Source organism: Nicotiana tabacum, chromosome 23 (assembly GCF_000715075.1).
Source record: "Nicotiana tabacum cultivar K326 chromosome 23, ASM71507v2, whole genome shotgun sequence".
NCBI classification, from domain to species: Eukaryota; Viridiplantae; Streptophyta; class Magnoliopsida; order Solanales; family Solanaceae; genus Nicotiana; species Nicotiana tabacum.
This window is the reverse complement of record NC_134102.1, coordinates 132,969,361-133,041,449: the sequence shown is the minus strand read 5'-3', so window position 1 is coordinate 133,041,449 and position 72,089 is coordinate 132,969,361. Positions and strand designations below refer to the sequence as shown.

Here is a 72,089-nt window from a genome sequence, read left to right as displayed (position 1 = left end):
CCTGGCCGAACTTGAATTATATGAATTAGTCAAATAGTTAGAGAGAAAAACAAGAAGTTAAAAAAAAAAATCATTATCAGAAAGTCCTTGAGTAAACACAGATAATTGGTTTAAAGACAAGATGGGGGGTCCTAAGTTTTTTAGCCTAAAGGATCACCCCGTGCAACATAAATAATACTTCGTAACTCCCTAGAGGTGGGGTGTTACTCGTATTATTCAGCGGGCACAGACTATCATCTCCTGCTACCCAATTACTATCTTTAAGTTTTTACCTAAAGCGCACTAGTTAATTCTAAACCGTGCCTTATGCGTGCACTGCCTGTCCCATGCCTATGGTCCAGGAGGTGTTTGGACCTCTATTTTGGGTGGTTCTAGACTTAACTTAGGTTTCTCAAAATGATAAAACTATGCGACATACAAAATAAGTTGGACTTTATGTGAAGGCAATTAAGGGCTCAAGTTAGCCTCCACACTTAGACAACAAATGCATGCAAACAAATTAGGCGTTTGACAGTTTCAAAATTGAGACAAGTTAAAGCCATTAAGACCTATAGACATGCTTTTTATGTGACCTTGGGATTCAAACGTACAGTCATTTTCAGAGCAAGATGCCATTTTAGATACAATTTCTAAGCGACTACACACTCGGCCTCCTGATTACAGATTATAAGCAATTAAACCTATAGACATGATATCTAGGTGATTTATCCAGTAGTTGGCAGTGATAACTATTGAAGATACTCAGAATTACTCAATTTGATCCTATATGCATGCTTTCTAATAGTGGCAACGAAACAGTGTTGAAAGTTCAATATTAACACTTAAAAGCTAGTGGTATTACCCTATATGCAGGATTTCTAACGATTAACGATTGAAATTAATTTTTTATTCTTAGCTACTATAGGCATGTATCCTAGGTGGGCAGTATAACAATGAATTAACCAAGTAAAACCCTATAGGCATGATTTCTAAATGCAGATTTTGTAGAACATAAGCTAACATAGCCTTATAGTCATAGTATCTAATGAATATGCTGCAGTTATGTAAATTGAAAGATTGGTCATTGACACTTTATTTCCTATAGGCATGGTATCTAATAAAACACATCGGAGCAGAATATGTTAAACGAATTAAACACTCAGTTCCTATGGGCAGGTTATCTAACAACACATAAGAGCATAACATGTTGAGTAAATTAAACACCTATAGGCAGTATTTTTACCCGTTCATGCAAATATTAGAATAAAACCATTTTCCCAATTTTACTAACACCCCAATTGTTATTACAACATTATTACAGGCCCAATGAATGAATCAAATTACAAAGTTATAAAATCACTATAGTGGGCCTAAGACAGGCCCAAAGTACACCTAGCCTGGCCAAGCTTTCAAATTTCGTATCCATACAGGTTTCACCACAACCGAGAAGTCATAACCAATCAAACCCAGACAACAATCTTCATTTACACAAAATAGCCAAAACCCAGTAACCACAGCTGATTAACAACCATTTACACAAACCAATTGGTTTATTCAGTAGGTGAAAAGGAGGCAGAATTGAGCAATTGGGACAAAGTGGCCACAAAACCTTAGACCCTAGTGTGTCAGAGTTCCCAAAGGTTTCAAGAACCCAGGGCAGTGCTCACACTAGGGAGGTTAATAGAGAAGATTTAGGGGGGCTTGGCTTCCAGCCGGACCAGAATTAGACTCATAACAAGAAACAATCAAAGAAATAATAATAAAGTAATAGGTTTGGAAAAGCATTTGCAGACACTTTAAGATAATCACATAATGAACATGAACTCGAGAAGCAAACTAATACATTAGGGCAGAGTTACATATGACAAGAAACAAGGAGCCTGGGATTGCAAAGTTAGCAGGCAAGGGCATTAGACTAGTAGAACCAATTAATACAACCAGTTTAGAACTTAAAGGATCAGATTATACCAAACTCAGGATTAAACAGTATAACATAAACAGGATCAGGTACCATAGAGGGCATCAGTCAAGGAAGAAAGGATAACAGGTTATTAGAGATACATAACTGGATATAGCAAGGACACATAGAGTGACAATCATATTCTTAGGGGCACACTATATATTTAGAATGAAGGTCTTAAACAAACTAAGGCATATTAATGACAAAAACTGATCACTAGAGATTCAGAATTAGGCAGAACACATGGATTAAGCCATATAATCAAGGTAGAACATTCAGATTATCAGCAATCACCAAGCTAAACATGCTTCAATCTGTCCAAATTGACTAAGCTGAGTGCAAAGACATTATTAGGCTAGTAATTATAGGAAGAATTATACAGAAAAGAGTCAAGGAAATACATGAAGTCATGCAGTTTCAGAAAATATGCTAACATAATGGAATAAACATTGCGAAGGTTTAGAAACAAACCAGTGATTGTTTAATAAACAAAAAAGAACAACAAATAGGACCAGAGTTTCAAACGTGTCAAGTTCCCAAGGGTTTTAAGAACCCAGGTAGTGCTCATACCCAAAAGAGGTCAGAAAAAATAGAAATCCGGCAGCCATGGCTTTCAGCTGGCCAAGAGCCCAAAACAGAACAAGATACTCAACGAGCACAGAGTAAAGCTTCAGTTTTAGTGGAAAAATAGTGATTTTTTAGTCCCCCCCCATACAGAATCAATTAGAACCAATTTAGGAGAAAAATCAGGCCAAACCCTAATTTTTAGGGAAAACAAATATCAACGGAATATACATAAAAACAATAACATAGGATGAATATAGACACAAATAGCACTAAAAATCAGAGAATCGAACCAATTTTAGTCTGATTTAAGGAAATATGAAAACCCTAGTTTTAGGGTAAGTAAGAATCAACAGAATATAAATGAATATTTGGAGTCACAATAGCATAGGACGAATATAGACAGAATAATACTCAAAATCAGGGGTTTGAACCAATTTTGGTTCGATTTTGAGGAAAATCTGTAAACCCTAGTTTTAGGGAAAGTAAGAATCAACAAAATATAAACAAAATCAGACTCACACGGTGTAGAATAAATGTGTGTAGACAGAATATCGTCTAGATTCAAGAAATGGGAGTCAATCGGATAGAATCAGAGTGGTAATACTTGCCATGTTTAGGCAAGTATTAGGTAATACCATAGAGAATCAACCAATAGTGGAAACATACTAATATGGTAAGGAGATGAGAGAGAAATCCCATTAGAAGAGGGATTAGGGGAGGGTTTTGAGAGGCGACAGCTAGGGTTTCTCAGAGAAGAAGAGAGAGTAGAGAGGATTTAGGGGCGACAGGTGGTGAGAAATGTTAGGGTTTGGGCGGGTTTGGATAGTTAAAGAGAGGGGGTGAATGGGGGCCGTTGACCTTGAGAGATCAACGGCTGGGATTAAAGATAAATGGGGCGGGTCGTATAAAACGGGTACCGACCGGGTTTTGTAAAGGGGTGTTTGGTTTGGGCTTGAGATTTATTGGGCTAGGGTGTTGGGTTTGGGCCAGCAATTGGTCCGAAAATGGGTGGGTTTTTAGGCTAGTTCTTAAATACCCAATATTTAATAAATAAATAATTTATAAAAGTAATTAATAAATAATAAAATATTATTTGTACACTAAAATGATTAAAAATAATTAATTAACATTATAAAAATATAAAATTTATTTTTTGCATAAATAATGTAATTATACATGCATATGGGCTATTATTGCAATAATATACAATTAGCCCTAAAAATGCAAATGTAGTTATAAGAAATGCACTGAAAAATATTTAAAACCTCATGCTGGTTTAAAGGATAAGTTTAGATGATTAAATCATCATAAAAAAATTTGGAGGATTTATTGGATATTGATACAATAAAATACTGAAATAAATTAGTTCAAAGTCTTTAAAAATTATAGAAAATTATGAAAAATGCTTGTATAGGTTTATAAGCTAAATGATGATGCAAATATACTATTTTGAAAGTGTGTGTATATATATATATATATATATATATATATATTTAAAAATATGAGAAAAAAATTGGGTATCAACAAGAGTCTTATTGGTGAAAACTCTCACGGGCACCGTAAGGCGATGATGAGTAGAGAAATTCAAAAATGAGAGAGTCTTTTTAATGAAAACTCGCAAAGAGCACTATAAGACGACGGTGAGAAGATAAATGAGAGAGGTCAGCCGGTGAAAACCCGCACAGGGCGCCACTCATCAAACAGAGGATCCTCACGACCACTGATATTGACACAGTCTTGGGCAAGGTTTCTCAGTTTCAAGGCAAAAGTTGTGATAAATTTCTGAGAGTTGGACGGTTTGCACTGATCAGGCATCTAGTCCAAAAGGCATGTCATGTTCATTGAAGTCCGCATGCACTCCAAATAAGTCCTTCTTTCCTTTCCCCGAGAGGGACAACTCCTATCTAATTCATTATCCACTCCATTGTTGTTTTTCTTTGAATTCCTTTCGGTCTAACTCTGTTCCAAAACTAAGGCAAAGAAGGGGTGGCAAGATTGATTTACAGGGCTCTCATTTGATACAAGCTAATATGCAAAAAAGGCATCCAGCCTTGGCAGGGGCACCCAAGTCGACTTAGACTGGCCATAGTGGCTGATGTTTTGAAATTGAAAAGTCTCGAAAGAAGGAAATCAAATTGAAATGCCTACAAAGGCGAAAATGAAGTTGAAAAGGTTGAGTCCACGCGACTAATCATCTTGGCAAGGTTTGAAAAGCCAAAGATTCCCCAATGCTTTGAAGGTAAAATTTGAAAAAAGGAAATTAGACTAAAATGCCCACGAAGGCAAAACAGAGTTGAAAAAGGTTAGGTCCCACGAGACTAACCGTCATGGTAAGGTTTGGAAAAGCCAAAGGTTCTCCGATACCAGAAAGGAAATCGGTCTTCAGGAATCAACCAGTTGCGGTGAAATTACCATAAAAAAAGGCGACCGAGATCAAATGACTGAAACATTCAAGGCCGCAAAACCAACCACGTTTCAAACTGACAAATTGTTCTTTGTTTGAAAAACAGGAAACAGGTTCAATCCAAAGAAATCTTGCAATAAGCAGGTGCAACCAAAAAGAAACTGCGCTGAGACTAAAATAGCTCTGCAGCAGCTATAACCCCCCAAAAGGGGAAGTTTTCTCCAAATTCTTTCCCGCATTTTACTCATTTTCTTAATAAAAGGAAAACAAAAGAGAAAGAAAATTCCAAATTATGGTAGTATATGGTCTCCAATCCCTAGCTGTATTTTCCAACATAGGGTCTCCACTCCCTAGTTGATGTTTATTTTAGACATAGGGTCTCCACTCCCTAGTCTCTTTTCCAACATAGGGTCTCCACTTCCTAGTTGATGTTTTTCCAACATAGGCTCTCCACTCCCTAGTCGCTTTTTCAACATAGGGTCTCCACTCCCTAAGTTGAAGTTATTTTAGACATAGGGTCTCCACTCCTTAGTCGCTTTTCCAACATAGGGTCTCCACTCCCTAGTTGATATTTTTAGACATAGGGTCTCCACTCCCTAGTCTGATTTTCCAACATAGGGTCTCCACTCCCTAATTGATTTTATTTTTAGACATAAGGTCTCCACTCCTTAGTCTGCTTTTCCAACATAGGGTCTCCACTCCCTAGTTGATATTTTTAGACATAGGGTCTCTACTCCCTAGTCTATTTTTCCAACATAGGGTCTCCACTCCCTAGTTGATGTTATTTTAGACATAGGATCTCCACTACCTGGTCTCCTTTCCAACATAGGGTCTCTACTCCCTAGTTGATTTTATTTTTAGACATATGGTCTCCACTCTCTAGTTGATTTTATTTTAGACATAGGGTCTTCACTCCCTAGTTGATTTTATTTTAGACATACATAGGGTCTCCACTCCCTAGTCGCTTTTCAAACATAGGTTCTCCACTCCCTAGTTGATGTTTATTTTAGACAAAGGGTCTCCACTCCCTAGTCTGATTTTCCAACATAGGGTCTCCACTCCCTAGTTGATGATTATTTTAGACATAGGGTCTCCACTCCCTAGTCGCTTTTCCAACATAGGGTCTCCACTCCCTAGTTGATATTTTTAGATATAGGGTCTCCACTCCCTAGTCTGCTTTTCCAATATAGGGTCTTCACTCCCTAGTTGATGATTATTTTGGACATAGGGTCTCCATTCCCTAGTCGCTTTTCCAACATAGGGTCTCCACTCCCTAGTTGAAGTTTTTTTTATCCCTAGTCTCTTTCCCAACATAGGGTCTCCACTCCCTAGTTGAAGTTATTTTGGACATAGGGTCTCCAATCCCGAGTCTCTTTTCCAACATAGGGTCTCCACTCCCTAGTTGAAGTTATTTTGGACATAGGGTCTCCACTCCCTAGTCTCTTTCCCAACATAGGGTCTCCACTCCCTAGTTGATTTTATTTTAGACATAGGGTCTCCACTCCCTTGTCTCTTTTCCACTCCCTTGTCTCTTTTCCAACATAGGGTCTCCATTTCCTAGTTGATTTTATTTTAGACATAGAGTCAGTACAAAAAAAAAGCTGGAATTAGCTACGAACGTCGTCGCTAATCTGTCGCTAAAACGCTCGTAGCTAGCAGAATATCTTGATAATCCGTTGCTAATCCGTCGCTAAATGAGATTAGCTACAAATTTTTCTATTTAGCTACAGAATTTGTCTGTCGCTAAAATCTGATTTATTAGTAGTGGGTCTCCACTCCCTAGTCGCCCTTTTCAACATAGGGTCTCCACTCCCTAGTTGATTTTATTTTAAACATAGGGTCTCCACTCCCTAGTTGATTTTATTTTAGACATATGGTCTCCACTCCCTAGTCTCTTTTCCAACATAGGGTCTCCACGTCCTAGTTTATGATATTTTAGACATAGGGTCTCCAATCCCTAGTCGCCCATTTCAACATAGGGTCACCTCTTCCTAGTTGATTTTATTTTAGACATAGAGCCTCCACTCCCTAATCTCTTTTCCAACATAGGGTCTCCACTCCCTAGTTGATTTTATTTTAGACATAGGGTCTCAACTCCCTAATCTTCTTTTCTAACATAGGGTCTCCACTCCCTAGTTGATGTTTATTTTAGATATAGGGTCTCCACTCCCTAGTCTCGTTTCCAACATAGGGTTTCCGAATTGAAGTTGTTTTAGACACACGGTCTCCACTCCCTAGTCACTTTTCCAACATAGTGTCTCCACTCCCTAGTTGATGTTATTTTAGATATAGGGTCTCCACTCCCTAGTCTCTTTTCCAACATAGGGTCTCCACTCCCTAGTTGATTTTATTTTAGACATAGGGTCTTCACTCTCTGGCCTCTTTTCTAACATAGGGTCTCAACTCCCTAATTGAAGTTATTTTAGACATAAGGTATCTACTCCCTAGTCTCCTTTCCAGCATAGGGGTTTCACTCCCTATTTGATATTATTTTAGATATAGGGTCTCCACTCCCTAGTATCCTTTCCAACATAGGGTCTCCACTCCCTAGTTGATATTATTTTAGACATAGGGTCTCCACTCCCTGGTCTCCTTTCCAACATAGGGTCTCCACTCCCTAGTTGACTTTATTTTAGTCATAGGGTCTCCACTCCCTACTCTCTTTTCCAACATAGGGTCTCCATTCCCTTGTTGATTTTATTTTAGACATATGGTCTCCACTCCCTAGTCGCCTTTTCCAAAATAGGGTCTCTACTCCCTAGTTGATTTTGTTTTAGACATAGAGTCTCCACTCCCTCCTAGTATTCTTTTCCAACATAGGGTCTTCACTCCCTAGTTGGTTTTATTTTAGACATAGCGTCTCCACTCCCTAATCTTCTTTTCCAACATAGGGTCTCCACTCCCTAGTGTCCTTTCCAACATAGGGTATCCACTCCCTAGTTGATTTGATCTTAAATGCAGGGTACACCACTCCCTGATATCTTTGCCAATATATGGTATCCCATTCCCTGGCCACATTTTCCCAACATAAGGTACACCAATCATTAGTTGAGACATCTTTTTGATAATAAAGGAACACCATCCAAAAAAAAATAGCATGACTCTTTCGAGGTGCACCACTCCCGACCTTTTATTGCTTTCAATAAAGAAGTAGCTTAGAATTTTATTAGAATAACTTACGAAATTTTCCTAGTGCAAACTGAGGCAGAAAAAATTCATTCATTTGTTTGTTTTGGTGTCTGAGTTGGTTTTACCTCGAGCCAAAGGGTTCGAGATGACCAAAAGAAGAAGTCTCAATTCAGAATAAAAGATAAGAAAAAATAAGTGAATCCAAAATGCAAAAGCAGTTGAAAAGATATGGAATGCTCAAGACATGATTGAAGCCACGAGCATTGGAGTCCCGTTTTGATTAGAAGAAGCTATAGAATACTGAACTAGAACCCTACAGCTAGAGAGCATCAAGGTTTAGATCAGAGTGTACATGAAGAACCAGTCAAGACTCAAGATCAAGTTTCAGAAGACTCATAGATAGGAATCTTGTAACTCATAACTGATAGACTTGTTTAGTTTTTTTTTTATTTTGATATAATAGCAGGACAGCGGACCGGAGCCTCGATGGAACCTCATCCCACTCCTCAACTCATCATTTTACCATTCTCCTTGAACTACACGCGACATGATTACCCTATAACTCGGGATATGTAGGTTGTCCTAAACCAGGACTCGGTTGCACCTTATCTTTTATTTCTTTTCTTTTTGAATAACGGTTTGGTCAAAAATTAGTCACATTGCTCACTAGTCTATGCCTGAAAACTCTTCATATTTCCAAGCAAAGAGGGGCAGCTGTGAGCACCTAATTGTTTACTATATTTGAATTTTTATCACCTTCTACTATGTAAATATTTTCAGAAATTTAATATATATATATTTTTAGCTTTGTTACACTTTTTTATATAGGGTAAAAATTAATAATAATTTATTAGGTCAATTATTATTATTAGTATTATTTTTCTTTTTATCTTTATTTTAAAATAAAATGAATTAAAAAATCGGGGAAAAAAATAAATATTTTTAAAAAAAATTTCGGATGGGGATTAAAAAAAAGGAAAAGTAGAAATGTAGAATTAAAAAGTAAAAGTAAAAGTAAAAGTAGGTGGAATTTGTTTAATAAAAAAGTAAAAGAAAGTAGAAAATTTAAAAAATAAAAGTAAAAGAATGTGAAAATTTAAAAAATAAAAAGTAAAAGAAAGTTAGAATTAAAAAATAAAAGTAAAGGTAGCTGAAATTTTTAATAAAAAAGTAAAAGAAAGTGGAAACTAAAAAAAAAAAAAAAGTAAAATAAGTGAAAAATAAAAAAAGAAAAGTAAAAAAAGTGAAAATTTAAATATAATAAGAGTAAAAAAGTGGGAAATTAAAAAAAATAAAAGTAAAGGAAAGTAGGGAATTATTATTTTTTTTAAAAAAGAAGAAAATTGGATGTGAGAATTCTTTTTAATTAAAAAATAATAAAATAATAAAATAAAATAAAAATAAAATCTGAAAAAATTCCGAAATTTTTTCTATAAATAGAAGAGAAATTTGAGGAGAAAAGAGAGGGAGAAGAAGAAAAAAACAAGAGAGGAGGGAATTGAGAGAAATTTATTTTTTTCTTCTAGGATAAGAGAATTGCTACTCGTGTCATTCTTTCTTCGTCTTTCTTTCGAAAAATTCAGTAAAATACCCCCAACATCTAGCTTCAAAGCACCCAAAATCAGCCCCAAAAAATACCGTCAAAAGCCAACGCCGAAATGAAGTCACGTTAGAGTTTCGTCGTTTGAGGTCCTGGTTAAGCGTTGGTTTTGGATTTTTGATGTTTTGGAGCTTCTCTTTCACTGTATCTGCTGGAAATTTTGGCAATAAAGGTTCATCCTCTCTTTAAACTTCTCTTTGAATTTATCATGTTGGATGTTTATTTGTTAGAATAGAGTCTGCTAGATTACATTGATATAAATGCTCATAAGTTTAATTATTTGCACAGTATCTCTGATTAGTTGTTTGAGGTTTATTAAGTAGTATTTTGTCTTAATTTAGTTTAGTTAGTTTATAATTAATTGCTAAGTGGGTCATATGATTTGTTTGCAATTTAATTTTAGGCATCATTAGTGAGTAATGTTAAATGACCCACGTTTTGGGCCCAAGGCAAGAAGAATAATTAAATTGTTGGCATGTTCCTAATAAACATGTAAGCTAATTCTCCTTTATAAATTAATATAACTTCAAATGACTTCCATAATACCTACGACATTCACAATAACCTCCATAATTCAATAGCTTCATAAATAATCTCAAACTAGTTTAGGAAAATAACTTACGAACATTCGTAGTTTGCTTTAGGCGCGTTTAAATAAATCATCATGACTATGGGTACGGTTCCCGTGGTATAGTCATGATACATAACCCCAATTCGAGTACGCGTTTCGCGCGACTCGACTACAACTTGAAATAATAATGAAAATAAATATGTTATAAATCGCTGGTGCGTTTCACGTGACGTAATTAGCAATATGTACAAAAACAAACTAGTGTGCGACATCGCAACTTGTTCAAATAAAGTTTCATAATTATTAAAAGCGGTCAGAAAGTAAAAATGCACAATAGGTTTTAAACATATAATAAATCAGATAATTAGGGCAATTATTAATAGTTGTGTGACCGTGCTAAAACCACGGATCTCGGGAGTGCCTCACACCTTCTCCTGGGTTAACAGAATTCTTTACCCGGTCTTCTGTGTTCGCAGACCATAAATAAGAGTTAATTTCCTCGATTTGGGATTTAAAATAAACCGGTGACTTGAGACACCATAAATTATTCCAAGTGGCGACTCTGATTAAATAAATAATCCCATTTCGAATAATGTCACTTAAATTGGAAAAAAAGGAGGTGTGACAAAGTCTAACCTCGAAGAAGTAGTGATGAGGGGTCGACTTCAATACTTACTATGGGCTAACAATATGAATATAGAAATTCTAAATAGACATGGGTTATGTAGATAATACTACTAACTCATTATCAAGCAGAAACAAATAATTCCTTCACAATTTAATAAATTTCCAAGTGATTTCCTATCATCACTAATTGTAACCTCACAAGTCGCAAAACAATAATATCAAGTACGATTAGGTTCCAAGTACTATTAAGCACGATTTATGCCGAGGTCGTACGACCCAATCCAGAATAATGTGTACACTGTCGAGGATCGTTCGATACGAATCATAGATGCATCTATCTACTTCCGAGGTGTTCGGCCTACTCCACAAGAAGAGAAGATACTTTATAAGCATTTGACTTAACCGTTATTAAAGGATAATACACAATGTAATGTAAATTCCATTAACGGTTTTTCACAATTTATTTAACAAGTTCTAATATAATTTAGGCACGTTAATTAACAAGTAGGGTGCAAACATTTCAAGTAGTTCATGATTTGGGTCCTAAAACTACCCGGACATAAGCATAATTAGTAGCTACGCACGGACTCTCGTTACCTCGTACGTACCTAGCCCCCATAATTAGAAGCAAATATTAATTTAAATCACCTATGGGGTAAATTCTCTCTTACAAGATTAGACAAGAGACTTACCTTGTCTTAAGGCTTGCTTTCCGGTCTGAAATTCACTCTAAAGCCTCAACTCGGTGCTGAACAGTCCAAAACTATTCAAATGTTATATAAATTAATCAATACATATTTATAAGTTCATATTCTAACTATTAGAGTGATTACCCAACCCCAATTGAAGGATTCCTAAAATTCATCCCCTGGCCCACATGCCCGAATTTCGGAACTTTTCAAAGAAAGTTGTTAGCTATAACCTCACGAACTCAAATATATAATTTTTCACTCAATTCCATAACCATTTTCGTGGTTAAATAACTTAAGTTTTTCATCTGAACCCATAATTTTCACAAATTTACATGTTAAAATCTACCCATAATCTATGTATTTCACTTGCACTAGATAGAATTTACTTACCTTCAAGTTGCTAGGTCAATACCTCTCTCAAGAAGCTCCAAAATCGCCTAAAAATGCAGTAAATGGACTCAAAAATGGCTGAGTCCCGACTTAAATGAAGCTCACTGCCTCAGGACTCCCGCTTCTGCGGCTTTGCATCCGCAGAAAGGGCCTCGCAGATGCGGTCCTCCTCTCAGCTAGCTCCCTCGCTTCTGTGACCAGCGGCTCGCTTCTGCGAGACCGCTTCTACTGTGAGCACGTCGCACTTACGCCTTCCCCTACTTCTGCGATCGTCTGCTTCGCACCTGCGCTTCCGTAGGTGCAGTCGTCCCCCCTGCTTCTGCGATTCCTGGGCAGCCTTTCCTGGGCCGCTTCTGCGGTTGCTGGCTCGTGTAACGACCCGACCGGTTATTTTTCTTTCTAGAACCCCGTTCCCCTAAATAAGACTTCCCGTACATGCTTTTAGTGATTTATGACTTACGGGGATGGTTGGTTCAGGATTTGGAAGAGTTTGGGATGGAATCGGAACACTTGGTTCCTTAAGGTTGGCTTGAAAGGCCAAGTTTGACTTCGATCAACAATTTGAGTAAACGACCTCGAAATTGGGATTTGACGGTTCCAATAGATTCATATGATGATTTCGGACTTGGGCGTATGTTCGAATCAGGTTTTGGATGACCCAGGAGCGTTTTGGCGCCCAATAGTAAAAGCTGGTTCTTGAAGGTTTTAGAAATTCTTTAAAATTTGGTTTGCAGCGGATTTTGGTAATATCGAGGTCCAAACGGAATTTCGAGATCGGGAATAGTTCCGTAGTATCATTTAAGACTTTCACGCAAAATTTGCTATCATTCCGAGTAGTATAAGTATGTTTCTGCGCATTGGAAGTAAATTGAAGAACTTGAAGTTTTTAAGTTTGATTCAATTGGTTTTAGGGTGTGATTCTTAGTTTTAATGTCGTTTCGGGCAATCCGAGAGTTCGAGCGAGTCCGTTTTCTGATTTAAAACTTATTGGTATGTTCGGACGGGGGCCCGAGGGTCCCGAGTGTCAATCGGACGAGGCTCGGACCAAGTTGGAATTTGGAAGCCAAAGCTGAAGGTCCAACTGCTGTCATAATCGCACCTGCGCTTGGTCAGCCACAGGTGCGAGCTCGCAGGTGCGAGCCCCAGATTGCAGATGCGTCCCAACATAGGCTGCCCAGCCATCGCAGAAGCGGTAGAAGGACCGCACCTGCGAAAACGCAGGTGCGAAGGCAGGCATCGTAGGAGCGGGAAGTGTCGCAGATGCGCGTCATTTGTCGCTGATGCGTGGCCGCAGGTGCGATCACCAGAGTCCGTATGTAGCTACTATTCCTGTTATGTCCGGGTAGTCTTAGGCTTACACCATACCTTGTTGATATTGTTATTGCTTTATGTATATTATTTTCCTTGAGAAGGGCAGAATGGAGTGTGTTTATTAAATGTTTCAAAAAGGAATTGGAATTGTGAAAAAATAATGGGATTTTAAAAGTTTTCATTTGAATGTCGTATTTTGAAAAGAATGGGAGAGTACTATAAACATTTATGAGATCTTTGTGTAACCGCGTCGCATGTATGATTCACGAGCAGGGTAATTCCTTAAATTTATGTTTGACCTCATCGCATGTATGATTCGCGAGTGGGGAAAATAGATGCATCTATGGTTCGCGTTGTTCGACCCTCGGCAGTGCACAGTTTAAATATTTTGTTGGATCGGGCCGTACGACCTCGGCATAATTGCACATTCTAATTATTTGGAAATTCTTCATGATTTATTCTGCTTAAATGCCTTGAAATGTAAGTCGCTAAATGGTGTTATGGAAATTTGAGTTATAATTATGAAAGAAGGACTTATCTCTTCCTTTTGTTGAACTGACAGTGTTATTCATGATATCCATGCTTAGCATAATACTTTTATTACATTATCATTAGCCTAGTAAGTGTTAAGTCGACCCCTCGTCACTACTTCTTCGAGGTTAGGCGGGATACTTACTGGGTACATATTGTTTATGTACTCATACTACGCTTCTGTACTTAATTGTACAGGATCTGAGCCTGGTGCATCTAGTTACCCGCCCGGCGCGCATACTTGATCTTAGACCAAGACTTCAAGGTGAGCTGCCCCTTTCGAGCCGTTCAACAACATGCGTGAGTTTCTCTTTTGTTTTTATCTGTCTATTCTGTTTCAGACAGTAGGATAGTCATCTTTTGTATATCCTACTAGTTGCCCACACACTTGTGACACCAGATCTTGGTATGTATTAGTTAGACTTTGATTTTTGGGTTGTAATTCGATAGTTATAACTGCTTTTAGATGTTTCCGTTTGTTTGCCTTAAAAATCCTTTATTTACCAAATGCTTTAAAATAAGTAAAGTTAAATGGGAAATCACTAAGTTGTTCACTGTTGGCTTGCCCAGCAATGGTACTGGATGCCATCATGACCTGACATGGAGTTGGGTCGTGACAACATGGTATTAGAGCACTAGGTTCACGTAGGTCTCACAAGTCATGGGCAAGCCTAGTAGAGTCTTGCGGATTGGTGCGGAAACATCTGCACTTATCTTCGAGAGGCTATATGGTGTTAGGAAACTATGCTTTATTCATCTCCTATATGGTGGACGTTCCTGACCCGGGAAGAGCTGCTCCCCCCATTACTAGAGGCCGAGGCAGAGGCCGGGAGAGGGCACCGGCCCGAGGTAGGGGACGAGGGTGACCCAGAGCTGCCCCAGTAGCACCACCAGTGGATCCGGTGGAGGATCCCATTATTGAGGAGCAGGGCGAGGTGCCTGCCACAGAGCCAGCCCCAATAGATTTTATGACAACACCGGGCTTTCAGGAGGTCATGGGCCGTATGCTACGGTTCATGGATTCTATGACTGAGGCTGGTTTATTTCCAGCGGACCCAGCCACATCTCAGGTAGGAGGGGCAGCACAGACCCCTACTGCTTAGGCTCCTGCACACGCAGCTGCGGTATATCAGACTCCAGGTGCACTACCCGTGGGCGGAGCGCAACCAGTTGTGGCAGTTGCACCTGAGCCTAGACTGACTGTGGACGTCGATCCGCATAAGTTATTGGATAGATAGACTAGATTACACCCTCTTGTCTTCGAGGGCGAGCGTCATGAGGATGCCCAGGATTTCATTGATAGGTGCAGGGATAGACGGCACAACATGAGGATACTAGAGTCTCATGGGGTTGACTTCACTACTTTCCAGCTGGAGGGCAGGGCAGGTAGATGGTGGCAGTCTTATCTTCTTCGCAGACCAGCAGGTTCTCCTCCCATGACATGGAGCCAGTTCACACAGCCTTTCCTGGATAGGTATATTCCACCCTCTGAGAGGGAAGAGTTGCGGTATCAGTTTGAGCAGCTTGAGCAGGGTCAGATGTCAGTGACTGACTATGAGGCGAAGTTTTCTGAGTTGTCTTGCCATGAACTTATGATACTTCCTACGGACGCAGAGAGAGTGCGGAGATTTGTTGCGGGGTTGCACCCCAATATTCGGGCTAGTATGGCCCGTGAGGTTGAGATAGGTATTGGTTATCAGCTAGTAGTGGAGATTGCTTGGAGGATAGAGGGCTACCGCCAGAGAGGTAGAGAGCAGATGCAGCAGGACAAGAGGGCCCGTTTCTCTAGAGAGTTTAGAGGTGCCCCAGCTAGGGGCAGAGGTTAGATCGGGAGGGGTCAGCTTAGTAGGCCCACATATTCAGCAGCACCACCTCCTCAGGGTGCTCCGGTGCGACCCTATTTTAGTGCTATGCTAGAGAGTTCTTATCGCCTACCAGTTCATCAGGGTTCTTCCAGATCTTATATCAGCGCCACGCCAGAGAGTTCATACCGCCCGCCAGCCATTCAGGGTTCTTCTAGTAGGTATTTAGGCCATTAGGGTCAGACTTCGGGGCAACAGTCTATGGTACCGAGAGGTTGTTATGAGTGTGGATTTGGGTCATATGAAGAGATCTTGCCCCACACTTCGGGGCAAGGCAGTACAGCAGGGTCAGCAGCCCATGATTTCAGCTCCAGCAGCCGCACCAACCGTCCGGCCGCCTAGACGCGGAGGGCAGGTGGGTAGAGGCCATCCTAGAGGTGGAGGTCAGGCAGGCGGGGGCCAGTCAGGTGGCTCCCCAACTAGATTCTATGCGTTTTCGGCCAGACTAGATGTAGTGGCCTCAGATGCCGTGATCACATGTATTATTTCTATCTTCGGTAGGGGTACTTCGGTGTTATTTGATCCAGGATCTACCTATTCATATGTATCATCTCTGTTTGCTCATTTTCTGGATGTTCCTCGTGAGTTCTTGGGTACTACTATTTATGTGTCCACTCCTGTGGGCGATTCTGTGGTTGTGGATCAGATCTATCGGTCCTGTGTGGTCACATTCTGTTGTTACGAGACTCGAGCGGACCTTCTGTTACTTGATATGACCGACTTTGAGGTCATCCTAGGCATGGACTGGTTATCCCTATACCACGCTATCCTTGATTGTCATGCCAAGACTGTTACCTTAGCGATGCCAGAATTACCAAGATTGGAGTGGAAAGGTTCCTCGGTTAGTACAACACATCTCTTTTTTTAAGGCTCGACATATGGTCGAGAAGGGTTGTTTGTCTTATTTAGCTTATGTTCGAGACACCACCGTAGAGTCTCCGACAATTGCTTTAGTGCCAATAGTCCGGGAGTTAGCCGATGTGTTTCCTTTTGACCTTTCAGGTATGCCGCCAAATCGTGATATTGATTTCCGTATTTATTTGGCTCCAGGCACCCAGCCTATATCTATCCCACCATACCATATAGCTCCGAAAGAATTGAAGGAGTTGAAGGAACAACTTGAGGAGTTGTTAGCAAAGGGGTTTGTGAGACCAAGTGTATCACCTTGGGGTGCACCAATGTTATTTGTGAAGAAAAAAGATGGGACTATGCGGATGTGCATTGATTACTGCCAGTTGAACAAGGTTACCATCAAGAATAAGTACCCGCTGCCGCGTATCGATGATTTGTTTGACCAGTTGCATGGTGCTAGGGTGTTTTCTAAGAGTGACTTGAGATCGGGGTACCATCAGTTGAAGATTCGGGACTCAGATGTTCCGAAGACTGCCTTCCGTACTAGATATAGTCATTATGAGTTTCTAGTGATGTCCTTCTGTTCTACTAATGCCCCAACGACATTCATGGATTTGATGAACAGAGTGTTTAGGCGTTATATTGATTCCTTTGTTATTGTCTTCATTGATGACATCTTGATTTACTCACATAGCCAGGGGGAGCACGAGCAGCATTTGAGAGTGGTACTTCAGACATTGCGAGAGCAGGAGCTATATGCTAAGTTCTCCAAATGTGAGTTTTGGCTAGAGTCCATGGCATTCTTGGGGCATGTTGTGTTAGGAGAGGGTATTAAAGTGGATTCCAAGAAGATTGAGGCAGTTTAGAGTTGGCCTCGTCTCACTTCGGCGACTGAGATCAGGAGTTTCTTGGGGTTAGCAGGCTATTATTGCCGATTTGTGGAGGGCTTTTCATCCATTGCATCACCTTTGACTAGATTGACCCAGAAGGGTGCTCCGTTCCGTTGGTTCGATGATTGTGAGGCAAGCTTCCAGAAGCTCAAGACAACTTTGACTACAACACTAGTTTTAGTGTTGCCTTCCGGCTCGGGGATGTATATGGTATATTGCGATGCTTCACGCATTAGCTTGGGTTGTGTATTGATGCAGGAGGGGCGAGTTATTGTATATGCTTCACATCAGGTGAAGACTTATGAGAAGAATTACCCTGTGCATGATCTAGAGTTAGCCGCGATTATTCATGCTCTTAAGATATGAAGGCATTATCTGTATGGAGTGGCATGTGAGGTTTATATTGATCATCGCAGCTTACAACATTTGTGCAAGCAAAGAGATCTCAATTTGAGGCAGCGTAGATGGCTCGAGTTACTGAAGGATTATGACATCACCATTCTTTATCATCCGGGCAAGGCAAATGTGGTCGCGAATGCCTTAAGCAGAAAGGCAGAGAGTATGGGTAACAGACTTATGAGGTTGGATATTTTAGAGCCTAGCCGAGTTCTTGCATGTGTTGTTTCTCAGTCTTCATTATTGGGACAGATCAAGGCCCGACAGTTTGATGATCTGCATTTGGCAGTTTTTAGAGAGACAGTACTTAAGGGTGGTGCTAAAAAAGTTTCTATTGGCGAGGATGGTGTTCTACGACTCCAGGGTCGTCTATATTCCTAATGTCGATGGCTTGAGGGAGAGGATTCTAGAAGAGGCACACAGTTCTCGGTATTCTATTAATCCAGGTGCTACGAAGATGTATCGTGACCTGAGACAACATTATTGGTGGCGGCGGATGAAGAAAGACATAGTGGAGTATGTAGCTAGGTGTCTAAATTGCCAGCAGGTCAAGTATGAGCACCAAAGGCCAGGTGGCCTACTTCAGCAGATTACTATACCTGAGTGAAAATGGGAGCGCATCACTACGGACTTCGTAGTTGGATTATCGCGGACCTTGCGGAAGTTTGTTCCAGTTTGGGTCATTGTCGACAGATTGACCAAGTCGGCACACTTCATTCCGATTGTGACTACCTATACTTCAGAGAAATTGGCCAAGATTTATATTAGGGAGATAGTTTGGTTGCACGGTGTACCTGTTTCCATCATATCAGATAGAGGCCCCTAGTTCACTTCACATTTCTGGAGAGTGATACAGAGTAAGTTGGGGACCTGTGTAGAGCTCAGCACAACGTTTCATCCACAGACCGACGGGCAATCAGAGCGGACAGTTCAGATATTGGAGGACATGCTGAGAGCATGTGTGATTGACTTTGGGGGACAGTGGGATCAGTTCTTTCCATTGGCCGAGTTTGCTTACAACAATAGTTATCAGTCCAGCATCGAGATGGCCCCATTTGAGGCTTTATATGGTTGGCGATGTCGTTCTCCCATCGGGTGGTTTAAGCCCAGCGAGGCTAGGTTATATGGTACTGATCTGCTGAAGGATGCCTTAGAAAAGGTAAAGTTGATTCAGGAGCGACTTCGCACAGCACAATCCAGACAGAAGAGTTACGCGGATCAGAAGGCAGGTGATGTATCATTTATGGTAGGCGAGAAGGTTTTCTTGAAAGTCTCGCCGATGAAGGGTATTACGAGATTCGGGAAGAAGGGAAAGTTGAGCCCAAGGTTTATAGGCCCATTTGAGGTGTTGAGGCGAGTTGGGGAGGTTGCTTATAAGCTTGTTTTACCTCCCAGCCTATTCGGGGTTCATCCATTTTTTCACGTGTCTATGCTCCGGAGGTACCATGCCGACCTGTCTCATGTGTTAGACTTCAGCACTATTCAGCTAGATGAGAGCTTGGGCTTTGAGGAGGAGCCAGTTACTATTGTTGCTAGGCAGGATCGCCAGTTAAGATCCAAGAGGATTTTCACGGTAAAGGTTCAGTGGAGGGGCCAACCAGTCGAGGAGGTGACCTGGGAGTCCGAGGTGGACATGCGGAGTAGATATCCACACTTATTCAGCACTTCAGGTATGAATCTAAACCCGTTTGAGGACGAACGGTTATTTAAGAGGTGGAAAATGTAACGACCCAACCGGTCGTGTTGCTTTCTAGAATCCCGTTCCCCTAAATAAGATTTCTCGTACATGCTTTTACTGATTTATGACTTGCGGGGATGGTTGGTTCGGTATTTGGAAGAGTTTGGGGTGGAATCAGAACACTTAGTTTCTTAAGGTTGACTTGAAAGGCCAAGTTTGACTTCGGTCAATATTTTGAGTAAACGACCTCAAAATCGGGATTTGACGGTTCTAATAGGTTCGTATGATGATTTCGAACTTGGGCGTATGTTCGGATCGGGTTTTGTATGACCCGGGAGAGTTTTGGCGCCCAATAGTGAAAGTTGGTTCTTGAAGGTTTTAGAAGTTCTTTAAAATTTGGTTTGGAGCGGGTTTTGGTAATATCGAGGTCCAAACGGAATTCCGAGACTGGGAATAGTTCTGTAGTGTCATTTAAAACTTTTACGCAAAATTTAGTGTCATTCCGAGTAGTATAAGTACGTTTCGGTGCATTGGAAGTAAATTGAAGAACTTGAAGTTCTTAAGTTTGATTCAATTGGTTTTAGGGTGTGATTCTTAGTTTTAATGTTGTTTCGGGCATTCTGAGAGTTCGAGTGAGTCCATTTTCTGATTACAAATTTTTTGGTACATTTGGATGGGGCCCCGGGGGTCCCGAGTGTCAATCATACGAGGCTCGGACCAAGTTGAAATTTGGAAGCCAAAGCTGAAGCTCCAGCTGCTGTCATAATCGCACCTACGCTTGGTCAGCCGCAGGTGCAAGCCCTATGATCGCAGATGCGTCCTAGCATAAGCTGCCTAGCCATCGCAGAAGCGGAAGAAGGACCGCACCTGCGAAAGCGCAGGTGCGAATGCAGGCATCGTAGGAGTGAAAGTGTCGCTGATGCGCGTTGTTTGTCGCTGATGCGTGGCCGCAGGTGAGATCACCTGGGCGCAGAAGCGAGATGAGGCAGTCTGGCTTTGGTCCGCACCTGCGCATGTTGTCTGCAGAAGCGGAATCACAGGTGCGCCAATTTAACCACATGTGCGGAAGTCGCTGATGGGCAGTGATGTTTTAAATCGGAGTTTGAGCACTTTTGCTCACTTCTTACTCTTCTTGGGGGCGATTTTGGAGCTGGTTAGAGAGGGGATTTTCATCAACTAGTTGAGGTAAGTAATTCCTATCAAATGTGAGTTAAATACATGGTTTATGGGTAGGTTATAACATGTAAATTAGTGAAAATCATGGGTTTAGGTGAAAACCTAGGTTTTTGATAAAATGAGATTTAACCACGAAATTCGTTATGAAATTTAGTAAAAATCATATATTAATGTTCCTAAGGTTATGGGTAACTACTTTATTTAAAAATTTCCGGAATCCGAGCACGCGAGCCCGGGGGTGAATTTTAGGAATCTTGCAATTTAGGTTGGGTAATCACTTAAATAGTGGAATTATGAACTTTTGGGAATAGATTGATTAGTTTATGTAATGTTTGACTAGCTTAATTGAGGTTTAAGCACGTTCTTGAATTGAGAAGTAGGCCTTGAGACGAGGTAAGTCTCATTTCTAACCTTATAATGGGGAAATTACCCCAGAGGAAAATTATCCCATAGGTGAACTAAATTAATATGTGTTGTTGTTTGTGGGGGGCCACGTACGCACGAAGTGACGAGAGTCCATACGTAGCTACTATTCCTGTTATGTCCAGGTAGTCTTAGGCTTACACCATGCCTATTAAATGTTTCAAATAGGAATTGGAATTGAGAAAAAATAATGGGATTTTAAAAGTTTTCATTTGAATGTCGTATTTTGAAAAGAATGGGAGAGTACTATAAAAATTTATGAGATCTTTGTGTAACCGCGTCGCATGTATGATTCGCGAGCAGGGTAATTCCTTAAATTTATGTTTGACCGCATCGCATGTATGATTCGCGAGCGGGGAAAATAGATGCATCTATGGTTCGCGTTGTTCGACCCTTGGCAGTGCATAGTTTAAATATTTTGTTGGATCGGGCCTTACGACCTCAGCATAATTGCGCATTCTAATTATTTGGAAATTCTCCATGATTTATTCTGCTTAAATGCCTTGAAATGTATGTCGCTAAATGGTGTTACGGAAATTTAAGATATAATTATGAAAGAAGGACTTATCTCTTCCTGTTGTTGAACTGACAGTGTCATTCATGATATCCATGCTTAGCATAATACTTTTATTACATTATCATTGGCCTAGTAAGTGTCAAGTCAACCCCTCGTTACTACTTTTTCGAGGTTAGGCGGGATACTTACTGGGTACATATTGTTTATGTACTCATACTATGCTTCTGTACTTAATTGTACAGGATCTGAGGCTGGTGCATCTAGTTACCCACCCGGCGCGCATACTTGATCTTGGACCAAGACTTCACGGTGAGCTGCCCCTTCCGAGCCGTTCAACAACATGCCAGAGTTTCTCTTTTATTTTTATCGGTCTATTTTGTTTCAGACAGTAGGATAGTCATCTTTTGTATATCCTACTAGTTGCTCACACACTTGTGACACCATATCTTGGCATGTATTAGTAGACTTTGATTTTTCGGTTGTAATTCGATAGTTATAACTGCTTTTAGATGTTTCTATTTGTTTGCCTTAAAAATCCTTTATTTACCAAATGCTTTAAAATAAGTAAAGTTAAATGGGAAATCACTAAGTTGTTCACTGTTGGCTTGTCCAGCAACGCTGCTGGACGCCGTTACGGCCTGACATGGAGTTGGGTCGTGACAGCTCGATTCTGCGAGCTCGCACTTGTGGCTGTCCTTCCGCAGGTGCGATTGCCCCAGAAGCTGGATGCTTCAGCCATTTCCTCTAAGTCCAAAATTTGGTATGCGCCTCGTCCAATTAACACCGGAGGCCCCGCCCAATGATACCAACAAGTTTGAAATCATAAAACGGACTCGCACCCTCGGAACGCATAAAACAACATCAAAACTAAGAATCACACCCTGTGATGACCCAAAATGTCATCTTTAATTTAAAAATTCTTTTCTGTGTTCTAATAGCATGTTTGGCCAAGCTTCTAAAATCAGCTTATTTTGAGAAGTGCTTTTCTCAAAAGTACTTTTAAAAAAATACTTTTGGTGAGAAGCAGTTTGTGTTTGGCTAATTAATTTGAAAAGCACTTTTGAGCAGTAATTAGTGTTTGGCCAAGCTTTTAAAAACTGCTTCCAAGTGTATTTTTCTCAAAAGTGCTTCTCAAAAAAGTGCTTTTGGAGAGAAGCTATTTTTTTCTGCTTCTCAAAAACTGCTCCTGCTTCTCCTCAAAAGCACTTTTTTTTCTTTCCAAAAGCTTGGCCAAACATCTTAATTTTTGGCCAAAAATGCTTTTGGCCAAAAAAAAACTTTTGGCCTAAAAATAAGCTTGGCCAAATAGGCTATAAGACCTCGAAAAGCACTATTTATCATACATCAACTTGCGTGCGCAGTCCGTATAATTTTTCGGAAAGTGTTTATGTGAAAAATGGATTAAAATGTGAAATAGAGCTTTAAAATTTAACTGAGTAGACATTGGTCAATATTTTGAGAAAACGAACTCGGATCAGTGTTTTGATAGCTCCGATAGGTCCGTATCGTAATTTGGGACTTGGGCGTATGCCCGGAATTGAATTCGGAGGTCCCTAGCTCAAATTAGCGCCATTTAACGAAAACTAGAAATCTAAAGGCTAAAAATTTCTAAAGTTTGACCGTTGAGTTGACTTTATTGATATCGGGGTCGGAACCTGATTCTAAAAATTGGAATAAGTCTGTTATGTCATCTATGACTTGTGTGCAAAATTTGAGGTCAATCAGACTTGAATCGATAAGTTTCAACGTTGAATGTAGAAGTTGAAAGTTCTTAGTTTCATTAGGCTTGAATTGGAGTATGATTCGTGATTTTAGCGTTGTTTGATGTGATTTAAGGTTTCGATCAAGTTTGTATGATATTTTAGGACTGGTTTGTGTATTTGGTTGAGGTCCCGGGGGCCTCGGGTGAGTTTCAGATGGCTAACGGATTGAAATTTGAACTTAAACAACTGCTGGAAATTTTAGCCTTCTGGTGCAATCGCACCTGCAGAATTTAGCTCACAGGTTTGGGCCGAGGTCGAGGTCGAGGTCGCGACCAGGCATGGGCCGAGGTCGAGGTCGAGGTCGAGGTCATAGAAGCGAGCAGATGGGCCGAGGTCGCGACCAGGCATGAGTTGAGGCCGAGGTCGTAGAAGCGAGCAGATGGGCCGAGGTCGCGACCAGGCATGAGTTGAGGCCGAGGTCATAGAAGCGAGCAGATGGGTCGAGGTCGCGACCAGGCATGAGTTGAGGCCGAGGTCGCAAAAGCAACCAGACATGGGTTGAGGCCGAGGTCGCATAAGCGACTGCTCAACAGCAGAAATGGCTAAGTTGATCGCAGGTGTGAAAAGCCCTTGACAGAACATATAAATTCGGGGGTTGATCATTTTTATCCATTTTTGGATTCTAAGAACTCGGGTGAGGCAATTTTCAGGAGATGTTTCAAGAAAAATATTGGGGTAAGTGTTCCTTATCCTATATTGATTATAATTCATGATTCCATACTTATTTACATCATGAATCCACGAATTTATGGAAGAAATATCATATTTTTATAAAATCTTTCAAAAAACGAAATCTAAGATTTGAAGGTCCATTTAACATCGGAATTTGATATTTTTTGTATGGTTGAACTCGTATCGGAACGAGTGTTCGAATTTTGTGAGTTTTTGGGATTTGAGACGTGGGTCCCACTGACGATTTTTAAAATGAATTTTAAATTTTAATACGAAAAATTAATAAATTCATATGGAATTAATTCCTAGGATTCGTGTTGAGTATATTGAATTGTTTGTGATAGATTTGAAGCTTTTGGACACGAATTCGCGAGGCGAAGGTTTATTGGAATCTTAAATTGGTTGCAAATCGAGGTAAGTGTCGTGGCTAACCTTGACTTGAGGGAGTAGGATTTATTTGTCTATTTGCTACGTGATTTAATGTGCGGGTATAACGTATATGTGAGGTGACGAGTACTTATGCGTTGTGGTTGAGTCAAAGCATGCTGGAGGAATTTATTTTATTTTGAATAATTACTTATTCAATTAAGATATTCCTGCTTAAGTTTATTAATGATTATTTGATCATTATTCATGAAATTTTATTGATTTAATTATTGTTGAATACGGTGAGAAAGAGTGTAAAAGCAGGGAGGGTAATGCCATGCCATTTTTATTATTTTTGCTATCATTGTCATGGTGAGAAAGAGTGTAAAAGCACGAAGGGTGTTGTCGTATCAGTTTTGAGTGTAAAAGCACGAAGGGTGATGCCGTGCCAATTATTATTATTTATTTATCAAATTATGGGAGGAATGAGAGTAAAAGAATAAAGGGTGATGTCGTTCCAATTATTATTATTTATTTATCAAATTATGGGAAGAATGAGAGTAAAAGCACGAAGGGTAGTGCTGTGCCATCTTCATATTAGCAGTTGCTCATTTTATTGTTGAGGAACTAATTGGCTGTTAATTGATACTTCTCCTGCTGAAATTATTATATCATCCCCCTTCGCATGTTCCCTCCCAAATTTATAAATTATTATTTATTGTATTATTGTTGCTTCGTATTTGTATATACTTGTACAGGTTGTTTGCGTATGTGTCCTGTCATAGCCTCGTCACTACTTCGTCGAGGTTAGGCTCGATACTTACGGAGTACATGGGATCGGTTGTACTCATACTACACTCTGCACTTCTTGTGCAGATTTTGGAGTTGGTCCCAGTAGGCCAACGGCGTACCATAGACTTGCTTGGATTCAGCTACCCAGAGGGACTTGAGATATAACTGCACATCATTCGCAGTTCTGAAGTCCCCTTCTATCTCATCTTAGTTGTGTATTATCTTTCAAATAACTTGAATTTTATTCAGACTTTTATTTGTATTATTCTAGTAGCTCGTGCACTTGTGACACTAGATTCGGGGATGTATTTTGATGATTCGGTAGTTATAGTCTTCCGCACTTTATTTTAGTAATGGACTTTTGTTTAATTTAATTTGTTCAAAAATTATTAAGATTATTCTAACGTTGGCTTGCATAGCAAGTCAAATGTTAGGCGCTATCACGGTCCCGAAGGTGGGAATTTCGGGCCGTGTCACACCCCAAACCAAATTAAATTAACTTATGAACTTCAAGTTCTTCCAACTTACTCCGAACACGTCGAAACATACTTAAACTACTCGAAATGATACCAAATTTTACGTGCAAGTCTTAAATAACCATACAGAACTATTACTAGGCACGAAATCCCAAACGGACCGCGGTAACACCAAATTCTACTCTAAACCAAATTTAAAGAATTTTAAAATCTTTAAATTGCCAACTATCAATATTAAGCACCGAAATGCTCACGAGACATCCAAAACCCGATCCGAACATACGCTCAAGTCCGAAATCATTATATGAACCTATTGGAACCGTCAAATCCCGATTCCGAGGTCATTTACTCAAAACGTTGACCAAAGTCAAATTTAGCCTTTTTGCCAACCTTATGGAACCAAGTGTTCCAATTTCAAACTGAAGCCTTCCAAATCCCGAACTAACCATCTCCGCAAGTCATAATACAGTTAAAGCACATACGGGGAGCCTTATTTAGGGAAAAAAGGTCCTAAAAAGCAAAATGACCGGTCGGGTCGTTACTTTCTCCACCTCTTAAACAAATGTTCATCCTCGAATGGGTCTAGAATCATACCTAGAGTGCTGAACAAGTGTGGATATATGCTCAGCATGTCCTCCTCGGTCTCCCAAGTCGCCTCCTCGACTGATTGACCCCTCCACTTAACGTTTACTGCAGAAATCTTCTTAGACCTCAACTAGCGAACCTGTCTATCAACAATGGCAACTGGCTCCTCCTCATAACCCAGGCTTTCATCTAGCTGAACCGTGCTGAAGTCTAACACAAACGACATGTCGGTATGATACTTCCGGAGCATAGATACATGAAAAACCGGATGAACTCCCGATAGACTAGGAGGCAATGCAAGCTCATAAGCAACCTCCCCAACTCGTCTCAACACCTCAAATGGGCCTATAAACCTTGGGCTCAACTTGCCCTTCTTCCCGAACCTCATGATTCCCTTCATCAGCGAGACCTTAAAGAGAACATTCTTGCCCACCATAAATGATAAATCACGCACTTTCCGATCCGCATAACTCTTCTGTCTGCACCGTGCTGTACGAAGTTGCTCCTGAATCAACTTTACCTTTTTCAAGGCATCCTTCACCAAATCAGTACCATACAACTTAGTTTGTAGGAGGCGTTTGGATATATTTATTTTTTTTGAAAAAAAGTAGTTTTGAGTTAAGTTGAAAAAAGGTATGAAATTTGAAATTATGTTTTGATATATATTTTACTTACAAAAATATTACAGTTTTGTAGTTAGAAAAAATATTTTCAAAAATTTATAAATTTTTATGGACAAATACGTTTTTTAAAAAAAAAAGGGAAAAAGGACATAGACTTCCCTCATTCCTATCCCATAAGTTAGGTACCATGTTTGTAGGGGTGTTCATAAAAATTTGAAAAATCGAACCAAACTGAAAACTGAACCAAACCGATTAAAAAATTAATACTTTTTCGGTTTGGTTTTGGCTTGATTTTAGTTTGAATTTTGAAAACCGATCAAATTTGGTTTGGTTTTGATTTTAATCAAAAAATAACCGAAAAAACCGAACCAAACCGGATATAGAAGTAGCTATTTAAAATTTATTAATAGAGAACTTTTTCTTCAATGCCTTCCGAGGAAAATTTTAATACCACTCCAATTTATTCTTCCTTTTCCTTGGGATTGGTTCTTATTTGTACATCGTTATTCTATAATTTATCTAACTTCTATTTTGTAGTTATTGCGCAGCTACTTATTTATATAGGAGTTATAAATATTTTAATCATCTTTACTGTGATGTTCATGAATAGTTCAGAATATTACAAGATTTTTATCTTTGGACCGTAGGAAATGGAATTACTTTGATGGTTTGTATAAGTCTTTTTATTTCACTAATTACTACTATTTCAGATACGTCATGGTACGAGATTATAAGTAATAGTCAATAAATTAGAACTCATTTATCAAAATAATTTTTTCCCATTTGAACGGTTACAATAATCCTTTTAGTTGCTTTAATAAGTGCATGTTGTTGTAGCTCGTCCTTAAAAAAATTCTATTAAAACTTGAAATTCAAATAAATCTAGATGGGAGATGCCTACCTATTGTCATATGCTGGGAGATATGGAAATCTAGGTGCAAAGCTAGATTTGAGGGCATTCAAATTTCTACAAGGTGTGTAATTGGCCAGATTAATTATATCAAGTTGTTATTTTTGAACTCCACCTTTCCTTCCATCTCTTTTGATGGGAAATAGTCAGAAATACGTGCCACTATAGAGAAGATGAAGCAGAATATTTAGATTAAAAGGCTCAAATGGGATAAGCCGGAATTATTTGAGTTAAAATTAAATACTGATGGATGCTCTAAAGATAATCCTGGCCAAGCAGGTGGAGGGGGAATTCTTAGAGACCATATGGGTGATGTGGTCATGGCCTTCTCTCATTATTATGGAATTTGCTCGAACAATGAAGCTGAGGCAAATGCCATTCTTTTTGTATTACTTGGTGTGTTCAAAATCAGTTTCTGTCTGTAAGTATTAAGTCGGACTAAATGCTTGTGGTGAATATGATAAAGGGAAGCATCAAAGCAAATTGGCAACTTCAAGAAACCATTAGTAAAATCAGAAGATTAATGGAGCATGGGCAGTTTGCAATCAATCACTGTTACAGGGAAATCAACATGGCCGCTGATACTTTGACTAACTTAGGAGTACTCAACAAATACAGAACTATCTTCAATACGACTGTATCCATGCCAACTCAGGTTAAAGCCATAGTGAAGATGGACCGAGTGAACATGCTTACCTTCAGAATTAAACCAAAAAAGGGAAGCTTTAGTATTCATATATAGTCATTTAGGCTACTTTTTGGGATCACTAACTTTAATCATTGTAAAGGAGGTGTCCTCCACAGTTAACTTTTGTGTTAGTTAACTTTAAGTCTATAATAACATAGCTTTCCTGATAGGTTTTATTATCTGGGAAGTTCATCTGTATAGGAATAATGTAGTTCATTCCTTAATTAGGATGAAGAGGTTAGGCAAAATCCCCCCTCTCAAATGTATACTTTTTGGTTTACTAATCTACAGGTAGAGATACTGCCAAATCCATCTCCACCTCAAGGAGGCTTTTGAGGGAAAACAAATAAAATAAAATTCGTTCTGTTCTTATCACATTTCCTACAATTCTATTTGAATTTTTTGGTATATAAATAGAAAGAATTTAGGTCAATCTTGACTCCTTTCAATACGAACAACAATTCAAACGATTTATCTAAGAAAGAACAGAACAAGATCTTCTTCCATATTTGAGAATTTCTTCAAAATTTCTGCAAATTCTCGAGATATGCTTCTTGTATATATATAGTCCCCCTAGAGGTTTGAGTTTGAAGTAGGAAAACTTGAACACTAGATCAACTTCTTTTCCTTGGTCCTTTTCGCCACGTGGACCAATATTATGATGACAAGTGGTATGAGAGTCTAAACAATGAAGATTAATGATGTGCAGAGAAGGTATGAGTAATACCCACGAGATTGTCTACGAAGATACCGTGCATGTTAGCTAAATAGGTACGGGACAAATAATTAAGGATATTGGAAGCCACAGAGATAGAAAGCTCATTAACATCTACGAGTATGGAAGAAAATCAGCTGAATCCCTGATTATGCGCGATTGACTATCATCACTTAAGTTGTTACAAATCACTCACGTAACGAGTAATTAATGTAATAAATATTATTTACGGACATGAATTAAATAAGGCAGGCGGTTACGAACTGTGCCCTTATATAAGTCCCCCTTCCATATCTTGTATCCCCATCATGACAACTATAAAGCAATATTATCAATTGTCAATATTCTTATTATTCTCTGCCATTAGAAGATCTTGTTCTTTCCTATTGAGAGAAAGCATCAATCATCAATAAGATTCCTATTTCCTTCTTTTCTCAATCTTATTTTCCATTATTATTCTTTTATATTAAGAAAAATGAAGTAACTGGTTGTTAGAAACCCGAATTATTCTTTTATTTGTTTTGACCACAAAAATTATTTTTTGGTTAAACATGTGTGTGTTTGAATTATGGAAACCTTTTCTTAAGAAAATGCTCTCCCCTCACTCACAACATTAGTTTATTCGGGAAACTAGAAAAAAAAAACATAATTAACATTTAATTCTCAAAAATAAATAAATAAATAGAAATAACAAAAATTGACAGTCTACATGTAACATATCTATACTGTCATGATTCCAATTTGTTCAATCTTTCAAACAGATTATTTATAGTTATAGAGAATGCATCTTGGAATTTCTCCAGCTTAGACTTTGGATCTCCGTACACTAATCCAGGTAACAACTCATAAATAATGTATCTTCTCATGTTCTCTCTTTCTCTAGCAGGAATTTGCAGAAGCCTCTCAATAACATTGACTTTCATATTTCTCACATCTTCTTGATCTATGAAAACTGAGTATTTTCTATGATCTTCTGGTAAATGCCATGAATATTGATAGTACGCGGTAAAGGGATCAAAGATCACAGGAATACAACCTGATATTAACGAATCGAAAACTGATTTTCGTGTTGGACTATCACCTGGAGGTTGCAAGCAGAACTCAGATTCCATGAATAGCTCAATTATCGACTCGGGCTGGTCACATTTACCTGAGTTACAATTCAAGAATTTGCATTCTTCATCTTTAGCTGAAGTGCATTGGTTGATCAACATTGACCTTATGTTCTCTGGTGCACCAGGCCTAGCTGCACCAGCAAAGGACACGAGGCTTTTCCGATTTGACTTGATGATCCTGAGCTGCCACGTGATTACATCATCGTCCGATTGTGGATGGAAATAAGTAGGATGAGGTATTCCTATGTCGTTAACATGCCAAGGTTGTCGTTCAATCAAGAGCTTAACCGGATTCTGCATTTCATCTAGTTCCAAGAACCTACTCCCCCATTTTGTCTCACTAGATCTTCTGAAATCCCATGAAATTTTTCCTAAAACAAAGACATGATCATTACCTGATTTTTGAAACCAATGTTTTTGTGACTCTAGCCATCTTACAAGGTCTAGTCCCAACGTATCCTTGACATCGTTCGAGACATTCTTGAAATGCCATCTCAAGATATCCAATCCACCATAGAAAGGCACATAAAATAGCTTAGCTTCATCTGCATTGTATACTCTACAAGGATGATTCATAACGCGCGAATGAAATATCAGCTCCAATGAATACTGATGTGTTTGGTACCACCCTTTTCCAAGTTTCTGTATCGATTCACCCATTGCATCATTGCTGAAGTACTTGCAGAGATTGACCCAAGGAATCATATCTTCACATTGAGCTACCAAGTCTTTGTTGAACTTTGTTGGTAATTCATACACATAAATTCCCCTGCCATCACATGTTGTATGATTTTTGCTTGTTGCAACCCACGAACGATGCACCTGCAATTGATCCTCTACATCATTGTAAGCCATTTCTAGTTCCTCATCACCACTTTTAACCATGTTGTTTCTGAAAGCAAGAATTTGATTTCCTGCAATAGAATCAACAGATACACTTGTACTTGCTTGTTTCTCACTAGGAGTGAATGTGGAACTCTCATTGACACGCGAAATTGGGATGTCAAGAGAACTAGACTTTTGTAGCAGAACATCAACAACATTATCAGTAGATGTGGAACTTCCATTGACTATTGGTGTTGGAGTGTCAAGAGGTCTAGATTCTTTTAGCAGAACATCGACAACATTATTAGTGAATGTGGAACTTTCATTGACCATTGGCGTTGGAATGTCAAGACGACTAGATTCTTTTAGCAGAACATCGACAACATTATTAGTGGATGTGGAACTTTCATTGACCATTGGCGTTGGAATGTCAAGACGACTAGATTCTTTTAGCAGAACATCGACAACATTATTAGTGGATGTGGAACTTTCATTGACCATTGGCGATGGAATGTCAAGAGGACTAGATTCTTTTTGTAGAACATCGACAATATTTGATGCTGTATCCTTCTGATCAACTAAAATGGAAAGGGAAGTGCCATTGAGAAGCGAACTCGGGGTGTCAAGATTAGGTTCAGTGCCAGCAGAAATGCAATAAAGATTGTTGAGTTTGCGAGATGAGACACAGATATGGACAACTTTACCAGAAATAATGGTAGTAGAAGAAGACCATAAGAAGATGAGAATCAAGATGAGGACTATAGTTGGTACTCTAAAGAAAAGTTTAGCTAAGAAAGAAGAGAAAAAGAAGCTAAGTTCTTTAGGTTCAACTCTTTTGTAACTCTTAGCTTTCTTCTTTGACACAGAAATGGCCATCTTGTTGGCTAACAATCTAAATTTTCTTGATCTTTCTCTTTCAGCTCTTCTTTTTTGTACTAAGGTGGATATTATTTGCTTGCCTTTTCAAAGAAATTGGGCTTAACATGCTAGCACGTACTAAGATGAAAAATCCCAATATTTGAGGGCACGTTTATATGTTCCACTGAACTTGCATACAATAGAGGAATCAGGGAAAAAGTCAACTTCACTTCTTTATATTATTTTGCATGCTACCAAATCATAAAGAGTCAAGACCATGGTATATATATAATGCCACCATTACTAGTGGTTACAAAAACTCTGTTACCAAACCTAAACATAAGTTCCATGAAATTAGTGTTGGACGTGCTTATTAAAAAAATTGATGAAAGAAATAGGTACAGTCAAACCTCTCTATAACAACCTCATTTGTTCCTAATTTTTTTAGCTGTTATAGCGAAGTGTTGTTATAGAGAATATATATTATAATATAGCATGAAAAATGGTTCCATAAAAAACTTGGCTTTTATAGTGAATAACTGTCGATATTGTTATAAAGAGGTCTGACTGTATTAAAAATAGAGTTTATTATACTTAAAATGTAGATTGGCCATGAGGATTTGTTAATTGTCCTGATCAATATCTTGTTAGTAACTAAATCCAATTCCGGAGCTAAATACACAAGAAGGAACAAGTAAACTGAGACATAGTCATCCACCAACTCACAACATACTATCCGTCCTAGCAGGCAGCTGCCGGCGGAGGAAATTGATGGGCATTGAATTATAGGTTCTACGGGTTCAACTGAACTCATTATTTTTTTTCTCAAATTATGTAATGAAGACAGCCATGGCACCAAAGTCACGCCAACTAACCGGCTACTGAAATGGCTCCCCTTGGGTTGCGAAAGCGACCAGCCATATTCCTTAGCCTATCATATATCATTCTCACCAGTTCAGGGATAAGGTTGGTTGGAAATGTGTCATACTCTTCAATCTTCATCTAGCTCATCAGGGTGGTTCAGCTAGTGATAATTTATGTTCATGTGAGGAGGATACCTAGGCTTTCCTATTAAAAACATGTAAAGAAAACAACAACAACAACAACAATAACAACAACAACAACAACAAGTACGCGTCAATCCCAAACTCAAGCTGGGGTAGAAAGCTGATGTGCCACGTAGCTGAGCTAGTCCCAATGATATACTATTTGGTATTAGGATGATTGTTCATAGATTGGCTAGATTTACGTTGACTGCCAGCCTACAATATTCCTCCTGTTTTATCCAGGCTTAGGACTGGAAATGTGAACAAGCTCGCACATACGGGGTTAAACATGTACAAGGAAACTGTTGGCAAAATAAGCTCTGGAAATGACGCAAGTCAGAAAAGGTACAAATTGAAGTTCACAAAAACCAAAAAACCTACTCAAAATTCTCACATATATAATCTCTGTAAATGTGAAAACAGAACTGACATAGTCAAACATAACCTTCAGCGGAACTGCTTGGAGCCCAGTACTGATCAAATTGAGTTAGAAAATTTGTGTAGGAACTATTGCCAAATTTAAGAGCTATGCATATACAGCTTTACAATGACATTGCTAATTGGTGTAGAAATAAGCATTAGCCTGTACGGTACCAATAGCATATGAATATCCATTCTGAATCATGGTTAATGAGGATTCATATGGCCGAATATTTTTCAGCCATGTTTGCTAAAAAACACAGATCATTCAAATGTTAAATACTTAGAAGTAAAACAAGGAAAAAGAAAATGGGTGACTTTATGTTTTAAATAAATCTTATACAAGAAGCACCAGTGGTCTAGTGGTAGAATAGTACCCTGCCACGGTACAGACCCGGGTTTGATTCCCGGCTGGTGCATTGAGAGCAGTGAAGTTTACTTGTACAATTTGTGAACGATGGGTCGTCACGCGCATCTGATCTAATATGATAAGAATTGTGCATCCGAGCTCTCTTTTTTCTTCTGCAAATCAGGTTTCATTATTTCCAGCTCCTTTTCGCTCACTTTCAATCTGTTCCAATCTGGAATTAATTTAACATTTAACCTCATCATTTTTAATCTGTTGCATTCACCTTTATTTTCTGAGCATCCCTGACTACCAAATAATAAAAGTTCAAGAGATTACAATCAACTTTAGTCAAATGTTTCTTTTGGAGTTCTTGGACAACCTTACATATAATTACTACAACAGATGTCAGCATGTAACCTGACTCCAGCGAATAATCCTTTGCAATGTCCCCGTGTTTTTTGAGGATGTCTTGAAAGGTAGGTTCAAGATTCAAGGTTTAATGATTTTTCCACCAATCTTTTGATTTCTTCTTGGTTTGCTTTTACTTCTTCAATAGAGTAACGTAACACATCTAAAGGACCAAATTAAGAGTAATGTAATCACCAAACTTATAACGAGTTGAAACAAGAAAAGTGGAGTCGTTAAAATATGAGGAGGTCCTCATATGGAGTCCCACAACGGAAAACTATGCAATTTTCATGTTGAGGCCAATCCAATGTCACATGGCAAATTATAACCACACCAACATATTGAAAGGAACAACCCATTTGTAAAAGAAATAAAAGAAAGAAGGCAATTAGCAGTAAAAGAAGACAAAGATAAAATGCAAGAATGAGAAGAAAGAAAACGTGAAAAAGGAAAAGTCAAAGTTGGCACGCTGTAAATGTGAACAAAGAATTCGGTGCGCAGTTTGCAGTGCCGTCCTCTTCGTATTCACATTCGCTGAAAATTTTCTTTCAGCAGACGTTCTGCCTATAAATAGGCATCCCTCAACTTCTTTTTTCTCTTTAATTAATAAAAAACTATTTTTATGTGGCCGTGGAGCAGAGGCGGCTCAACAGATCTCGGGGCCTCAGGCGAAACCATATTCGGAGGCCCTTAATCCCAATATAATCACACTAGTGGGATCTGGGGAGGGTAGTTTGTACGCAGACCTTACCCCTACCCTGGAATAGAGAGGCTGTTTCCGATAGACCATCGGCTCCCTCCCTCCAAGAACTTCCCACCTTGCTCTTGGGGTGACTCGAACTCACAACCTATTGGTTGGAAGGGGAGGGTGCTACCACTAGAGCAACCCACTCTTGTCAAATATACTCATTAATGAGGGAAGAAAATTATCATAATTTATAAATTTATTGTATAAAATAACCTCAATTAAGTAACAAAAAAATATACTGTAACACTTTTTTTATTCTAATTATTTATATAAATTATATAATATATAATAGTAACAATAATAATAAAAATTTAAAATAAATTTGGGGGCCTAAGGCAATGACCTTACTACCCAAAGCCTTAGAGCCGCCCCTGCCGTGGAGTAGGCAAAAATTTGCGAACCACGTAAATCTTGTCTTGTCTTATCTTGTGCAATTCGTTATTTTTTCTCTTTTAAATAATGTTTCGCTTTTATTAGCCTTACACGCTTCCCAACAACTAGAATCAGAGCACAAACAATGTAATTCTGGTAGAAAAATACAGTATTGGTGCATGTACTATTCATAAGAATAGTGCGACACTGTTGATCATCATTTATAACACTATTTACAATAGTGAAGAACTATTCATTGATAGTGATAGTACTGTTCACCAATAGTGATCGTTGTCTACCTTATACGGTTGAGATATTTTTTCTTACACGGAGTAGTATTCGCTGTTACTATTCACATAATATTTTTTTTGTGAAAAATGACATCGAAAGAAGGGAAGGTTAAGAATGACAAGTTCAATGGCAAAGATTTTGGATTCTGAAAAATGCAAATAGAGGATTATTTGTACTAGAAAAAAATTATACTTATCTCTGACCGAGGTAAGGCCAAAGCGGATTGGGATCTATTAGATCACCAAGCTCTTAGTGTGATTCATTTGACGCTAACACGAAATGTGGCGTTTAACATTATTAACGAGAAGACCACTGCAGGTCTGATGAAGACGTTATCAAATATGTACGAGAAGCCATTTGGTTCAAATAAAGTCTATTTGATGCGTCGATTGTTCAACTTAAAGATGACAGAAGGTAGATGTGTCATGGAACATATCAATGACTTTAATTTAATATTAACTCAGTTGAGTTTTGTTGATATAACATTTGATGACGAAGTTAGGACATTGATTCTACTATCATCTCCACCGCAGAGTTGGTCTGCAACAATAACTGCAATTAGCAGTTCATCGGGAAGTACCAAACTCAAATTGGAGGATATTAGAAACTTCGTTCTAAGCGAAGATATTCGCCGAAGAGAATCAAGTGATTCCACAGGATCTGCTTTGAATACCGAAAGCAGGGGAAGAAGCAGCCCAAGAGAACAAAGTCATGGTCGTGGCAGATCAAAGTCAAGGATAAGAGGGTAATCCAAAAATCACAAAGACATTACGTGTTGGAATTGCGATAAAAAAGATCACTACAGTAGTCAGTATAGAGAGCCAAAGAAGAAGAATAACGATCAATACAAGGATGATAATTCAGCAAATGCAATTGTTGAACAAGTCGATGATGCACTAATTTATTGTGCAGACAGTCCAGTCAAATCTTGGATTTTGGACTTAGGTGCATTCTTTCACTCTACATCATCCAAAGAATTATTGCATAATTATATTGCTAAAAAATTAGGGAAGGTTTATCTAGCAGACGGCGAACCTATAGAAATTGTCGGGAAAGGTGATATTCATATAAAGATTTCACAAAGCACGCTATGAAAATTGTAAAATGCCCGACATGTTCCTGGCCTCAAACAAATCTGATATCTATGGGTCAAATTGACAGTGAAGGAAATACAACTACATTCGGTAACGGACCGTGGAATAAAACCAAAGGAAGTTTGGTTGTAGCACGAGGCTTCAAGAAGGGAACACTGTATGCAACTACAATACAGAGAGATACTATAGCAACAGCTGAGCATGTTCGTGGTACAACATTGTAGAATCGGAGGCTCGAACATATAAGTGAGAAGGGAATGAAGTTGTTGGCGTCCAAAGAAAAGTTGCCAAACCTAAAGCATGTTGAATTATCTTTGTGCGAATATTGCATTTACGGAAAACAAAAGAGAGTTAGTTTCTCAAAGGCGGAAGATGCCAAAGAAAGAGAAGTGCATACGTATGTGTGGGGACCAGCTCCTGTAACTTCTCTGGGAGGCTCGCGCTATTATGTCACCTTCATTGATGATTCCATGAGAAAGGTATGGGTTTATTTTCTGGAAAAATAATCTAATATTTTTGTTACCTTTAAAAGATGGAAATCTGAAGTTGAAAATTAGACAAACCTAAAGTTAAAATGTCTGAAGTCTGGCAATGGAGGAGAGTATAATAGTCAATAGTTCAAAGCATTCTGATCGGAGAATGAGATCAGAATGATCAGGACAGTTCCTGGAATACCAGAACAAAATGGCGTTGCTGAGAGGATGAACAGAACCCTAAATAAACGATCCAGAAGTATGAGAATACATTCTGGATTGCCGAAATTCTTTTGGGCTGAGGCTATTAACACGACAACTTATCTCATAAACAGGGGACCCTCTGTACCGCTGAATTTTGAAATTCCTGATGAGGTATAGACAGGAAAGGAGGTAACTCTCTCACATCTAAATTTTTTGGGTGTGTTGCTTATGTGCATGTAAATTCTAATGATAGAGATAAACTTAATCATAAAGCCAAAAGATATTTCTTTATTGGCTATGGTGATGATAATTTTGGTTATCTATTTTGGGATGATCAAAATAGAAAGATCCTAAGATACACGAATGTCACATTTAATAAAAATGTAATGTACAAGGACAAACTTGAAGTAGAACCAACCAGTACCAACAAACAAACATCTTAAATAGTTGAGTTAGAAGAAATGTCACGACCCAAACCGATGGGCCGCGACGGACACCCGATACTTTACTCAACCGAGTACCAACTTAACGTATCTTTCGTATCATACTATATAGGGTGACCCAACTTGATATACCGATTATACATATGATGTACTGCCTATAAGGCCGACATGATCCTTAATATACTTTAAACATAGGCCGACAAGGCCATACCAGTATCCATATACATGACATCTGTCTACAAGCCTCTAAGAGTACATAAATATCATAAAGGTCGGGACAGGGCCCGCCATACCAGTCAATACATATTCAAATCATACTGACCAAATAGGCAACTCCAGAGCAAGTGGAGTGCACAAACACCTTCTGCTGAGCTGATAGCCTACTAGGAGAACTCTCAACCTGTCTATCGGGATCTGCGGGCATGAAACGCAGCGTCCCCAGGCAAAAGGGACGTCTGTGCAAATAAAGTACCGAGTATGTAAGGCATGAGAGTAGTATATAAAAGACATGAAAGAAACATGGAGTAAAGAACTCAACCTGTAATTTTGAATAGCTCTGTGAATCATGAAAATTTTTAATGTTATGCATGTGTATATAAATGCCATACCATGCATAGGTATATGCGTACATAATATCATCAAGCCTCTGAGGGCATCCCATCATATTATCTCAGCCACCGTGGGCGAAATCATCAACGTATACTAGCTGATCAGGTGGTGGTGCATATATAACGCTATAATATTTTCTCATATCCCATATACATATAATATATAAGTATATAACTCCATCTGGTCATAGATCAATGTACATGTATACATGAATGAAATGCATAAGAAGTAGGTTAATAAGATTTCTCAAAATGTCATAAGATCACTATGCCTTTGATTAATATCATGAAATAAACTTTATCAACTTGCGTATTTTTCTGAGACCCATGAACAAATAATACAATAATAAGATACATGGGGAATCAAGAATATAGACATCCCTCGTATTTTTATGAATAGAGTCATTTATGAAAGTTGCGTATTTTGCACGTTTCATTTGTATCATTTGGATCATGCCGAAAGGAAAGAAGGGATAGACTTAACATACCTTAACTCCGTTGAGTCCTTAATACCTTCCAAGAAATTCTTCAAACAACTCAATTCAATCTACCACAGCATAAGGAGATTCAAAATCAGTGTTGTGTAAAGGCTAAGTTCGCAACTTAAACTAGTGGCTTGTTTACAAAAATGTGGGCAGCATCTCCCCTGTAACTAGGCACTCCTCCGATACCATATACCAACAACAAAAAGAACACAACAATAACAACATGTAAGCATCATTTTCCAACCTTATCTCCATCACAATATACCACAAAATAGCCCACACACCCTAATCACTTCATACATAAAACGACAACCAAAGTAGTGTCAAACAACTTAAATAAAATGTAACGACGAATGACCAGCCCACCATTCCGTTATTATGTGGTGTTTATCCACATAATTTGTCCTCCAAAAATCCATTAAACAGTAGAAAAATATACAGCCCAACAGTAACACGAAATAACCCACAAAACAGTCCACTACAAGTCAAATAACTCGAACTCATGACTTCCGATCATCGTCCCGTGAGTTTTAACTATTAGGAAATGAATTTATCAACCTTCCTTGATATTTAAACACTTAATATAGAAAGTACACGTTTTCTTAACTATGAAGTACTTTCCAAATCTCAAACTACAAAGAAAAAGAGAGGCGATATAGCGATACTTATATCGTAGGGATTGTTTTAATGTTATCGCTTCCTGATTCCATGCCCGAGATGATAATCTTATTTGAAGCTCTTGCAGAGAGCTTAAGAGTAAAGTTAGGGGTGTTATTTGGGTGTGCTCTCTGGAAAAATGGAGAAAGAGACGAGATGGGATGTAAATATCCCATTTTTAAAAAGTCTAAAAGGTGCTACTTGGCACCCTATGATTGGCCCTTTTACCAAGGCTTATAACGTTTTATCTGGATGTCGTATGAATTAACGGTTAAGAGTGTTGGAAACTACATTCAAATACCTTCAATTTGGTATATAATATGTCCCAAAAATACCTCATATAGCATACAAAATGTATTTCTCAACAAGCTCTGTTACAAGGCAAATCCTTAGTCGGTTTTTCCGCAACTTTAATCCAATTTTTTCCAAACTTCATATTTTCTATCCAAACACCATATATAGCCATATTATGACTTTAAAATTATTTAAATTATGATTAACAAGTCTCATATTTATTACGTCACCTTGGAACACACATGGTGTAACAATCTTCCCCCCTTAGAAACATTCGTCCTCGAATGTTAAACTCCCAGAAATCTATAGAAATATTGGCAGAGTCTCCTCTGTAACGGTACTACTACCAACCTAAAGGCTGTGATGTCTCAGTCTGATCCTCCTCCGGAAGTGAAAACAAGTGAGGATACCTAGTCTTCATTTCTACTTCAGCTTCCCAAGTCGTCCCTCCACATTCTTATTCCTCCAAATTACTTTAACTGAAGCTACGTCCTTAGTTCTCAATCTCCGAACTTGTCTATATAGTATAGCAATGGGAGCTTCCTCATATGATAGTTGCTCTGCGACCTGAACATCGTCAACTCGAACGACTCTAGAAGTATCTCCAATACACTTGCGGAGCATAGACACGTGAAAAACTGGATGTACTGACTCTAGGTTGGAAGGCAAGTCTAACTCATATGCTACCTGGCCTACTCTGCGTATGATCTTATAAGGTCCAATGTACCGAGACTAAGCTTTCCTTTCTTACCGAATCTCATAATGCCTTTCATCGGTGATACCTTTAGGAATACCCAATCATCTACCTGAAACTCCAAGTCTCGTCGTTGATTATCTACATAGGACTTCTGACGACTATGAGATGCTAATAGCCTTTCCCGTATAAGCTTAATTTTCTCAACTGCCTGTTGTACCAACTCTGGTCCTACTAACTTAGTTTCCCCCACCTTGAACCATCCGATAGGTGACCTACACTTTCATCTGTAAAGAGCTTCGTATGGAGCCATATGAATGCTGGAATGATAACTATTATTATATGCAAACTCAATAAGTGGAAGATGATCATCCCAGCTACCCCTGAAGTCCATCACATAAGCCCGTAGCATATCCTCCAGTGTCTGAATAGTACGTTCAGCCTAACCATCTGTCTGGGGATGAAATGTTGTACTAAGAGTTGCTTGAGTCCCCAATCCTTTTTGGAAGGACCTCCAGAAATTAACCGTAAACTGAGCACCTCTATCTGAAATAATAGATATAGGGACACCATGAAGTCGTACTATCTCCCTAATGTAAAGCCTTGCATAATCCTCTGCTGAGTAAGTAGTCCTGATAAACAGAAAATGGGTTGCTTTTGTAAGTCTATCGACAATAATCCATATAGCATTGAACTTACGTTGGGTACGAGGTAAGCCTATGATGAAATCCATATTAATCACTTCCCATTTCCAAGTCGGAATCTCTATAGCCTGTAATAATCCACAGGGTTTCTGATACTCAATCTTAACCTGCTGACAATTTGGGCACTAAGTAACAAACTCTGCTATATCCTTCTTCATTTCGTCCCACCAGTATATTCCCCAGATATCATGATACATCTTCGTCGCTCCTGGATAAATAGAATAGCGAGAATAGTGAGCTTCTCCCATAACCTGATGGCGCAACCCTGCCACATTAGAACACATAATCGACCTCGATATTTGAGGACTACATCTCCTGTAATCTCAAATGGTGTATTCTCCTTTTGAGGGGATGTATCTCTGTAATGAGCTAGCACGGGATCCTCATACTGGCGTTCCTTCACTTCCGTTACTAAAGAGAATGTTGTCGTGTTCTGAATAGTAACTCCGGTATCACCTGAGTCCAGTAATCGAACTCCAAGGCTAGCTAGCTGATGAATCTCATGGGCTATCCCACACTTCTCTGGCTATAAATATGACAGGCTACCCATAGATCTACGGCTGAGGGCGTCGGATACTACATTCGCCTTCTCTGGATGGTATAAAATATCAATGTCATAGTATTTCAGTAGCTCCAACCATCTCCTTTGGCGTAAATTCAATTCCTTTTGATTGAAGATATATTGAAGGATCTTATGATCCGTATAGATATCAACATGAATGCCAAAAAAATAGTGCTGCCACATCTTTAGTGCATGAGTCACCGCGGCTAATTCTAAATCGTGGGTCGGGTAATTCTTCTCGTGCTTTCTTAGTTGTCTTTAAACATAAGCAATTACTTTTCATGGTCGTTATGCCTCTTGTTGTATGAATACATGGCTTATCTCATTGCCCACCAATACAGGAATTTCCTGTAACTCATATGATCTCAAATATCATCTTTTGATTTTTTTTCTTCCCGTTCATTAGCCATGATAGGTGCCACTTTCTTATGGAGTGCATACAATGTTGTTGTGAGACTGTTGTTACAAGACCATTTCTTCTTTATGTCACTATGCTTAAGTTGAGACCTTCTTCCTTATTCTCTCAGCTAGTCTTTCTTTGTAGTACTTAAGAGAGACCCTTTGACTCCTGTAAAGCTGTGAACTTATTACATCGTATACCCAAAAGTATTTTTGATGTTCTTACTCGCCTATAATTATCCTTCATTACTTACCTCCGCTCCCTTGTGCTTGTAAGGTTGATTCTGAACTGAAAGTTTTGACTGTCTTCTCAGTGGCACCATTTTTTTTCGTAACACTTATACGTTGTACCTTTAACAACCCCAACTCCTATCTGAATATTTCTCATGGATTACGATGTCATCATATTTGCGAGACTGAATTCCCTATGTTGGGTTTCACTATGTTTATCATGCACAATCTACTGATTTGTCTGTATCCTCTTGTTTAGCCATGGCTAGGCTCTTCCTGAATCAACTACTAACTAAACGTTAATCCATTCTCATATATATATTCTGTGTAATCTCTCTTGGGTTATATCCTTTGTCTTAACTTACCCCGCACACTGGCTCCTTATGTATCTAGTGTTCATTTGCACTTATTTATCAATAACATCTAGTGATGGAACACTTACTGCCTTTCCCCGTCGTCATGCTTACATAATGTTCTGGAGTCGTATCATATCCGTAGGATCTGAATAAATGCAATCTCATTCCTTTCGCCTTTCTACCACATTCTTCCTTTACTATTCCATAGTTACCTTAACCACATAACTCCGACTTAATACCGTATCATACTATCTTTCCCCTTTAGGGGAGTACTAATATTTATTGCTATGAAGATTTACCTATAAATGTTTTACCTCTTCATATTTGGTGTCTTTTCACATCTTCATGGACTCTTACTTGCCTTGCGGTAACCCTTTTGTACCATGGATAATTTATTTTTTTACATACAAAGGTGAAACCTAGTGTAACTGGCACACTTAGTCCCTTAAGCTTAACTTAGCTCACAGTGCTCACTTTAGGGAAGCGTCTTCCTGAATGACCTTTAAAAGTTATTCTTCTGTTGTCCATTCAATTATCGCCGGAACGCGATCTCTGAAATTCTCACGATGTCAACTATATCAAATCCTTCGGTCCTGAATTCATGTTCAGTTTATCTTATTCACTAGCCCATACTAATTTCTATTACTCCGAGGTCTAACTTTTCTTTCTGGTAATCACGTATGAGTCACTAACTCATTTCTCGAAATGGGGACATGACTTTATGCCTTATACTCGTTTATTGTCTCAAGGCCTGTAACTTCTTGCCTTTTCCTTCACTTGACTATAGAATCTGTAGTCCTGTCATATTTGGATTTACAGTTATCATCTATTTATCACATCTTACTCATAATGCTTCATCTACTTTCTTCTTATTCTCCTGCTAATATTTCTGTCTATCACCTTATTATGAAAACTTCTTCAAAACATTCTTTCACTTTTAACCCCCTTGATTCAACTCACTGGCTCTTCGGGTTGCCTAACACTCTCTCTTTACTAGGGACAGGATCCATACTAAGGTAAATATTTATCCCTTCTAGGATTCCAATGCCAATCTTCTGAAATTTCTGAACATTCTAGTATTCATATCTGATTGTACTATTCTAGAGTGCACCATATGGGTGTCTCACAAGGAGAACCATTACCACGTTTGCAATATCCCTCGAAAATGTGAGCTAATGATAACAATCCATCCACAATTTTGGGTTACTCTAACCCCAGCTGGATGTTGGTATCCCATCATTCTCTTAAATTATATTTGTTAGCTCCCACAGGGCATAACTGAAATGGGTGTTGCCAAGTGAATACATCTTTGTTATTGTTGAAAGTAACTCAGAATGCTTATATTTCTCTGCCTGAATTGTAAATATAGACAATATTCACTAACTGGGTACCTCGTATCCTTCTTCACCTTGCTTCTTTTACTTGTTGAAACATGTATCTACCTTCTGATTCTCTCGTTGCTTTTTACCATAGGGTAGATAGATATTCATGCCTCAGGGCTCCTTATCAAGAAGTCACACGTCGTAGTACACACATAATCTACTGAAGGCCTTATATTTACTCATCATAAGCATGATGCAAAATCGAGTTCCTCTGACTCAACTCTTCCACATCCACATTCAATCTCTTGCCAACTATCTTTCTGGACGTAGATGTCATTGTATAACAAATAAAATAGAATTTAGGAGTTTGAATTTCTTACAACTGAGCTCTACCACACGATTTAGAGTAAGGAAAAAAAAGTGACAGTCCTAAAGGCCATGTAGCCTCCTGCTTATAAGTGTGGTGCACAATACACCCACAAACAAGACTCTACTAGACACCGCTTGTAGACTCCCTAGGACAGAACTACTCTGATACAATTTCTGTCACGACCTAAACCGATGGCCCGCGACGGGCACCCGGTACCTTACTCAACCGAGTACCAATGTAACATATCTTTCGTATCATACTATCATAGGTAAGTGAGCCGGAGAGGCTGTCGTGAGATAAATAGAATAAAACATGAGGAAATACTCAATATAGGATGATCCAACTTGATATACCGATTATACATATGACGTACTGGCCTATAAGGCCGGCATGATCCTTAATATACTTTAAACATAGGCCGACAAGGCCATACCAGTATCCATATACATGACATCTGTCTAGAAGCCTCTAAGAGTACATAAATATCATAAAGGTTGGGACAGGGCCCGCCATACCAATCAATACATATTCAAATCATACTGACCAAATAGGCAACTCCGGAGCAAGTGGAGTGACAAACACCTTCTGCTGAGCTGATAGCATACTAGGAGAACTCTCAACCTGTCTATCGGGACCTGCGGGAATGAAACGCAGCATCCCCAGGCAAAGGGGACGTCAGTACAAATAAAGTACCGAGTATGTAAGGCATGATAGTAGTATATAAAAGACATGAAAGAAACATGGATTAAAGACCTCAACCTGTAATTCTGAATAGCTCTGTGAATCATGAAAATTTATAATGTCATGTATGTGCGTATAAATGCCATACCATGAATAGGTATATGTGTACATAACATCATCAAGCCTCTGAGGGCATCCCATCATATCATCTCAGCCACTGTGGGCGAAATCATCAACGGATACCAACTGATCAGGTGGTGGTGCGTATATAACGCCATAATATTTTTCCATATCCGATATACATATAATATACGCCTATATAACGCCATCTGGTCATGGGTCAATGTACATGTATAAATGAATGAAATGCATAAGAAGTACGTTAATAAGATTTCTCAAAATGTCATAAGATCATTATGCCTTTGATTAATATCATGAAATAAACTTTATCAACTTGCATATTTTTCTGAGACCCATAGACAGATGATAGAATAATAAGACACATGAGAAATCAAGAATATAGACATCCCTAGTATTTCTATGAATAGAGTCATTTATGAAAGTTGCGTATTTTGCTCGTTTCATTTGTATCATTTGGATCATGCCAAAAGGAAAGAAGGGATAGCCTTAACATACCTTAACTTCGTTGAGTCCTTAATACCTTCCAAGAAATTCTTCAAACAACTCAACTCAATCTACCACAGCATAAGGAGATTCAAAATCAGTGTTGTGTAAAGACTAAGTTCGCAACTTAAACTAGTGGCTTGTTTACAAAAATGTGGGCAGCATCTCCCCTGTAACTAGGCCCTCCTCCAATACCATATACCAACAACAACAAGAATACGACAATAACAACATGTAAGTATTATTTTCTAACCTTATATCCATCACAATATACCACAAAATAGCCTACACACCCTAATCACTTCATACATAAAACGACAACCAAAATAGTATCAAAAAACCTAAAAAAATTATAACGACGAATGACCAGCCCATCATTCCATCATTATGTGGCATTTATTCACACCATTTGTCCTCCAAAACCCCATTAAACAGTAGCAAAATATACAGCCCAAAGGCAACACGAAACAGCTCACAAAACAGTCCGCTACAAGTCAAATAACTCGAACTCATGGCTTCCGATCACTGTCCTATGAGTTCTAACTATTAGGAAACGAATTTATCAACCTTACTTGATATTTAAACACTTAAATACAGAAACTACACATTTTCTTAACTATGAAGTACCTTCCAAATCTCAAACTACAAAGAAAAAGAGAGGCGATATAGCGATACTTACATCGTAGGGATCGTTTTAATGTTATAGCTTCTTGATTCCATGTTCGAGATGATAATCTTGTTTGAAGCTCTTGCAGAGAGCTTAAGAGTTATGTTAGGGGTGTTATTTTGGCGTGCCCTCTGGAAAAATGGCGAAAGAGATGAGATGGGATGTAAATATCCTATTTTTTAAAAAGTCAAAAAGGTGCTACTCGGTACCCTATGATTGGCCCTTCTTCCAATGCTTATAATATTTTATCTGGGTGTTGTATGAATGAAAGGTTAAGAGCGTTGGAAACTAAATTCCAAGACCTTCAATTTGGTATATAATATGTCCCAAAAATATCTCATATTGCACATGAAAGTTATTTCTCAAAAAGCTCTGTTACAAGGCAAATCCTTAGTCGGTTTTTTCGCAACTTTAATTTGATTTTTCCCAAACTTCATATTTTCTATCCAAACATCATATATAGCCATATTATAACTTTAAAATCATTTAAATCATGATTAACAAGTCTCATATTTATTACGTCACCTTGGGACGCACAAGGTGTAACAAGAAATCTTAAAAAATGAAGTGGCTAGAGGGATTACAACTGATTCTGAAATTGAAGATGAAGAACCAGAAGCTGAATCTGGATCAGAACCAGAACTGGAACCAGAGATAGAATCAGATGCAAAACCAAATTCGGAGTCAGGACTTGAATCAAATTCGGGATCAGTTACTCTTGAACCTACATTAAGAAAATCTAAAAAAGTCATGAATGCTCCAGATAGGTTAACCCTCTCTCCCCACTATTTACTTCTGACTGATGTTGGAGAACCAGAGCATTTTGTTGAAGCAATGTGGGTAATAAACTCTGATAAGTAGAAGCTAGCCATGAAAGAAGAGACGCATTCTCTTCAAAGAATAAAACATGGATATTTACAGAGTTACCAAAAGGAAAGAAGGCATTGCAAAACAAGTGGGTGCACAGGGTCAAGGAAGATCATGATGGTAAAAAGAGATACAAAGTACGATTAGTAGTAAAAGGCTTTCAGCAGAAGGAAGAAATTGACTACGTACACCAAGATCTTCTCTCCTATAGTAAAATAACTACTATCAGGTTGGTGCTAAGTATCGTAGCTGCAGAAAATTTTCATTTGGAGCAGCTAGATGTTAAAACTGCTTTCTTGCATAGTGATTTTGAAGAAGACATCTTTATAAAGCAACCTGAAGGTTTTCAAGTTTCTGGTAAAGAAAACCTTCTGTGTAAGTTGAAGAAGAGTTTGTATGGTTTGAAACAAGCTACCCGATAATGGTACAAGAAATTTGATGGATTCATGCATAATAATAGTTTCACACGATTTAAGATAGACCATTGCTGTTATACCAAAAATCTTGATGAATCCTATATCATTTTACTGTTATACGTTGATGATATGCTAATTGCAGGATCTAGAATAAATGAGATCAACAGGGTTAAGCAACAACTGGTAGAGGAGTTTGAAATGAAAGACTTAGTACCAGCTAAGCAAATGCTTGTGATGAGGATTAAGAGAAACAGGTCTGAAGGAACCTTAAAGTTGTCTCAAGAAAAGTACATACAAAAGGTAATAAGCAGATTCAGTCTTCATGATGCAAAGACCAGAAGCACTCCACTCGTAAGTCATATTAATCTGTCGAAGGACCAATCACCTAAGACGGATGAAGAAAGGAAATACATGTCCAAAGTTGCATATGCTTCAGCAGTAGAAAGTTTGATGTATGCTATAGTTTGCACTAGACCTAACATAGCCCATGCAGTTGGAGTTGTCAGTAGATACATGTCAGATCCTGGAAAGGAGTATTGGGAAGGTGTAAAATAGATATTGCGATATCTCAAAGGCACCTCAGGTATGACACTTTGTTTTAAAGAGAACAATATTATCTTACAAGGTTTTGTTGATGCAAAATTAGGCGGCGATCTGAATAGTAAAAAAAGTACCACAAGTTACGTGTTCACCTTGGGTGGTACTGCTGTTAGCTGGATGTCCAGACTTCAAAAAAGTGTTGCTCTATCTATCACTGAAGCAAAGTATATGGCAATCTTAGAAGATGTAAAAGAGATGATTTGGCTCAAGAACTTTCTTAAAGAGCTCGGTAAAGAGCAGGACAATTGTGAGCTTTTCAGCGATAGCCAGAGTTTAATTCATCTTGCTAAGAATCCAGTATTTCATGCAAGATCAAAGCACATTCAGTTGAGGTATCATCATATTCGAGAGTTGATAAGTGAAGGAACTCTTTTCCTACAGAAGATACCAGGATCGAAGAACCCGTCATACATGTTGACCAAAGTTGTCGATGTTGATAAACTGAGGTTGTGCACCGCCTCAGTTAGCCATCAAGATTGATAATGTGAAGGCGCCACCAGAGAATATCAAATTTTTTTTTTCTTTCTTGATGTATATGGGTTTGAGGGGGAGATTGAAAGGAACAAATCCATCCGTAAAAGAAATAAAAGAAAGCAGACAAAAGAAGTAAAAGAAGACAAAGAGAAAATGCAAGAATGAGAAGAAAGAAAACGTGAAAAGAAATGAAAAGTCAAAATTGGCAGGCTGCAAATGTGAAAGAAGAATTCGGCATATAGTTTGCGATGCTGTCCTCTTCGTATTCACATTCCCTGAAAATTTTCTTTCAGTAGACGTTCTGCCTTTAAATAGGCATCCCCTCCTTCAGTTGTATATCATCCCTCAACTTCTTCTTTCTTTTCAATTAAGAAAGAGTTATTCTTTGTGTGGCCGTGGTGTAGGCAAAAATTATCGAACCACGTAAATCTTGTCTTGTCTTGTGCAATTTATTGCTTTTTTTTCTTCTAAATATTTTTTCCCTTATATTAATCTGACACGCTTTCCAATACATATATCTTTAATTATGCCCATTAACTATATGTGGATCTATTTCTTGAAAACTTCAATAGGATTTATATATAAACAGACCACCTAGATGTGCATGCTTTATTGTGTTTGGGTTGACAGATAGCTGCAGGACAAGGAGCCATTAGTTTAGTAGTAAAGCCTAATGCTTGGGACCCAAATCCATATTATAGTCGGGGCCGGATGAAGCATAGTATCATTGAACCCAGTATGTTTGATATGGAGTATAAATATATGTAAAAATTATTAAAATTATAATAAATAATATATATATATATATATATATGAATCCATAACTTTAAAATATAATAGGTTCAATGCTAAATACTTTAAATATTAAACCCATAGAATTAAAATTCTAGATCTGCCTGAACTAAAATTCTAGATCCGCCTTTGATTATAGTTTCACCTTATGAGGCTTAAACTACTTCTATTTTATTATGTTTAGTCGTAACTCGTGCGTGATTGTTTGGATTTGTAATTTTGCCGTCTATTTTACCTTCTTCAATCACATTAAGAGGCTAATACGATCTATTAATTTCAGTCGCATTCTCCATTACCTCATTTCATACGAAAAATGAGCTTAGCTACAAGTTATAAAGTCTATAATTTTATGTGCAAAACACAAATACAACTAATAGAATGAATTGAACGTTGAATTAAGCTGGGGAGCTGGGGCTAGCACCAGTTAAACATTCACTTGAGGTCACTTGTTCGAAACTATATATAATTATCATATTATACTAAAAGTGGGAAGTCATTTAGTCAAAAGTTAGATTACTAAAATGTTCTTAAAAATTAATAGACTTTTATAACATTATTAAATAAATATATTATTTTTTATTATACTCTTTAGAAGCTAAACTATTCTTTCAATAGAAATGTATTAAAAGGTAAAATTAATTCATAATAAAAGTCTTTTTATCATCATAATGCATGGTGTTTAGTCTCTTTAGTTTCCTGCTATTATTACACATTTAAAAGCCATCACTTACTTGAAACTGTTACAATGAATAAGCCGTGCATTCCCATTAAGCTATTGATTCATAATGTATGTATTTAAGGCTTACTTTTAATTAATGCCTTTAATTGCTTAAATATATTTTCATTTGATTTTATTATTCACCCATAATGTTTCTTTGTTGACTTTTCGTCCAGATGGGTTCCATTTAGAGATCCTATAATAGTAGTAGTAACTATTTTTGCCTTACACAAATGTTGCAACTTATTATAAGAAGATGAAGAGGAAAGATCGAAGGTTACATATTTCGCAATTAATAATTGCGGACCTTTCAGTTCCTCTTTATTGAGGACCGTTTTACTTTTCCCTATCAGGATTTCTACGTTCATATCATTTAATTTCTAAAATCTATTTTCAACTAATAAAACATTATTAGAGATATAAGAAGCAGACCAAGACATCAGAAGGTTCTTTCTTTCCGGTCTATCTTTATGTATAGATATAATATAATATATAATATACTCTCAAGTATCAGCTTTCTGTATGATGCAACTCCTAATTTCAGTATCTTATCCTTCACTGCAACCCTTCCCCCCCTCCTCTTCCATCACATGGATTCATAGCCAGTTTATGAGCATTATTGTGTCTCTCTGCTTGATATCTAAGGAGTTCTCTATCGAGAAATGTGTGTTCATAATCTTTATCTTTTAATTTATTTGTTACCAATGGAAGTAGTATATAATTTAGAATTTCAGATTTTAATAATTTTTAACCAAATGTATTAGTAGGCATTAAAATTCGTTGCAAGTGTTCATGAGATTAGCATTGTACATGCAAAAATAACCTATTGCTCGTAGATATTCTATGAACATATGGATTGAAGGGTTAATTAATAACCAGTACTGGTTCAATATATGTATGCAAGTTGGATTCTTTATGGAGTACTCCAATATCTTTACATTGAACTCTACTAACCGGTCATCAAAAGAAAGCAATAGCACATGTACGTTGTACGAGATTGATTGTAGGAACAAAGTTCAATATTACTAAAAATATCATATCACTTGGAACTTTGCTGCTGGTATGGTAATTTTATTTGAAAAATGAATGTCAATCTACATATATAGGTAGTCTTAGTTTCTTTTACATTGTCATGTCAAATTTAAGAAAAACTTAAAAATAATTGTCATTTACTTACATTTTAGTAATGTTGAAGGAAGCAGAGGCAAATCTAAAATTTGTAGTACATGGATGTACTACTAAAAAAGACTAAGAGAAAATATATTAAGTGGGAATTGATCCCTTTATTTCTCTTCGCAACTAACTCAACCTTGTCATGACCCAAAATCCCACTAGTTGTGATGGCACCTAACCCAACCCGTTAGGTAAGCCAATTTCCATCTATCTGATTCCAACGAAATTAATTTAAAGAAAATATCTAAAACCAATACATCTCCCCAAGAACTGGTAGTACAAATCATGAGCTTCTAAGAATATAGTATACAAAGCGGAAATGAAATAAATACATAGTCTGTTTGAATAATACATAAACAGAGTTTTTATAGATCTAAGGCTATCCTAAATAAGAGGCAGCTACAACAGGAACGCACGTACATCTTCAAGTCCCGCAACTATCGAGCACAACAATAACAACAGCCAACATCTGCATGTAATGTGCAAAAGTGTAGTATCAGTACAACCGACCCCATGTACTGAGTAAGTAACAAACCTAGCCGTAAGTTGAAAGTAGTGACGAGCTTCTACCAAGGTCAAGTCCAAAATCACTAGTCCACAACAATTCATAACAACATAAAGCAAATAATACCAGAAGAAACACAGAGATAAAATGCTCAGCAAAATCATAATTTCAAAAATAATAGTTCTTCCTTTCAAATACATCAGTGAAAACCCGAATCGTTTGCCGAAGTTGCCAAAAATATGAATAGTTTGAAAACAGTAATTTTTTCAAAATCCTTTCAATAATAACTAAAATATCTCATTTTATTTCTCAGATAACCAGTATAAAACAAATGCATCACTATGCCCATCTGTCAATATATGAGAGAAATCATGAATAATGTGATACCGTACAACATGAGAAAAATACATCTCTATGCATGTATGTAATGTGTGCATGTCAACGCAATGTATCTCAAAGATTGCACTCATGTACTCACACTCTCAGAGTACTCAATCTTATTGTCTCGCATTCTCTCTCACTGTGCTTAGCACACTCAATCACTCAGCGTTATATAATACCTGCTGCGGCGTGCAGCCCGATCCCTATTTATAGTCGACTGCGCTCACTAGGGTGTACAGACTCATGAGGGGCTCTTACATCCCAAGCGCTATAAGCACGGACAACTCACGTACTGTACGGAAAACTCACGTGCTATATTATTATATCTGGATCCGCACGGCCAACTCACGTGCTGCACGGATAACTCACGTACTATAATAATATCTGGATTCGCACGGCCAACTCACGTGCTATAATAATATCTGGAGCTGCACGGCCATCTCACGTGCTATAATAATATCTGGATCCGCACGACTAACTCACGTGTTGCACGGCCAACTTACGTGCAATAGTATAATATATAGATCCGCACGGCCAACTCACGTGCTGCACGGCCAACTCACATGAAATAATAATATAATATATAAAGCCAACATGTCCTGCTGCAGCGTGCAGTTCGATCCACAAAATATCCTCACAATCAGGCCCTCGGCCTCCCTCAGTCATCAATCTCTCCAGTCTCTCTCTCATGGGCTCATAATGTCATGAAAATAGCCCAAAATGATGATGTGATGTATCAATAAATAATAACAGAGGCTCAGATATGATATGCAATGAAATGAATATGACTGAGTATAAATTTTCAATTTATAATAAATATTTCACAATAATATGACTTTTGTGGGTCCCAATAATACTGGCACATAGCTTCAACATGATTTTTAATATGCTTTTCAGCTCAATTTCTTTAACTCATAAAATCGCATTGGAAAATGCCAAGATCATTTAACTATAAAATTCTACAGAAATAATTATTTCACAATTTCTATATTGCACGCCCATACGCCCGTCACCTAGTATGTGCGTCACCTCCCAACAATTCACGAAATTCATATATTCAGGGTTCATACCCTCAACTCCAAGATTAGAAGAGTTACTTACCTCGAACAAGCCAAATCCAATGTCGAGCAAGCTAAGCAATGCTCCAGCAACTCCACTCTGCGTGTATCAACTTCCAAACGGCTCGAATCTAGTCACAATTAATTTGACTCAGCCCACAAAATTTATAGGAATTAATTCCATATTAAAATACTAATATTTCCACAAAATTCAAAATAACGCCCCAAAAGTCACTCGTAGGGCCCATGTCTCGGAATCCGACGAAAGTGTACAAAATATTAACGCCCATTCAACCACGATTCCAACCATATAAATTTTACTCAAATCCGACATCAACTCGACCCTCAAATCTCCAAATTAAACCAAAAGGGTTTTCACAATTTTTCCACTTAATTCACCAATTAAATGTTAAAAACAACTATGGATTCGGGTAATTTAACCAATATTAAGTTAAAAACACTTACCCCGTTGTTTCCTCTGAAAATCTCCCAAAAGTCGTCTCAATCCGAGCTCAAATCCATCAAAAATTAAAAATGGGACGAAGTCCCATTTTCAGAACATAAACTCATTGCCCAGGCTTTTCTTCTTCGCGAACGCGATCAGTGCCTCGCATTCGCGAAGCACAAAATAGCTCCTGTCCAAATTCCTCCTTCGCGAACGCGACATCACCCTCGCGTTCGCGAAGCACAAAATGCCTCTGCATCAATGCCTTCTACGCGAACGCGTTCAACCCATCGCGAACGTGATTCTTCGTTCCCCCTCACTACGCGAACGCGTAGACCAATAGCCCGGGGTCCTCAGCTGCTTCCTCTCTTCTTCGCGAACGCGTAACACCTCTCGCGTTCGCGATGCACACCCAGTCCACCCTTCGCAAACGCGTGCTTCTCTTCGCGAACGCGAAGAAAAAATATTGCCAGCCTCTCAATTCCTCTTCGTGAAAGAGGCTCCACTCGCGAACGCGATGAAGAAAACTAGATGGTGCATCAGAAAAATTCCAGCAGAATTTCAAGTCCATAATCCAACCCGTTAACCATCCGAAACTCACTCGAGCCCCTCGGGACCTCAACCAAATATAGCAACAAGTCCTACAATATCATATGGACTTAGGCGAACCCTCAAATCACCTCAAACAATGCTAAAACCATGAATTAGATCCCAATTCAAGCATAATGAACTTTGAAATTTCTAATTTCTACAAACGACTCCGGAACCTCTCAAATCACGTCCGATTGACCTCAAATTTTGCACACAAATCATAAATAACATAACAGAGGTATTTCAATTTTCAGAATCGGATTCCGACCCCGATATCAACGCAAAAAATATGAATTACACCCCAATTCAAGCCTAATGAACTTTGAAATTTCTAATTTCTACAAACAACTCCGGAATCTCTCAAATCACATCCGATTGACCTCAAATTTTGCACACAAGTCATAAATGACATAACAGAGGTATTCCGATTTTAAGAATTGGATTCCGACCCCGATATCAAAAAGTTAACCCCCCGGTCAAACTTCTCAAAAATTTAACTTTCGGCATTTTAAGCATAATTCCACTACGGACCTCCAAATAATTTTCCGGACACGCTCATAAGTCCAAAATCACTATACGGAGCTATTAGAATTATCAAAATTCGAATCCGAGGTCGTTTATATATAAGTCAATATCCGGTCAACTATTTCAACTTAAGCTTCCAACATGAAAATTCATTCTTCCAAGCTAACTCTGAAATACCTTAAAACCAAAACCGACAATTCACACAAGTCATAATACCTCGTAGGAATTTATTCAAGACATCAAATAGTTGAAAGGAACGTAAATGCTCAAAACGACCGGTCGGGTCGTTACAATCTCCCCCACTTAAACATACGTTCGTCCTCGAACGTGCCAAGAGTTGTTCTTAACCTTTAAACATCTATTCCACCTTACGATGCACATACACGGGGGTGATCTCAAGTCAGCCAATTCTATATAGGCCTGACCACACAACATAACTGAAAATCATTAATTTAACATTAGCCTAAAAACCTTGGAGCCAAATTTCTAATATCCAAAATTCTTTTCAAGACCCGAATCTCCCATCTACACACTGTATAAGCCTGAACAAGCTGTATCAAGCTATAGCCATAACCCCAGTTATGATCACATTGCATACTACACAACTCACATGCTCGCAGCACCATTCCCGATCACAGTAATTACTCCAAACCAACCAAGTACTAGTATAAAACCTCATGTCAAGCCAAACCTCGTTCCAAAACCTTCATACACTGCCAATGATGAAAGAAACAATCAAAAACTCATAACCACTCATCAGATCAACTAGCCATGGAGCTCTCTCGCCCCAACCAAAACCATAACCCTCTTGAATATACCGTAATCAAGCCTGATAGTACCCATTCTAGGTCCAATGACCTTATATTATTAAACACAACTATTCCATAGACATGCCTCACCAATATAACTCAGAGCCACAACCCGTGCAATCCATGCACCAATAAGCAACAATTCAAATGTACCTAGTAATGAAAAATGACTCAAATGAGAGAATTGCCCCGCCAGATTAACAAGTACCGCCACAACGAAACGCTGAAAATTCATCATACACCGTAGAACCATCACCCGATTCTAACACAAGGTTCATACCTTAACATAACTCTGCTGCAATGCGTGACCCCATCCAAACGCTGGTCCATAATATATACCTCGAGCCACCCCACTCAAAATCAATAACCACAGAGAGGCAAAGGACAAAAATGCCACACAAAACCTGAAAGAACATAACCATTACGCAATCGCTCATGCAATACCCAAATATTCTCAAATTTCGCTATAAAGCTTAAATAGAACAACACCATCTGTGCACATAACCAATGAATCACAACTCCTCATAGCATAAAGGAGTAACTCACAGATCATTTTAGAACACGGATAAGTTCAACATCAACCGAATGACACATCCCTCAACAATAGCAGTATGGAGCCAACCATTCCGGCTCGGTGTAGAATACATATCTTAATTGGGACTACCTATGGACCCCAAATCAACTCTCATCACAACAATAGATAAATAACCCTCCGAAAGTTCACCGCGACTGATTCATAATACATCATATCATATGACTCACTTCGGTCACGACTTCACAGTCCAAAACCACTAAACAATCTGCTCTTGAGAACTCCCAGTCTCCAAATCCATAGAATACACGAACCACTATTTTTGATTCCCTCAAATATAAATCTCTCTAACTCAACCAAGCCACGCAGGTCGCCAAACTAAAGAGTATTGTCACAAAGCACCTGTAGAAAACCCCCACATCATAAGCACTCAAAGAACTGATCATATCCATTACCATACTGATCTAACCTACTACCAAGCTGTCCTATTTCTCCAAGTCCCTTCCGAATTTGTCTTGAAATTGATACTTCTCCTTGCTAAAACACCGCGATCTTTAACCACAACTCACCCCACAAACCTTAGCATAGAACCACAACGCCCTACAGCCCATAAGCAATTGTATTCTTCTTAAGCACCTTCAAAAATACCACAATTGTAACACCCACTCTGAAAATACCTTATGTGAATTTGAAATTGTTCTCCTCACCCTCCTTATACTACAACATAGAATCCATAGTCATACAAAATTTACGCAAGTCCAGGCACCATCTAGTGTAAATCTTAGATTTTACCCATACACAAGTCCAGAGAAATTCTCAATTGCTATATAAAATTCTCAAACCCACTAGAACTTTCTCGAGAGTCACCCACTTTGCTCAATTCTAATTGCACCGCCAAAATGGGTCAAAAGACACATGCCCCATTAGCACAACAATACTTAAAGAAGTAACTCTACTTTAATACCCCCAATCAAATTCATACTCTGTGCGTACTACATATTTTAAAAATAACAACTCACTCATCCCATGATTTTCACATACTCATAAAGTACAATATAACCCGTATCCAAGAATTCGTTTACTCAAGTCATTCTCGAACTCTATCTCTGCAAGTCATAACTAATCCACAAGTATGCCTCAAACCAAAACTAAAATTTAATATATAACCATGAAATTAAGCCGTCTGCAGCAGGCTCCCCCACTTGGATCAAAGCCATAAATTTAAATACTCCATAACTCACAATATCCATACTCTACTACTGCCATAATACTTCCGTCAGTTCAACAAAAACTTCTTCTCAAGCTCATACAACGCCAACCATAAAATACCCCAAATCATCTGCTAAGCTCGCAATCATTCTCTTGATACTCAGGTCGACTTTCTTCGAATTCAAATCTCCACACATACGCCCCATTTGCAGAAAAGAAATCCTTCACTCACATTACAAGGAACATACCTACATAGATTACTCTCCAGGAGATAACCCACCTCCCTAGCCTCAATTGGCATCTTGTTATGTATATTCGCAGCCACAATTTCTACGCAATCACTAAATCTTTTCAAGTCTAAACTTATTACAAGACACGAGAATTTAGTCTGTCCCAAAATTTAAAAATGTAAAAGATCCTTCAAAATATGCATATTCGAGATTATACGTCACATCAAAATGGAAATCAAGCACCCAACGGCCTTCCTTTACACATCAAGGAAATACTTCTCGCCACATTCACATCGTCTTAACACATCCTGCAGTTACATCATACTCATCACAAAGCTATTTCACCGCTCATCGAGCCACAAATTCCACTGTAGGGTCATTACCGGACATATGAGTCCAATTGTACAGGTTACAACTGACGCTACCGAGCTTAAGATACGGTCTAACCATGGCCTCAAGTCCTCCAGACTGGGCCATCACCAAAACACAAAATACTCACCTCGAACCTCGTTCATAGAATCAGAAGCCGGCGATGCACAGCTGATACCGAGCGCTCGTGTGCGCATACGAATACGTGGAAGGAATTCAAAGAGTTATGTCCCAAGCTGAATCAATCCCACACGATAAGGAAAGAAAGATGGGAAATATATATCCTAAATGCCCAGTAGCCTCTCGAAGATAAATATGGACGTCATCATACCGATCCGCAAGACTCTATTAGACACTTGCTCATGACTTGTAGAACCTATGAACCTAGAGCTCTGATACCACCTTGTCACGATCCAAAATCCCACTAGTCGTGATGGCATCTAACCCAACCCCTTAGGTAAGCCAATTTTCATCTATCCAATTCCAATGAAATTAATATAAAGAAAATATCTAAAACCAATACATCTCCCCAAGAACTGGTAGTACAAATCATGAGTTTCTAATAATAGAGTATATAAAGCGGAAATAAAATAAATACATAGTCTGTTTGAATAATACATAAACAGAGTTTTTATAGATCTAAGGCTATCCTAAATAAGAGGCAGCTACAACAGGAATGCAGGTACATCTTCAAGTCCCGTAACTATCGAGCACAGCAACAACAACAGCCAACATCTGCATGTAATGTGCAAAATTGTAGTATCAGTACAACTGACCCCATGTACTGAGTAAGTAACAAACCTAGACGTAGGTTGAAAGTAGTGAAGAGCTTCTACCAAGGTCAAGTCCAAAACCACTAGTCCACAACAATTTATAACAATATAAAGCAAATAATACCAGAAGAAACACAGAGACAAAATGCTTAGCAAAATCATGATTTCAAAAATAATAGTTCTTCCTTTCAAATATATCAGTGAAAACCCAAATCGTTTGCCGAAGTTGCCAAAAATATGAATAGTTTGAAAACAGTAATTTTTCCAAAATCCTTTCAATAATAACTAAAATATCTCATTTTCTTTCCTAGATAACCAGTGTAAAACAAATGCATCACTATGCCCATCTGTCAACATGTGAGAGAAATCATGAATAATGTGATACCATACAGTATGAGGAAAACACACCTCTATGCATGTATGTCATGTTTGCATGTCAACGCAATGTATCTCAAAGATTGCACTCATGTACTCACACTCTCAGAGTACTCAATCTCATTGTCTCGCATTCTCTCTCACTGTGCTCAGCACACTCAATCACTCAGCGTTATACAATACCTATTGCGGCGTGCAGCCCGATCCCTGCTGATAGTCGACTGCGCTCACTTAGGTTGTACAGACTCATAAGGGGCTCCTACAGCCCAAGCGCTATAAGCACGGACAACTCAGGTGCTGCACGGACAACTCATGTGCTATAATATCATATCTGGATTCGCACGGATAACTCACGTGCTCTAATAATATCTGAATCCGCATGGATAACTCACGTGCTATAATAATATTTGGATCCGCATGGCCATCTCACGTGCTATAATAAAATCTGGATCCGCACGGCCAACTCACGTGATGCATGGCCAACTCACATGCAATAGTATAATATATAGATCCGCACGGCCAACTCACGTGCAATAGTATAATATATAGATCCGCACGGCCAACTCACATGCAATAATAATATAATATATATAAAGCCAACATGGCCTGCTGCGCCGTGCAGTCCGATCCACAAAATATCCTTACAATCAGGCCCTCGGCCTCCCTCAATTATCAATCTCTCCAGTCTCTCTCTCATGGGCTCATAATGTCATGAAAATAGCCCAAAATGATGATGTGATGTATCAATAAATAATAACAGAGGCTCAAATATGATATGCAATGAAATGAATATGACTGAGTATAAATTTTTAAATTAAATATTTCACAACAATATGACTTCTGTGGGTCCCAATAATACTGGCACATAGCTTCAACATGATTTTTAATATGCTTTTCAGCTCAATTTCTTTAACTCATAAAATCGCATTGGAAAATGCCAAGATCATTTAACTATAAAATTTCACAGAAATAATTATTTTACAATTTCTATATTGCACGTCCATACGCCCGTCACCTAGTATGTGCGTCACCTCCCAACAATTCACGAAATTCATATATTCAGGGTTCATACCCTAAACTCAAAGATTAGAAGAGTTACTTACCTCGAACAATCCAAATCCAATGTCGAGCAAGCTAAGCAATGCTCCAACAATTCCACTTTGCGTGTATCAACTTCCAAACGGCTCGAATCTAGTCACAATTAATTTGATTCAGCCCACAAAATTTATAGGAATTAATTCCATGTCAAAATATAATATTTCCACAAAATTCGAAATTACGCCCCAAAAATCACCCGTGGGGCCCATATCTCGGAATCCAATGAAAGTTACAAAATATTAATGCCCATTCAACCACGATTCCAATAATATAAATTTTACTCAAATCCGACATCAACTCGACCCTCAAATCTCCAAATTAAACCAAGAGAGTTTTCATAATTTTCCAACTTAATTCACCAATTAAATGTTAAAAACAACTATGGATTCGGGTAATTTAACCAATATTGAGTTAAGAACACTTACCCCGTTGTTTTTTCTGAAAATTTCCCAAAAATCGCCTCAATCCGAGCTCAAATCCGTCAAAAACTGTTCAGAACTTAAACTCACTGCCCGGGCTTTTCTTCTTCGTGAACGCGGTCAGTGCCTCGCATTCGCGAAGCACAAAATAGCTCCCGTCCAAATTCCTCCTTCGCGAACGCGACATTACCCTCGCGTTCGCGAAGCACAAAATGCCTCTGCCTCAATGCCTTCTACGCGAACGCATTCAACCCATCGCAAACGTGATGCTTCGTTCCCCCTCACTACGCGAACGCGACACCCCCTACGCGAACGCGTAGACCAATTGCCTAGGGTCCTCAGATGCTTCCTCTCTTCTTCGCGAATGCGTAACACCTCTCGCGCGATGCACACCCAGTCTACCCTTCGCGAACGCGTGCTTCTCTTCGCGAACGCGAAGAACAAATATTGCGAGCCTCTCAATTTCTCTTCGCGAACATGAGGCTCCACTCGCGAACGCGATGAAGGAAACCAGATGGTGCATCAGAAAAATTCCAGCAGAATTCCAAGTCCATAATCCAACACGTTAACCATCCGAAACCCACCCGAGTCCCTCAGGACCTCAACTAAATATACCAACAAGTCCTACAACATCATACGGACTTAGTCGAACCCTCAAATTACCTCAAACAATGCTAAAACCATGAATTAGACCCCAATTCAAGCCAAATGAACTTTGAAATTTCTAATTTCTATAAACGACTCCGGAACCTCTCAAATCACGTCCGATTGACCTCAAATTTTGCACACAAGTCATAAATGACATAATAGAGGTATTCCAATTTTCATAATCGGATTTCGACCCTGATATCAAAAAGTCAACCCCCCGGTCAAACTTCCCAAAAATTCAACTTTCGGCATTTCAAGTCTAATTCCACTACGGACCTCCAAATAATTTTTCGGACACGCTCCTAAGTCCAAAATCACTATACGGAGCTATTGGAATTATCAAAATTCGAATCCGAGGTCGTTTACATATAAGTCAGTATCCGGTCAACTATTTCAACTTAAGCTTCCAACATGAAAATTCATTCTTCCAAGCTAACTCCTAAATACCTTAAAACCAAAACCGACAATTCATACAAGTCATAATACCTCGTAGGAAGTTATTCAAGATTTCAAATAGTTGAAAGGAACGTAAATGCTCAAAACGACCAGTTGGGTCGTTACAAACCTTCAACCAAGTACACATTCAATATTCTATGAGCATAGGTGCCATCAGTTAATATTATACCAATTTTAAAAAATATATACATAAAATGTCTAATTTTACGGATAGACCATATGTTCACGTGCCCCATATTTTGCCTATAAATCTGCCCCGTAAGGAAGTGCATCTCTTATGTCAAACAAATTCAGACCTTGTACTATCAAAGCTCCAAATATCAAAGTTGAATTACCCAATCACCATAAAAAGTGCAATGTTCATTTTACCCTTCATCTAAAAGATTACTCCTATCAACGTAGAAAATATAACTAAAAAGTTATATTGAATTTTAAAGTTTGCTCTAAAATTGTCATGAACTTATTATGGTTCTTGCATGGTTATTTGAGAATTTCTTCCTTTATTTAGTTAGCTAAATAGGATCATATTAATCAATTCCAAAAACTTATATTTTTCTATTTAATTTTTATTGTATAACGTAAATGTAGTGTTTAATGAAGTAATATTTATGTATTTTTAAAATTTTATGTACTTATTGATAGGGGTACACGCGCAAAGTGCGTGCCCAGAGAATAGTATATGTATAAGCTGATGTATATATAGCACTTCTGATTTAACCAAACAAGAAAGTATAAGTTGGCAAATTAGGAGAAATGAAGAACGGACTTCTGTTTCGATTGAATCCGTCAAGTTTCCTCATCGTCAAAACTCAAACCCATTCCTTTTGTCCTATCATTTTATTTTCTCTTCCCTTATTCTAAAGTTTTTTATTTTTCAAAAAGAATTGTGACAACACAAATAAGTCCTAATTCTATAAGTCGGCGTCCTTTATATTCATTTTTTGCCTCAACTTTTGTTCTATTTTTATGCAAGTCAGTGTCGACTCCAAATCATATTGCACACACGCAATTGAACCCAACATTGAGAACATCAATTTTTTTATACAAACAAAATAATTGGAAAATGAAAGTAAATATATCGAAAATAGTATTTATAGCATGTGAAATACTTTACATATAACTAGATAAAACTTAGTTTATATTTTTCCGCATACAAATTAAATACCATGACAATAATAATTTACAAGACCTAGATTTATGCATTCTCACCCGGTCCCCATAGAGTACAAAATGCTGATTTCAAATACTAATTCTTGAGTACTATTGAAAAAAATTAAAAGAATAATAAAACGTACCCGACCGATGGACATTGTGTCTTCCAATGAAGCTTTATCTCCACGATGTGAAACTTGATCGTATACCATATCAACAGGTATCTCAGTGTTTACTAGAACAAAACCAGGACATAATGTATTGAAACAATGTTTGTTACCCGCCTACAAAATATACGAAAAAATTGAGGTCATTAGATAAACAGAAAGATTATTAGTTACACAATATTGAAATATAAATCATCAAAGTAAATAAGACTACTTACTTGAAAATGTATAAAGAGCCTAGTTTTGTTATCTCCATATAATGTTGGGTCCACCTGTAGTATGAAATAGAGAAATCGTGATGATTGAGAAGCTTACTGAAAGTGATTTAATTTTTTTTTTTGGGGTTTCTCCTACGATGTTCGGTAACTATACTGGAGTCGGATTTAATTTAGATTTACACAGAAAAGTCACGTAAAGGAGTAAAATGCTTTCTAATAAAGATGGTTTTGTACCTAAGACTTGAATTTGAAACTTTTAATTAAGAATTAAAGAGTACGTATCATTCCATCACAACCCTTGTGGGTGTGATTTAACAACTTGCATCTAGAGTACAATATAGTTATTTCCTATCCCTTCGCCTCATTCCATTTCTTCCCTTACCCCTCTCTTAGCAACTAAAAGAAAATACGCATTAACTATTTTTTGTATCAGCAAGTTGTTGAACTTACTCTCCAACAAACTTGTATAGTATCATGATCCTTTTTGAATTTTCAATCGACATGCACTGTGTTATTGATCTTTAACACGAGGATTTCATATACTAGCTGCCATTTGAGCTCCCACAAACTTATTATTTGGATTATTTTCAGTCCGAACTATAGCAACCCGTATGTAGTAAATGAAATTTTGTCAACCCATGACAAAAGTATATCTAACATGTATATTAGTTTTGGCTTTTTTTATTTGTTTCGACGGTCTAAAATAATTACAAACGGTAACCCATGTGTGTGAGTGTTAGATGTATATTATATACTAAATATACAATATTTATACATTGCCGACTATTATATTGGGTGCGGCCCAAAAATATAACTATCCCTTGTTTTTATTTATTTTATCTTTGAGTAAATAATAGTAAAATCTATATTGTATAGCCGCCTCCGAAATAATATCCGAAAAATATATATTTTGTAAATTAATATATAGTATACACATTTTATATCACATACATACATACATACATACATATACATATTTATATAATTGACTAGCCGTTGTAATTATTTTCGACTTACCAGCCAAATATATTAAAAGCCCTAAATATTAAGGGCTTGCCTACTAGTATAAGACAAGTGAAGCGGACAGTGGGAAGCCCACACAAATTGCAGAATTTGCATATTTAACCGTTTTTATGCCATGTAAAACCTAAATAAAAAAAGGCAAACGGAAAAACCTGCGAAGCACAATTCAATATTTAATAATTAAAAAGTCTTTTAGGATATTATTTCAAAACAAAATTCAATTAAAAGACAAAGCAAACAACAGTCTAGAAAATGAGAAGATGAATGTTTATATTCGTGTACCTTGTATCCTTGTGAAGATCTGTATATTCCTTTCGGCTCACTATTGTTATTAGTCTGTGCAGAGGCAATACAAAAAATAAGTAAATTTCATGAGTGATTATTCAACTTTGTGTTCATTACCCAAAAGTCATTTTTTATTTCTTTGTTACATAAAAGTTATTTAACTTTATGTTCATTACCCAAAAATTACTTTTCTTTTTTTTGTTACACAAAAATCATTTGTCTATGCTCTAGTTATTACAATAATCACTTTGACCATATTTTACAAATCTTTCTCCTGAAAAGTCTATTATCTACTTGATATTATAAATCATTCAATTTATGTAATACCTTCTATATTATATGCTACATAATATACTTTTACCTGGGTGTTTTATTTATAATTAAAATAACTTTATATTTTTTTATTTTTATTTTTTATAATATATTCGTACATTTAATTTTTTTCTTAATGATAATTTTCAAGATATATAAATAGCATTATTAAATTTGTCAGTAAATATTACCGTGAACAAATCTCAAGTCCACGGTTTTAACCATGCTTAATGAAATATTTTTAATGACCAGCCAAGCCATACTCATTAATCAAATAAATAAAATACCCATATTTAGCACAATGACACATCATATTAATACTTTTAAATAAATAATATTAACAGATAAATTTTTAAAAATCTTAATATTAAATACAAATATCTTTGAAACTTTTTTCAAAATTTTTATTTACTATAAAAAAAACTATCATTTGTTAAACAAATTTGTTTGTTATTTTTCAAATAAATATAAAAAATAAATATTTTTTATGATTTTTAGATTTAAAATATGTTCATGTTTAAATATGATTAAACAAAATGAGTGCCGTGAAAAAAATTAAATGTATGGATATATAATAAAAATAGCAAATAAAATAATTTAAAGTTATTTTAATTATAAGTAAAATATCTAGTTAAATATATATTATATTGTATACAATATAGAAGGAATTACATAAATGAGGACATATAATCTCAAGGGCACAATAGACTTTTCAAGTAAAAATATTATAAAATCTGATCAAGGTGACTTTTGTGATAAACATAGCAAAGTAAAATAATTTTTGTGTAATAAAAGAAAGAAAAATGACTTTTAGATAATGAACACAAAGTTGAATGATATTTACGTAACAAAAAAAAGAAAAGTGACTTTTGCGTAATAAACACAAAGTTGAATGACTATCCATAAAATTTAATGTAAATATATATATATATATATATATATATATATATATATATGAGATTTTCGAAATTATGAAAAATTAAACATGTTTATTCTGTAATATATATATATATATATATATATATATATATATATATATATATATATATATATATATATATATATATGAGATTTTCGAAATTATGAAAAATTAAACATGTTTATTCTTTATACACGAACTTTTCAATTTTTCTTATTGTAAATTTGAGTTCTTAGCCTGTTATATTCTATGTAAATGGCTATAAGAAGTTGTTTTTCACAACTCGAACTCGTGATCTTCTGGTCACATGGCGATAATTTTATCAGTTATGCCAAGACTCCCCTTTCTATATAAATGGAATTATGTATTCTATTTTTTGGAAGTAAATTATTCTAGCTAAAGTAGTAAATTGGTGTAACATTATCTTACCGCAACCAATTGAACATCAAATGTGACATCCTCTGGCGGTGGCATATGTGTTTGTCTGATAAGATCATCTTTTGTAATTCTTTTAATTGGAACTGTTCCAGAGGGACAACCTTTTCCATTTAACCATATTCTCGGCGATTGATTAGTTGATGATGTAACTAAATTTTGCTTTTTCCTCGATAAAATAGGTTTCATCTGTCCATCCAAAATAAAACTTGAATTATGCATTACAAATACTGTATAATTGATAGAAAGATCAATATAAGACGGACGGTTAAGAGACATGCCTGAGGATGAAAACTGTGATTATTCAATAACGGATGATCAAATGAAGATTGTTTATAAAAATCCACACAATCATATGTATCACAATATATAGTCTGTGAACCAAAAACTCATAAATAATTAATATTGGTTACACAATATCTTGCAATTTAATTTGTAACTTTTGAATACATAAAATTTAACACCTAGCAAAGTGATATCGATAGAACGATTACATACTCCATTTGTCTCGTGATTAATCCATATTTGAATTCAAAGGTAAATATTTATTCACAATCGGTATTTACATTAACCCAAAAACTACATGAAATTTATATTCATAAATATGGTTATTACTAAATTCTAGTTAATTAATATACAGTCGCACTTTAATATATAAAAAATAGTTACATAAATACATTTAATCTACCGAAATTTAGTTTGTTGACCTTAAGTCTTCACAGACAAAGATAAACGAATGGAAGATATATTCCTACAACACAAATATAATAATCACTCAAGAGAATTATAAGCACAAGAATTTTCAAAGATATACCTTAATTGTTTTGACTGCGGATTTGTTCGAAAGTTTAAGTTGCTTCTCCATCTCTACATCTTCTGGTTGGGATAATTTTGTTTCTCCTTGAATTCCATTGTAACTTAGAAGAAAATATAGCGCCAGTAAAAATCGTCCAAAAAATCTTTGATGCATCAACATTGCCTGATTTCATAAATTCATTTTATAGGTAGGAATGTGTAAGTATATGTATCTATATACCAAACTAATGTTTAAGCTACCAAATTAATTAACATACATAAAATGAAAGCACTAGTGGTAAGCACCCTCCACTTCCAATCAAGAGGTTGTGAGTTCGAGTCACTCCAAAAGCAAGGTGAGGAGTTCTTGGAGGGTGGGGAGTCGAGGGTCTATCGGAAATAGTCTCTCTACCCTAGGGTAGGGGTAAGGTCTGCGTACACAACTTGTTTTCATTTTTATATAGATGAAAGTAAAAAATTACGTAAAACTATTGTTTAAGCAACCAAATTAATCAACATAAAATGAAAGTATTAAACCTGGGACTAACTTGATTTACTAGATGTATGAGAGATGAAGTATATGAGCCAATATCAACTTTGCTGGTATTATGAAATTGTTTTATATAGAGAGGTAACGAGTTTAAAATGGCTATTATCCAAGGTTTTCATTAATGTAATTTTCTAAAGCGTGGTTAACAGAATCCATAAAAAGATTTTCTGTGAGTCAATGTTGACTGCTCATTTTAAGTAAACTCCAAAATATAATCTGACTATAGATTACCATCAGAATTTATAACAAGATGTACATTGAGAGCAGCGAAGTTACCGAGCTCTTCTTTTTTTTTCTTTTTGCTCCTTAATTCTGTTGATAGACTTTTCAGTTATTTTTCTTTATATTTATTCATAAATTTGTCAACACTAATAATTTTCTTGATTCTAAAATGTATCTTGATAAAGTATATAAAAGAAGTTACGACAAAATATAATCTAGCCAAAATCTTATTGGTGAATCTCCATTTGGTTTTTTTAATATTGGTTATTTGTTTTAAAAAGTGGAAAAGATAAATAAATAAATAAATAAATAAATAAGCGCATTAGAAGTTATACATTTCCGTATAATGTACATGTTGTAGTCTCTCCATCTACCTCCCATTTAGATGAGTTACGACTAAGCTTTGTCCAAATTCATTGAGTGGTCGCTCCTAATATATCAATTTAAAGAGATTTTTCACTGTAGACAGACCAGTGATGGTCATTGATTCAACTTGTTCGTGAATCAACTGCTCGCATAATTGATACGAACTCTCCCATTCTAATTTGAAAGTCATTTGACTAATATTTTGAAGCTAAATTTGTTATATTTCGATATTTAAAAAAAAGTTTAGAAATTCAAAAATTATACTAATAATACTATTATATATTTCTTCTCATATCAATATAGTGAAAAAATATATTAAAATGTTGGTCACAATTGTATACGGTCAGAATCGGGCTTGCCTAATTTCATACGACTAACTAAAATCGGGACGGAATATCAAGGTCCGGCCCCAGTTATATCGGAACATGGTACAGAGATTGATTAGTAAGCTCGTGGATCACTGGCCGATCAGGATCGAGGTCAATTCGAGACCGAAGCGAGAAAGAGATTGAGCGAGATCGAAGGAGGCCTGCTACGCCAAATAATGAAAAGCCGAGATATCCGTGATCGGGCGAGGATCGTGGCGGGAATCTCGGCACATATCGAGTTAGGATCGAATATTTAGCCTATCATGGGATTTACTTCTATAATTAGAATTATACCATAAATAGGATTCCTTTGCTATATAAAGAGGGTCTTAATCATTTTGTAACCAATATACATTCACGCATAACAAGGCAATATATCATATTTTCTCTTGCAAGCTCTGTTGTTAAAGTCCATACTTTTTAGTAGCATATTTAGTTGGTTCGAGGGCGGTCTAACTCGAGGGTCGTGGTTGTTCATCACATTGGTTAGCTTTATTTACAATTAATCCCTAGCATTAATTCTGACATTTATCAGTTTGTGCCAAGTGGAATCACATATCCTTAAAACCGCTTATAAGTTTAATTGTTATCCGATTTTAAGGTAAAACAGTTTGGCACCCACCGTGGGGTTAAGGATAATAGTGATTGTTTGGTACAATCATTCGTAACACACATAATTTTACGCTTGTTATTTGAAGTGTATTTGATTCCACGATCAACATGTCAAACTCTCAAGTAGCACCCACACACACAGACGATGGCATTGGTCTCTATGGTGAAAATGACAACATAGCTGCCACGGGAAACGGAGTACCTCCAGTAAACCCCAATGGAGCTCCGGTCGTGGATCCAATCGACGTCAGCTCCCATATTGCTATTAATGGGAATTTGGGCGCCGATCCTGAAAATAACGTCCGCAGAGATGCTCGAACAGCTGATCAGAACGCACAGGGCGGTGGAGAAGGCGAGATTAGCCTTCGAATGATATTCGAAATGTTGTTGGCTCAACAAGCTACAATAGCACAACTTCAGAATCAGAATCGTGCACCAAGAAGGATCGAGATCGAGCCATCGCAAGAAGTTGTTCATAGAGACGAATCGGTATCAAAGAAATCGAATGGAGGAGAACCGGAGACCAATCCTGCTATCATAAAGATGCTTCAGGATCTGACGAAGGGAATCAAAACATGAGAAAAAAGTATCGAGGAAAACGATAAGAAAGTGGAAACTTATAATTTCAAGGTTGACCAAATCCTGGGGGCACCACCGGTGTTGAAAGGACTTGATTCCAAAAACCTTTTCCCTCGAGTGAGGCTCCAAAGCTAATCCCCAAGAAGTTCTGTATGCCCGAGATCCCAAAATATAACGGGACAATAGATCCAAACGAGCACGTTACCTCATACACGTGCACCGTTAAGGGAAATAACTTGGAAGATGACGAGATTGAGTCCGTATTGCTGAAGAAGTTCGGGGAAACTCTATCGAAGGGAGCTGTGATATGGTACCATAATTTACCACCTAATTCTATTGATTCATTCCCTATGCTTGCAGATTCTTTTGTAAAGACACACGCCAGAGCTATCAAGGTAGCCACAAGAAAATCAGACCTTTTCAAGGTAAGGCAAAAAGACAACGAGATGCTCAGGGAATTTGTGCCTCGGTTCCAAATGGAACAGATGGATTTACCACCGGTCACCGACGATTGGGCCGTTCAAGACTTTACTCAAGGCCTCAATACTCAAAGTTCTGTAGCTTCACAACAACTAAAACAGAATTTGATCGAGTATCTAGTTGTCACTTGGGCCGATGTGCATAATCGGTATCAGTCAAAGATCAAGGTCGAGGATGATCAATTGGGGGCTCCAACCGGTCCAGTTTATCCTAACAGTCTCGTGGAAAGAGTTAAAAGGGACTTTGATCGGGAACCGCTGTCGAACAGAGATCGATATCAGCCATACGATGGAGATCGGAGAGATAATGGCCTTGTACGAAACCTCGTTCGGAATGATAAAAGGATTGATCGAGGACAGAGCTCCCAAGGGCTCATGAGCAAGAATGGTTTCGATAATAATGCCAGATCTAAAGAAGCACCTCGATTGTCAGAATATAACTTCAACGTAGATGCTTCTGCCATAGTGTCAGCCATTGGATGTATCAAAGATACTAGATGACCTCGACCTCTGCAGACCGATCCGGCCTAGAGAAATCCTAACCAAATATGCAAGTATCATGGTACTCATGGCCATAAAACAGAAGATTGCAGACAACTAAAGGAAGAAGTAGCCCGATTGTTCAACGAGGGGCACCTTCGGGAATTATTAAGTGATCGAGCCAAGAATCACTTTAAAAACAGAGATTCAAACAGGCAGAATGAGCAGGAAGAGCCACAACACGTGATTCACATGATCGTAGGAGGGGCCGATATTCCACAAAGACCGGTGTTTAAATGCACCAAAGTGACGATCACGAGAGAAAAGTGAGCACGGGATTACTTACCAAAAGAGACTTTGTCTTTCAATGATGAGGATGCGGAAGGGTCAAACGACCTCATAACAATGCATTGGTAATATCTTTCCTTATAAATAAAATTCAAGTTAAACGTGTTTTGATTGATCCAGGTAGCTCAGCCAATATTATTGGATCGAAGGTCATAGAACAGCTCGGCCTACGAGATCAAATTGTGTCCGCAACTCGAGTACTTAACGTCTTCAATATGGCGAGCGAAACCACCAAAGGTGAGATTATCTTGCTAGTGAACGTGGTCAGGACCATCCAAGAAACAAAGTTCCATGTAATCAAGGGTGGCATGAGGTACAGCGCCCTACTCGGAAGGCCTTGGATCCATAACATGAGGGCAGTTCCTTCGACCCTTCACCAAGTTATGAAGCTCCCGACGTCGGAGGGAGTCAAAACAGTGTACGGGGAGCAACCCGCCGCTAAGGAGATGTTTGCGATCGATGAGGTGACACATGTATCGGCACTTTCATCAGCAAAGGGATCGAATTCAAAGGGAAAGCTGGAAGTCAAATAGCAACCATAGTCGCCAGCCTCGGCCCAACCGGAGGAACGGGAAATTTACGAGGATGATGACTATATGATCCCCCGATCCTTTATAATTTCCGATGATTCAGACACCACAAAATCAACGGTCGAAGAGCTGGAACAAATCATACTAATCGAGCATATGCCTAGTCGAAAGGTATACCTGGGCACGGGATTAACTCTCGAGCTCAGGAAAAAACTTATCCAATTCCTTAAAGCTAATATGGATTGTTTTGCCTAGTCCCACTTTGATATGACAGGGATCCTGCCGGAAATTACCACTCACAAGTTGAGTCTGGATCCGAAATTCCGCCTAGTGAAGCAGAA

At 37.7% G+C, this 72,089-nt stretch overlaps 2 protein-coding genes and 2 non-coding genes across 4 annotated transcripts; 2 read left to right on the top strand and 2 right to left on the bottom strand.

The window, feature by feature from the left end:
* Window positions 1-29,873: 29,873 nt before the first annotated feature.
* Window positions 29,874-32,067, bottom strand: LOC107776695 (putative xyloglucan galactosyltransferase GT20). The gene has a single exon (XM_016596607.2). It carries the CDS (start codon window positions 31,959-31,961, stop codon window positions 29,874-29,876), a length of 2,088 nt encoding a protein of 695 aa, XP_016452093.2. The 5' UTR covers window positions 31,962-32,067.
* Window positions 32,068-33,757: 1,690 nt separating this feature from the next.
* On the top strand, window positions 33,758-33,828 carry TRNAG-GCC (transfer RNA glycine (anticodon GCC)). The gene has a single exon. It is a non-coding gene; the product is annotated as a tRNA-Gly (tRNA).
* A 4-nt stretch (window positions 33,829-33,832) lies between these two features.
* LOC142177881 (small nucleolar RNA snoR114) lies at window positions 33,833-33,920 on the top strand. Its single transcript, XR_012706422.1, has one exon. It is a non-coding gene; the product is annotated as a small nucleolar RNA snoR114 (small nucleolar RNA).
* A 28,372-nt stretch (window positions 33,921-62,292) lies between these two features.
* Window positions 62,293-67,284, bottom strand: LOC107818423 (uncharacterized). The gene is made up of 5 exons (XM_075245878.1): window positions 67,234-67,284; window positions 66,414-66,608; window positions 63,446-63,499; window positions 63,204-63,344; window positions 62,293-62,298 (listed from the first exon to the last, which is right to left on the bottom strand). The coding sequence occupies exons 1-5, from the start codon at window positions 67,282-67,284 to the stop codon at window positions 62,293-62,295; spliced, it is 447 nt and encodes a 148-aa protein (XP_075101979.1).
* Window positions 67,285-72,089: the final 4,805 nt, after the last annotated feature.

Excerpts from the sequence above, each read along its gene's own strand:
- LOC107776695 (XM_016596607.2), bottom strand. The coding sequence starts at position 31,961 with ATGGCCATTTCTGTGTCAAAGAAGAAAGCTAAGAGTTACAAAAGAGTT.
- LOC107818423 (XM_075245878.1), bottom strand. The coding sequence starts at position 67,284 with ATGGAGAAGCAACTTAAACTTTCGAACAAATCCGCAGTCAAAACAATT. Across the intron at positions 66,609-67,233 it reads CCGCAGTCAAAACAATTAAG|ATGAAACCTATTTTATCGAG; the intron begins GTATATCTTTGA and ends TTGGATGGACAG. Across the intron at positions 63,345-63,445 it reads GGCTCTTTATACATTTTCAA|GCGGGTAACAAACATTGTTT; the intron begins GTAAGTAGTCTT and ends TATATTTTGTAG.